Source organism: Ochlerotatus camptorhynchus, unplaced genomic scaffold, assembly GCF_037179485.1.
Source record: "Ochlerotatus camptorhynchus isolate MF236.1 unplaced genomic scaffold, CSIRO-AGI_Acam_v1.1 ptg000193l, whole genome shotgun sequence".
NCBI lineage: Eukaryota > Metazoa > Arthropoda > Insecta > Diptera > Culicidae > Ochlerotatus > Ochlerotatus camptorhynchus.
Genome location: NW_027040683.1, coordinates 5,818,383 through 5,890,471, shown reverse-complemented (window position 1 = coordinate 5,890,471; position 72,089 = coordinate 5,818,383). Strand labels below are relative to the sequence as shown.

The following is a 72,089-nucleotide window of genomic DNA, read 5'->3' as shown; positions in this document are numbered from 1 at the left end:
ACGTCAATTTCCTGGAATTCCTAGCTTGCTTTCGCAAATTCGCACTACCATCAACGTGACTAGTTCCGTCAAATTAACGCTAGAAGCCATTGCTTTTAGTTCTATACAGAGCTAGAAAAATGGCCTATCTGCTCTAATCGCTTCTCTACATCGACAACGTTATTTGTTCTGTTCGACGATTTGGAATTTGAACGTTTTTGTGGTTTTCAAAAGAGAAAGTCGATGAAAAGAATCGATCACAGCAGATAGGCCATTTCCCCCTGCATACAGAATTGTTACTCTTGACTTAACCCTTAAATATGCAATGTTGATTTTAAACAATTGGCGAAAAAAGTTTCAAATTCTTTTCTAGCTAGATCGTTTGTTTGGACAATTGCATTAATTTTACGGAGCAGGAAAACTTTAATTCTTCGCATGTGTTTCAATTAATTTCAATGAAAATTCGATGCTAAAGACCCAAGCACAATGTATACGTTTACGTTGCGTTGACGTTAGCTTGGCAGTTAACCCATGGGTTATCCGTCTAACCTAGGGCAAAGCAACAAAATCGTATCCATTGTGCGTAGTTGTTTAAGAATAGAGAGACCTCCACGCTTAAGACTTCCGTAACCAGAATCTTTTAGAAAACATTTACTAACCTAATGTGCGGACTACAACCACGCCATCTACTGTGTACTGTGAATTTATACCTAGTACACTTCTGTTGTACCGGGAAGCAGAGTCGATTTTGATCGAAAGTAATTTTCCACGAACTTCGTCTTTTATGTAATCGTGTATTATCTCATACGCCACTTTTAAATGGACTTTTATGTTACTTCGATTAATACATACACCAACACTCAACAGCTGCTGCGATCGGATCAAAAAGCTGCTTTATTCCTTCCCACTCGAAGCAGGATAGTGGCATATTGTGGTACGATACCATTTTGATGCTTGAATCAACAAACAGTTGTTTGTCGATTGCGATGGGTCTTTTCGCAGCAATTCGAGGCTTTTTGGATCCATCAGGACTTTTTTGTAATCCTTTTGCATTTGCCACCTCCGTGTGCCGAGCATGAAAATGGCGAATGAAGTTGCCAACGTCATAGGATCCCTGCGTGTATTTACAGTTGCTGCTTGGGTCGATTTGACATGAAGCTTTATTTCCGTTTCTCAGGATGAACTTCGAAGCAATTTCCGTCAAAGAACTTTGGTTTTCGTTGGAACCACTGCGCCTTTTACCAACTTGTTTCTTACCGGCGGGTGACACTTCCATGTTATTTTGATTTTCCATTTTGGATACGTTCAGAACTTCGCTGAAAGGGAAAAAATATTTCAATACAAGGAAAATATACAAATGAGCAATTTAAATGTGAAGAAGCTATGCCAAATATTACTTGAAAGAGTGCGCTCGAATTCATATTACAAGAAGCGAAGTGAAATTATACTTGAAAGCGTGCGCTTAAATTTGGATTCAAATCAGTCAATTTCACTTTACAAGGCGCGCTCGACTTTGTATTAGAATTGAAGTGTAGTTTTACTTGAAAGAGAGCGTTCAAAATTGGATTACAAAAAGCGAAGCGAAATTTTACTCGCGCACTCAAATTCTGATTACAAGAGGTGAAGTCAAATACTACTTGAAAGAGCGCGCTCAAATTCAGATTAGGAGAACTGAAGTAAAATTTTAATCGAGATTTTACAAGAACCGGAGTGAAATTTTACTTATAAGAGCGCGCTCTAATTTGGATTCTAACCAGTTAAATTTCAATTGAAAGAACGCGCTCGAATTCGGATTAAGAGAAGTGAATGAAATTTTACTTGAAAGAGCGCCTTGGAAATTGGATTACAGAAGCGAAATCAAATTTCACTTGAAAGATCGCGCTCGAATTTGGATAACGAGAAGCGACGTAATTTTTTACTTGAAAGGGTGCGCTTGAATTTGGACTTTGAGAGGCGTAGTCAATTGTTGCTATAAAGTGCGCTTTTGAATTTGGATTAAGGGAAGCAAAGTCAAATTTTATTTGAAAAAGCGCGATCGAATTCAGATAATGAGAAACGAAGTGAAATTTTATTTGGAAGAGTGCGCTCAAATTTGGATAATGTGAAGCGAAGTCAAATTCCACTAGAAAGGGCACCTGAATTCGAATTAAGAGAAGCGAAGGAAAATTTCACTTAAAAGCGCGCTCAAATTTGCATTTTGAGTGGCGTAGTCAAATTTGACTAGAAAGCACGCTCGAATTCGGATTAAGAGAAGCAAAGTAAAATTTCACTTGAAAGAGCGCGCTCAAATTCGGATTAAGAGTGGTGAAGTCAAATCTTGCAATAAATAGCGCGCTCAAATTTGGATTTTGAGAGGTACAGTCAATAGTATAGCCAGTGTTGGAAAAGTTCGCGATATTTCACGAAGTTCACCAAGGGAAAAGTTCGCGAGTCATAGTGAATTTTTGCGAACTTTTCCATCACTGAGTATAGCACTGGAACTCGGATTAAGAAAAGCGAAGTGAAATTTTACTTGAAAGAGCGCTCGAATTCAGATCACGAGAAGTGGAGTGAAATTTTATTTGAAAAAGCGCGCTCATATTCGGATTAAGTGAACATGAAGATCCGAGCACTAGCACTAGCAGTTCTACTTTTGAGTGCAGCGTGCAACTTTAAACTCGAATTACATTTTACGAAAACTTTGCGCTGTGCACAATATCTCCGCAACAAATGCACCGATCGATCTGATATTTTCAGGGGTTGATCTAACTAGCTCGTGGACGAAGGGATTTTAAGTTGGATGGACATTGTATTTTTAATGCTCAGAAAACTAAATCATCGAAATAAGTGACGGCATAATTATCACTTAATTGATTTTTTGTGAACTCAAAGACTCTTATATCGTATTCGTTTATTATTCAGTTCCAACCTGCACCGGGTTTCAAGATTGGGTCTGCTTGTTTTCTGACAAACGTCAGTTTGCTCGTTTGTTTTTAAAACCTGGCTCAGGTTGAGGTTCGCACTGACAAAAAGTTCGGTTTCGCACCCCGATAATAAACGAATTCGCTTTTAATCTTTCTAGTGATATTGGAACACAATATCAAGCTTGTTATTTATTTACAAGCTCCTTTGGTATTGTGAGACTACAAACAACATGAAAAATTGTAGCTGCGAATTAACACACCCTGCATAAGAACCTGCAAAATACGTGTCGATGTTGTGACACAGCACGCCTGTCCCATTGCCGTGAAGCGAGCTTGATTTTATCATCGCCACGCAGTTTGCAGATTTCAATTGAAATATTGCATTTAATTTGAATACTGCAATTTCCAGATTTTTATTCCAATCATACTGGTAATCATACCTCAACATATTTAGCTATTAACAGTGGAAAACTGGATGAATTTTTAAAAAAAGTGGAAGATTTCAAACTTTAACTGTTTAACTAGATGCGTCCTAAAAACCTGGACCATGTAGGCATCACCAGGCATCATCACACTTCACTGCTCTGTACCTCATAATACACATAAATGGAAAATCGTGATAATTTTTCCTAAAAATTATCATAATTTATACATAACGATGTGATAGCACGTCAGTCTCTTCACGATTTTCGTGATATAATTTAATGTTTCCGGGATTTTCGCGACTGAAAGTTCAAATCCGCGACAAATCCGCAAAAATCGCGAAATCCGCAAATGTTTGTAAAAACCCTGGATTTCCCAACACTTAATTCGCCGTTTCCTTTTTCACGAACTAGCTATTATAGTAAGCAAAAGCTAATGAAAAAACAGATCGATTGGTGAATTTATTATGGAGATATCGTGCTAACCGCAACTGCTATAAAAACAGAGGCGTTTCGAGAAAAAAAGCTGTAGCTCGGTAAATTATCACTATTTTCTCTAGATTTCTTTTTACAAATACATAAAAACATGTTTTTTTGGATACCCTTTAGCTGGTGGTATGATATTTTCACTTAGTACTTAAAAATCCCGAAAAAAAAACTGAATTTCACCAAGCCTAGGCAAATACAACTACTTCAGAGAAGCGAAGAAAATTTTTACTTGAGCACGTGTCAAATTTTATTTGAAAGAGGCGAGACATGGGCCGCGAATGAACCTTTTGAAAGGCAGAGGTCATTCACTTTAGCCTGTCATGTCACATAGCGAATGACTTAGGAAGTGATATAGAAAAAACCGAAAATGACGAAGCACCATTGCCTAGTCATTCTCGAAATGACACCAGACAGAATGAAGAAATCGAGAGAAAGAGTGAAAAGAACAAAAACAGGCGAGTGTAAGAATCACTGATGGATTGTGCTCACGGCGGCCTGTCAATCCTTCTCACAAAGGCGAAAATAATGATAGTGAGAGAGAAAACACCACACTGAAATATTTTGGTTTGTCATTTTCCAATTTGTCAGTTGAAATTTTTCAGCACTGGTACCGAGCCTCGATCAAGTGCACCACACGAAGATCATCCACGCTGCGCGTCGCTTCCCAGCCATCTGTGTAAACGCCAACACATATAACGCTCGGTGGTAGCGATGTCAATTATACAAGGTCTGGCCCAACCGGCTTATTGGTAATAGTGAAATGTGGAAATGTTTAGTGGTGTTCGTATTTCATCGCAATGTTTATCTTTTTACACGAAACAGCTGTTCTCTGTGACGACACATCTGCCATTCGCAGTATGGAATGTTGTGCTGCCGTAACATCGTCATTCGCTTGTTCAGCAATGTTTACAACATGTTTGCTTCTAACACTAGCAAGCTGCCTGTTGTTCCAGACCTTGTATGATTGACATAGCGGTGGTAGTTGTATAGGATTATCAGATAACTTTTTGTTTTTTTTTTTTTTGGTTTCTTTTGCTCCCCCATTAGGCAGGCTGAGAAAAGCATCAGATCGCGGGCCTACCCGAATGACTCGACTGGTCCATGTGTTGTCTACTTTCAGCCCAAAAACAAACCTTTTAAGGTATATTCAGATCTGAGCGTACATTAGCGGAGCGGAGCTAAATTTGCGTTGGAATGAGAGAGACAACTAGTACTTTTCTCCCTCTCGTACCTTCGCAAAATCTCTCTCCGCGCGTGAAATATCGCTCAGATCTGAATACACCTTTAACGTTGTTCAAATTTCAAATGATTTGACGAAGCGATTCTCGGCCGTGACCGAAATCACGAAGGTTAGGCACAATAAACTTCGTGTGTCCGTCTCTAACCTGAAGCAAGCTAATGAAATTGCTGTCTCCCAGCTCTTTACGCTCGAGTATAGAGTTTACATCCCAGCTCGTGATGTGGAGATCGAAGGTGTGGTCACCGAAGCGAGTCTGACCCCCGAGATCTAAGAGAAGCAGGCGGTTGGCCGTTTCAAGAACCCCTTGCTCCCCCCGGTGAAGATACTGGATGTCCAAAAACTGGGCTCAGTATCTGTCAGCGAGGGTAAAAAGAGTTTTACCCCCACAGACTCGTTTCGCGTGACCTTTTCTGGTTCAGCCCTTCCTCAGTACATCGAGTTGGGAAAACTTCGGCTACCTGTGCGCTTGTTTGTTCCTCGGGTCATGATCTGCCAAAACTGCAAACAGTTGGGACATACGGCCTCTCACTGTGGCAGCAAGGCACGCTGTTCCAAATGCGGGGAGAAGCACGAGGATGGCGCCTGCACAGTCACTGCACAAAAATGCGTGTACTGTAAGGGAACTCCTCAATTAAGGGACGTTCCCGGTAGTCTTTTGCAGAAATGCTTAAGACGACCACGCCATCGACCAACGACAAAAATCCCTTTTCTCTTTTGTCAGATGACGAGACTGACTCTGACTTGGCTAAGGAGGGAACTTCTTTCAGTTTTCCGGAAGGTTGTGCTCGGAAACGAAAGCGCATCCCTTCGCGGATTGTTGTAAATAAAGAACCCCAAATCAGCTTGCCCAAATCAAGGAGTGGTGGAAAAAAGGAGACTTCTACTCCTCATGGATTCCGCAGAACTGACTACACCCAGGATTTTCCACCTCTCCCGGGGACATCAAAAACCCCCGATGCCCCAATTTTCAGAACAGAAGCCCCTTCTTCATCTGGGTTGTTCTCATTTGATAACATTGTGGACGGTATCCTCAAGTATCTCGATATTTCTGATCCTCTGAAAAGCATTGTTCTGGCAATGCTTCCTACTGTGAAGACCCTCTTGAAGCAATTGACATTGAAGTGGCCCCTCCTTGCAGCAATCATTTCCTTCGATGGATAATTTTCCAAACGAGGTCGGGGATTTGATCACTGTTCTACAGTGGAATTGTCGAAGTCTTATTCCTAAATTAGACTCTTCTAAGTTTTTAGTTCACCATAATGATTGTGATGCATTTGCTCTTTGTGAAACTTGGCTCGCTTCAGATGTCGATCTTCCTTTTAATGATTACAACATTATTCGACTGGATCGTGAGGATTCGCCAGGAGGAGGGGTACTTTTGGGGATCAAAAAGTGCCATTCCTTCTATAGAGTGAATCTTCCACAATTTCCAGGTGTTGATGTTGTCGCATGTCAGGCTATTGTTAAAGGCAAGAGTCTTTGTATTGTTTCTGTGTATATTCCTCCCCGAGTTTCAATTAATCAAAAACCACTTTCAGATATCTGTTCAGTTCTTTTGACTCCGCGGTTGATTATGGGAGATTTTAATTCCCACGGTACAGGCTGGGGGGAACTGTATGATGACAACCGTTCTACTTTGATATATGACCTCTGTGACAACTTCAATATGTCAATTCTTAATAATGGAGAAGTAACACGTTTGGCTGGTCCATCCTCCAATGGAAGTAAATTAGACCTCACACTTTGCCCTAACTCATTATCGGTGGATTGCCCGTGGAATGTGATCCAGGATCCCCACGGTAGTGCGATCACTTGCCTATCAAAATTTCGATTGCCAGTGGGTTCAATCCGTCGGAATCCGTTAACATCGCGTACGACCTCACTCATAATATCGATTGGACAACGTTCAAGACCACGATAGATGAAGCACTAACGTCGGTAGAAGAGCTTCCACTGTTGGAGGAATATAACTTCCTTTCCAATCTGATCTTGGACAGCGCGCTTCAAGCTCAAACTCGGCCGGTTCCAGGAACATCTTTCCGTAGGAAACCTCCTTCCCCTTGGTGGGACCAGCAATGCACTGAGGTGTATCGTAAAAAGTCCGACGCGTTTAAGCTTTTCCGGAAACGCGGAACACTCGATTATTTTGAAGCGTACTCGACTCTTGAACGCGAACTCAAGAGCTTCATCAAAGCCGGCGCGATTACTGGCGGCAATTCGTGGACGGATTATCGCGCGAAACGTCGATGAATACGCTTTGGAACACGGCGCGAATGATGCGTAACCGGTCTTCAAACAACGAGAGCGAGGAGTACTCGGATCGTTGGATTCTCAAGTTCGCGCGAAAAGTTTGTCCTGATTCCGTGCCGGCACAGATGATTCCTCGCGAAACGACGAATTCAGTAGACGAGATCAACCAGCCTTTTACAATGCTGGGGTTAGGGAACGAACAACTGTCTCGCGTTGCTTTCCACAGAAATTCAATTGGCTTTAGCTAAAAAAGATCAAATGGCTTCTGTGTTCTTGGATATTAAGGGGGCTTTTGATTCAGTATCTGTTGAAGTCCTTTCAGACGAACTCCACGCTTGGGGTCTTTCCCCATTGATCAATAACTTTTTGTACAATTTGCTGTCAGATAAACATATGAGCTTTTCTCATGGAAACTCAACAGCTTCTCGATTTAGCTACATGGGCCTCCCCCAGGGCTCATGTTAAGCCTCCTTTTGTATAATTTCTATGTCAGAGAAATTTATAATTGTCTTAGTGACAACTGCACGTTGAGACAATTTGCAGTTGATGGCGTAGTGTCTATGACGGGATCAAAGGGGTCGACCTGCAAGTATCCTTTACCGGATACCTTAGACAACTTGTCTACTTGGGCTGTCCAGCTAGGTATCGAGTTCTCCTCGGAGAAAACTGAGTTGGACGTTTTTACTAGGAATCATAGCCCAGCACAACCGAAGCTTCAACTTTTGGGTAAGTCGATCACTCATTCCATGTCCTTCAAATATCTTGGGGTCTGGTTCGATTCCAAATGCACCTGGAGATCCCACATTGAGTATCTGAAGCGGAAATGCCAACAAAGGATCAATTTTCTCCGTACAATTACCGGAACGTGGTGGGGAGCCCATCCGCAATATCTTCTAACGTTGTACCGAACAACGATTTTATCGGTTTTAGAGTACGGTAGTTTTTGCTTCCAGTCGGCGGCTAAAACGCACATCATCAAACTGGAACGGATCCAGTATCGCTGTCTTCGTATCGCGTTAGGATGCATGCACTCGACTCATACGATGAGTCTCGAAGTGTTAGCGGGCATGTTGCCACTCTCTGATCGGTTTTAGGAATTATCCCTCAGACTCCTCACCCGTTGTGAAATTATGAACCCACTGGTGATTGCAAACTTTGAGAAGCTTCTTGAGCTAAGCCCTCAAACTCGTTTTATGTCATTGTACTACGTGTACATAACACTGGATGTCAGCCCTTCACAGCATAATCCTCATCGTGTATGTTTCTCCGACTTCGGCAATTCAGTTAGTTTTGATTTATCAATGACGCAAGAGATTCGTGGAATCCCAGAGCATCATCGTTCCATGATTGCTCCGTCAATTTTCGCTGCAAAGTTTGGCCAAGTTGATTCCGCAAGATCGTTCTTCACAGATGGATCACTAATAGAGGCGTCCGCTGGTTTTGGTATTTATAATGAATTTCATAGCGCCTCTCGAATGCTTCAAGCTCCTTGTTCCGTATATGTTGCTGAGCTGGCGGTAATACATTATACGCTCGAAACCATCGCCTCACTTTCACCAGATCACTACTTTATTTTTACGGATAGTCTCAGTTCTGTCAAGGCTATTCGCTCCATGAGGCAGATGTGCTCAGACAAAATTTAACTGCCTGAACGTGAGCTGAAGACTCCAGTTACAGTGTTTTGAAACGGGGATCAAGGAGCGTTGCAATAGCAAATGTATCCAACAGCTTAACGTCCATGTTCAAGGCAAGTGATGTGCAAAGGGGAAGACAATCAAAATCAATATTAAATTGCAAATGCCAATGCACTGCAAGATCGCCCATTACTAGCTTAACTCCACTCATTAGGTTCTGTACAACATCTGGCTCCAGCTTCTTCTGTACGGAAACCCACTTTTTATTCATGTCTTCCTCAGATTGGGCCTCCTTGGGATGCTTCCGTAGTGCCTACTTCATAATAGCCCAGTATTTTTTTTTTCCATGGGCCTTAGCTCCGGTGCGTTGGGTACGAAAGTGATCCCGTTGGCTTCGTACCACTCCAGGACAACATTTGAATAGTAGCACGAAGCTAGATCCGGCCAGAAGCTCGTAGGGCCCTCGTGTTGCTTCAACAGAGGAAGTAGACGCTTCTGTAGACACTCCTTGTTGTAGATCCAGGGCCAAAGGCGTAGCCAGATAGGGGCAGGGGGGGGCGACTGCCCCCCCCCCCCCTAAACTCGGCAACACAAAGGCTTTCGAGGAAATGGCGTTCGGTGAAATGGCATTCGGCCAAATTTTTCATGGTAATTTTTTTTTCGCCCCTCCCTAGCACTTTCAATCGAAAATCATCGAGTGACGATGAAGCTGTAAGCCATCACTTTCAATTGAAAGTCATTCTGTCTTCTCTTCGAGCAGATCCCCGTCAACATCAACAGAATCACTTTCGATCAGTTTTCATGCTGTTTGTTTTGGCTTGACTCGTGTTCATTTCTTCCTTCATAGAGATTGCTAAAGTATGATTGTGTCAGTGATTTGTTTTCATCGGGAAAATTTTCTGCTATGAAGTTTTTTTTTCCCGATGAAAACATTTTGCGTATACGTATACGTGACGTAGTGTGCGTACGATAAACGTCAGCAATCTCTATTGTCAAATGAACTTACTTTTGCATTGAAGCGAAGCTGTTCGATCCAAATTCGCGCAGTTTTTATGACTTTTGTTGATTGTTCACTCGCATGCGTATGCGTATGCGCATAGATCTGTGCACGTGAATGTCAAATTTATCTTTGTCGGGTGGTTTGTTTACCCATCAATATGGATATTTTTTTAATCAAGGTGACGTTTAGAGATCAAAAATTGATATGTGACGCCATTTTTAAATCCAAGTTGGCGGCATTTAGTTTAATAAAAAGTGGGAAATACTGTCAAATATCTATCAATAAAGGTATTTTTGGAATCGGGATGATGTCTAGAGGATGAAACTCGATATTCGACGCCATTTTGAAATCGAAGATGGCGGCTTCCAACTTAAGAAAAAGTGGAAATACAGACAAATACACATCAATATAGATATTTTTGGAATCGGGATGGCGTCTAGAGGCCGGAAATCGATATCCGATACCATTTTTAAATCCAAGACGGCGACTTCCAATTTGCGGAAAAGTGTCTAAATAATGTTATTTTTAGAATGGGAATGAGACGTAGATTCCGAAAATTTATGACACACCGTCTTTAAATCCAAGATTGCGGCTTTAGTTCAGAGAAACTGTGAAATACTGTCACATACCGATCAATGTGGGTTTTTTGGAATGGGGGTGACATCTAGAAGCCAGAAATCGATGTCCGACGCCATTTGAAATTCAAGACGGTGGCTTCCGATTTCAAAAGAAGTGTCAAATGATCTGCAAATGGTATCGAATATCAATTTTCAGTATCTACGCGTCGTGGGAATCGGAAAGGTTCTCTTTCCGAAAAAAAACCTTATATTAGAGTATTTGACCCTGACACACTGAAACCTGATGACAGCCATATTGGATTACAAAATGACATCGGATATCGATTTTCGGCATCTACACGTTGTCCCCGTTCCAAGAATAACTATATTGTAGGGTGTTTGACGCTTTCTTAACTCTGATGGCTGCCATATTGGATTCCAACATAGCGTCGGATATCGATTTTTGACATCTACGCGTTGTTCCCGTTCCTAAAATACCCATATCTTAGGGTATTTTACACTTCCAAAAACCAATTTTCACTATTTTGAATTCCAAAATGGCACCGGGTGTCGATTTTCAGCATCAACGTGCTATCCCCGTTCCGAATATATCGAGGAAAATATCCCATTGTAGGGTATTTGACACTTCTTCTGAAACCCGATGGCCGCCATCTTGAACTCTAGAATGGCCTCGTTAATTTAATGTTCGCTTAATATAAAATAATATATTATAACTCCATATAATTCGGATGCCATCCCTATCGGGAACCGATATTGAGCGGATACTATATTTTTATGCTTGAGACGCGATGCGTGACTAGTCGAATGAGCCCGAATTGAAGTGAAAGTGAAAAAAACGAAGGAAGCAGTTTCGAGTCATTCATTGCGTTAATCGAAGCAAGTCTTTGTTTCAAATGAAATGAACTGAAGCACTTGACGAACGAAACAAGCGATAGTCAAGTCATTTTTGAAAGGAGGAATGTTCATCGTGACTCGATAACAAGAAACACGATGACCTTCATGAAAATGATGTTGCTCGAAATGAAGCGATTCTGCGGAGAGTTCATTTACTTTTCTTTGTTTCGAAAATGCATAGCCCTGGGTAGATCTCCCCGTTTTCAGTCCCGTTAGTCACGAACGGCGCACTCCGTTTGCCACATGAGCAGATCGCTTGCCAAATCATGTATTTCTTGGCAAACTTTGAAAGTGGCTGCTTCCTTACTTCCTCCGGAACATCAAACTTGTGCTGGGCGGTGAAGAACAGTAGCCCCGGAAGCTGCCGGAAGTCCACCTTGACGTACCAGGAACCCAATAAAGGTTAACCGTATTTCGACAGGACAGCTGCTGTAATAGTTTAGTACATTCCCACACCAGTTTTGACGTGTAAGTTTTTGATTTCGAAGCATTCAGTGCCGCTGGACTTACTGAACAAATGCAAATATTCGCATTTTTATAGTTCCTTTTTATGCAAATCGTTGCACATTTTAAGATGGCATATATTTCAGCTTTAAATACTGTCGGCCATTTTCCCATGGACGCCGAGAAGTTAACCCCAGGGCCGGTAATACCAGCCCTGACCATATTATCTTGTTTCGAGCCATCTGTATAGAAATGTACTGATCCATGTCTAATATTCAGTCTTCCTGCGAGTCACATAAGGAACTTGGAAATTATGGTTAAAATAATGTCGCTTTAGCATACAATCTTCGTTCATCAATATTAATGGACTTATCTGAAACTCTTTTAGAATGCTCAAATGTCCAATAAGATCTCCATCGAAGAAATTCATAGACCGTTGAGCCTTAGAGCACTTTTCACTGCATCCAGTTGAATAAATTGATGAAGAGGAAGGATATTGAGTTAAGCATCTAAGGCTGTAGAGGGAGTGTTCGATCGTGGAGATCTAACTACCGGCCACCGGAGGTATTACTACCCGCTATTTCCAATAGCGGCACACCAAACCATGGGAAAGGGTAATTCGCCACTATAGCACACTTCACTATCGCACTATCTTTAATGACCGTCGTGGGGTTTCTTCGTCACGAATCACTCACTGTGATTATCACGCACGAAATATACGCACTCAATCGATTCCGTGATCGATTTATTGCCACCTTTGGCCACCATCGAGATCAGTTTCGGATTTCGTAAGATCACTCGAATTGCACTGCACTACTGGAAGGGATTGCTTTAATTGCTCGGAATAAAGGGAACGATTTGGGTCTGCTACCGGTTGCTTTGACTTTATATTTTGTACTGATGGGATTGTGTAACTTTGTTTTCATTGAATGGGTTTTCCGTGTACAATAGCTTGTGGGTCGATCGTACAGTGCACAGTGGTCCAGAATGCAGATTTAGGTGGAATGATATGTTTTGAGCCTGAAAGTGAAACGTTAGACTAAAAGTCTCTTCGACAAAGTTGTTCCTTATAGTTAGGTCCTCATTTTTATGACAATGAATTCTAGGGTGGTTCCTATTATCATTAAAATCAAAAATCTAACTTTTTTGTTTGAATAAATTAAGGTATATATTCTTCGGCAAAGTTATAGCTGAGCTAATTTCAAGCAACTTAGTTGAAAACAACTTTTAAGTATCTCTTAAATTGGCCAATTAAGAGCAATTTTTTTTTAATTGAGTTAGGGTGGCTCTAAAAAAACAGTTGTTTTGCTCTAGTTTTCTTATTTCGAATTTATCAGCAAAGGTATCTTGAGATAACTTTTAGATCTTAAGAAGGCGCAAATTTTTGCTACACAAAGCTTGTCAATATCTTTCGTCGATCAAGAGTTATTGACGTTTTTATACTAAAAATATGCACTTTTCAAATGTTAATATCTCTGGTTGGGGCAAACAAAAAAAAAGTTTTTTTGCAGCATTTGAAAGGGCGTATGTTATTCTCAATAATATGAAAAAAATGGAGGTATGTTATTTTTGAAACTCGTATAAAATCAATTTGAATTTATTCATATTTTTTACTATATTTGAGCATATACGCCGATGATCTCAAACTATACATTGTTGTCAAGAACGTCGAGGATTGCCGTCAGCTCCAAGCAATGTTAGACCAATTTGTTGATTGGTGCCGCTTAAACAAGCTTTCCGTCAGTATATCAAAATGTGTGGTCATGACATTTAATCGCACAAGAACGCCAATCGTATTCGATTACTCAATTGATCGATTTGTACTAGAAAGAGTAGAACAAGTAAGCGAGCTAGGTGTAATGCTGGACCCTAAACTTACGTTTGACTTACACCGTTCAATGGTAATCACTAAGGCTAATCGTCAGCTTGGTTTTATATCAAGAATCTCAAGAGATTTTTCGGATCCGTACTGTTTAAAAGCACTGTACTGTTCACTCGTTCGTCCGATTATCGAGACTGCATCTGTTGTTTGGACTCCCTACCAACTTTCCTGGAACATCAGAATAGAACGTATCCAAAAAACATTCATTCGTCGAGCATTAAGACAACTTCCTTGGAGAGATCCACTAAACTTACCTCCGTATGCTGAGAGATGTCGCTTGCTAAACATGGACACGTTACAACGACGGCGACAAATTCAACAGGCAACATTCGTCGCGAAGTTATTAAGTGGTGAAATTGACTCTACCCACTTACTCTCTTGCTTGAACTTTCGTGCGCCAAGCAGATTTCTACGCTCAACGTTCCTATTGCGTCAAGACTCACACCGCTCTTCTTTTGGACAACATGAACCTGTTACGAGTATGATTCGCACGTTTTCTACAGTTGAAGAGTTGTTCGAGTTTGGGGAACCTGCTGCTCAATTCCAGAGACGTATTATTAACTCCAGATACATTTAGTATTTGTTATGGCTTCTGGTTCATTAAGACTTATTGTCAGATGGATGTATTAAATAAAAATAAATAAATAAATAAAAATATCTTTTTTATTAGAAGAGATACAGGCAACAAATCCAGCTATAAAACATTCGTCTTAAAGAGTTTTAAAAGTCTCTAGAAGATGAATTTCATGAGAATATATACCTTAATTTATTCAAACAAAAAAGTTAGATTTTTGATTTTAATGATAATAGGAACCACCCTAGAATTCATTGTCATAAAAATGAGGGCCTAACTATAAAGAACAACTTTGTAGAAGAGACTTTTAGTCTAAAGTTTCAATTTCAGGCTCAAAACATATCATTCCACCTAAATCTGCATTCTGGACAACTGTGCAGTGTAGTGTATTATTGTGGTGACGGTTAGTGATTTAAATCTGTTTTCTGTTATTTAAATTTGACTGTCGCAGATGGTCAATTCATCGATTGGGTGATTTCTGAATCGATCCATTCAGCAGATGGTGAGCGGTGATTTGGTTGTATCGACGAGAGTAGAATGGTGCTCTGCAAATAAAGACTCGGTAGAACGCACAGGGAAAAGTAGAAATGTTGGAACGCTAATCACCTGTTAGCTGTTCATAAGTTCATATATGCAGTGAGTCAGTTTCGGACTGCTCGGCCGATCTTTGTAGTTTCGGCTTGCAGTTCGACTATTGATGATCTTCGCATTCAGATGGTATTGGTAGAAGGATGATTTTGGCGACTGGTCGCACGACGATCTCTGCTTTAGCTGTTTTCATGCTGACGACTCGTACGGTACCATCCTTGCCTGGATGCAGTTTGGTGATTCGACCCATTGGCCATTGTGCCGGCGGGAGATTTTCGTCTTTGATGACCACGATCCGTCCCAATTGTAGGTTAACCGGTAACTTGCAGCCTTTGCTTGCCCGGATTTGCAACTGGGCGAGATATTCTGGATACCACCTTGCCCAGATTCGCTGAAAATGCTTTTGGGTACGTACATACGATACATTTTTTTAGCATCTGCAACGATGGCGATCCAATGGAACCTGAAACGAAGGACGATCGCGATGATATCATCTTGGACAGTCGGACCAACCATCAACGCATTGTTGAGAGAGATTCCGGACGATGTAGGGCATGACGCATCAAACGCTACCCGCAACTTGGTAGTTGTGCTGTCGGGCTTGATGTGGAATGAAGTACTGTGGCATAGCAGCGTCCTCTTCGTTTTCCAGCACCTCCTCCATATGTCCCATACGCAGATATTCGAGTATGAAGTCACTGTACATCTGCTTCAATTCGGCATTACCATCCAGACGACGCTCGAGAGAAAGAAAGCGTTTCAATGCCGTGGACTGAGAATCTCCGAGTTGTTGAATGAATGGAACCGTTACAATGAACCTTCCAGATGCTTCTCGGACTGAAGTACGGTCGAACAGCTTCTCGCAGGCATATTCCTCTAACGATAGTACGCTGTCCGTTTTACACGACTCCAATTCCCAGAAACGAGTGAGTAACTCGTCCAAGTTCTCCGTACACGTGTTGGGAACGTGTGGTCTGAGCACGTTCGACTCGTCAGGAAGATTTCCACAAACTATCCAGCCAAGGGAAGTGTTTTGTACAATAGGTCCATTATCCCCGAGCTTGATTTTCTCGTTGCGCAGCAGGTCAAAGAAAAGTCCTGCTCCAATAATCACATCAACGCTGCTAGGCTCGTTGAAAAGTGGATCGGCGAGTACGATATCCTCCGGAAGATCCAACCTTGATGAATCAATCTTCCGAATGGGCAAATTCAACGTAACTTGTGGAAGTACGTAGAATACTTCCTCCCCAGCGAAGGAAGTGATACGAGAGCGAACCCGAGCGAAGATGGATTGCTTGCACTTTTTTGCAGCTTGACCAATACCACTAATAGAAAGTGCTTCGCGTGACCGTTTGAACTTCAAACTTTGTGACGTGTGTTCCGAAATGAAGCAAAGCTGAGCGCCACTGTCTAGTAATGCTCTAGCTTGCATAGTATTCCCGAATTGATCTTCAAGGATCACGATTGCGGTTGCGAGTATGACCGATCGTTGTGCCTTGGGTTCATTAGCAGAGAGTACCACATTGTGGCTAGTAGGAATGTCTGTGGTACGTGGTGTTTGACTTTGCGAATTTGGAATAGCTGGTGTGGAGATTGTGGATGGGAGGTTAGGTTGCTGAGGAGTGTTAGGAGCATGATTATTAGCTTGTGAGGTTGTGGGATCTGTGGGCCCTTTTGACAACGCTTGTTTGACTGTGGAACTGACTGATTATTAGACCATTCATTCGTGTTGAAGTGCAACATAGTGTGATGTCGCTGTCCACAAATACGACAAGTTCCCCGTGTTCAGACCTTGGCAGCATGTCCTCGAGACAAGCAATTGCAGCAAAGTTGATTCTATCTTACAGCATTTCTCCTTTCGTCAACCTTCATTGACTTGAACCGTTTACACTGAAACACCATGTGTTGTCCTTCACCACACAATAGACATGATGACTGCATTCCGGCGTAACTGCTGCTTACCCTAGATGCTTTCCTCTGTTCTGGTGGGTTAGTATTTTCTCCGGTGATTGATCGCAGAACCGTACGATGATTTCTCAGGAATTCCATCAAGTTCTCAAACCTTCGAACTTCCTTTGAACGATGCTCCGTTTCCCACAAACGAAGCGTTGTGGCATCCAACTCGCTTGAAAGCATATGGACCAACATTGTGCTCCAATCAGCTGTGTGTTCTCCTAATTTATCGAACATTTGCAAGGTTTTATCATATTCGTTGATCACATGGTTAAGTGACTCAAACGTCTCCTTCTTCATGGGCTGTACTGCGAACAATGCATCCAAATGCGACTTTACCAAGAGCTTCTTGTTCGCATAGCGTGATTCCAGCGAGCTCCACGCTATCGAGAAATTGTCCGCAGTAAGATCGATTGATACAATCTGTTGCAAGGCTTCACCTGCTAATGACGATCGTAGGTATGTAAACCTATCAATATCCGAAAAGTGTGGGTTTTTTTATGATTTTGAAAAGAATCTCGAAATGTGACCCATTCCATCAATGAACCACGGAAAACAAGAAGCTTCAATTCAGGTAACTTCACACGAATTGTACCAACTGGGACTTGCAGCATCGTTGAAGCTGTACATACACTCGCACTAGACCCCGGTAGTCGGAAAATACGCTTGGACCCTCAAAAGAGGCAGCAATTTTCCCCACTCCGTAGCCATTGGTGTTCTAAGGAGCATACATTTTAACAAGATTGACCTGGGAACTGATTTTCCCATAGTTGCTGTTCAATTGGAGAAGCCGGCAAACATTGCGATTGCCTGTGCATACCTGCCATGTGGAGGAACATTGCTACAAAATCTGTCAAATAAAATCACCGGCGTTTTCAGCAAGCTACCCGAACCAAGGATGTTTGTCGGAGACCTCAATGGGCATCATCCAACTTGGGGCTGTCCTCGTCCGGATCCTAGAGGAAGCATCCTAATGGACCTACTCGATCAGGAAGACATGGCGGTGCTCAACCATGGAAACCCAACATTCTTCAACGGACGTCACGCCATGGCTATCGAAGTCTCTTCGATCAGCCGTTCCATAGCAGGAAAAGTCACGTGGTGCACCAATGCGGATTTGTACGGAAGTGATCATTACCCCATCCAAATGCAGCTTTCGTCAGCCACGGCCCCAGAAGTCACGAAAAGGCCTCGCTGGCGGTACGACGAGGCTGACTGGGATGGGTATCAGGGGACAATTCTGTCGCTGATCCTCGAACGCAATCCGCTAACCATCCCGGATTTTTCTAAGTTGGTGTTAGATGCTGCATCCGCTACCATACCAAAGACCAGTAGCCTACCTGGACGGAAAGCCCTCCGTTGGTGGAGCGAAGACACCAAAAAAGCCGTTAAAGCCCGCCGGAAAGCTCTACGGAAACTCAGGCGAACCCCGAGAGATGACCCAAACAGGGAAGAGCTACTAACCCGGTACCGTGCACTGCATATTCAATGCAGAAAAGAAGTGAGAAGTGCGAAGCTAAACAGTTGGTCTGGTTTCCTTGAAAGCATCAACGCCTCCCAGTCCTCTGCCGATCTCTGGAGCAGGGTTAATGCTCTCAGCGGTAAACGGCACTCGACGCCATTACATGTACAAGCTAACGGAGTTACCATCTCCGAACCGGCAGCCGTCGCCGAAGAACTCGGAGGGTATTTCGCCGAAATTTCGGCCATCTCCGGTTACGATAGCCACTTCCAGCGGTTGGCAAAGCCTACCCGTACATCAGTCGCTGAGTTCAGCATCCCGCCTGACACGGACAACCTCGAGATCAACGAGCCTTTCTCCTGGGAGGAACTCCAGCACGCACTAAGCCGCAGCAACGGCAAATCTGCGGGACCTGACGATCTCGGGTATCCACTTTTAAAAAAGCTGCCCCTTGAGGGCAAGTGTTGCATGCTTGAGATGCTCAACCAACTCTGGGTCTCTGATACCTACCCGACGCTGTGGAAGGAGAGTCTCGTCGTGCCCATTCCGAAGGCAAACGAAAAAGACAGGGGCACATCTAAGTTCCGATCGATCGCTCTCACATCCTGCATGGCCAAGGTATTCGAACGAATGGTGAACCGTCGACTCAAGATGTTCCTTGAGACCAACAGCTTGCTCGACCACCGACAACATGCCTTTCGACAAGGTGTCGGTACGTCCACGTACTTTGCCACTCTGGGAGACGTGCTCAAGGAAGCTTACGACCAGGAACACCACGTTGAAATCATCTCTTTGGACATCTCCAAGGCTTTTAACCGGACGTGGACGCCAGCCGTCCTGAAAAAACTAACAAACTGGGGCTTGAAGGGGCATATGATGTATTTCATACGAAACTTCTTGACCGACCGGTCATTTCGTGTATTGGTGGGGAACACGCGGTCGAAAAGTTTCAGCGAGGAGACCGGAGTCCCTCAAGGCTCCGTTATCGCAGTCACGTTGTTTCTGGTGGCAATGAACGGGGTATTTGACCGGCTACCTGGGCGCATTTATATATTTGTTTACGCTGACGATGTGCTGATTGTGGCCTCCGGTCCTACACAGATCCGAACCCTACGGCAAGCGCAAGCGGCAGTCTCTGCCGTCGTCAAATGGACCGACTCGATGGGTTTCCAACTATCCGCCAGGAAGAGCATCCGATGCCACGTATGTCCGTCTCAGCACCGAGTCAATAGCACCCCAATCATGATCCACGAGCAAGCCATTCCAAACAAGAAAACAGTTCGCGTCCTCGGCGTACTGATCGACCGAACGCTCTCCTTCGACCAGCATTTCCAACAGGTCAAAAAGGACTGCCGCAGTAGACTCAACCTCGTTAAAACGATCTCTCGGCCTCACCGATCCAACAACCACGATGTTCGGTTCCGGGTGGCGCGAGCCATCATCGACAGTAGGTTGCTTTACGGGACGGAAATTACTTGCATAGCTTCCGAGAAGCTGATTAGAACCCTAAAACCAGTCTACAACAGCTACATCCGCATCATATCTGGTCTCCTGCCATCCACTCCAGCAGACGCTGCATGCATCGAAGCGAGTCTTCTTCCTTTCCGGTTTTGCTTAAACGCAAATATTGCCACAAAAGCCGCCGCCTTTTCCGCCAAGACCTCCGGAAACAATAGGATCTTTCTCCTCGACGAGGGGAACAGAGTCCTCTGCACGGCCGCCGACATCAACCTCCCCCCAGTGGCCAAAGTTCATTGGCATGGAGAGAACAGTTGGCACTCGTCACGAATCCAATTGGACAATCGGATCAAGAACCGCTTCAAAGCTTCAAAACTATGCCGACCACGTCCATCGGTACACCGACGGCTCCCGATCGATAAACGGAGTAGGTATCGGGATTTTTGGAGACGGTATTGCTGAAAGCAGCAGTCTTCCTCCACAATGTTCGGTTTTCTCGGCCGAGGCTGCAGCGATCTTCCGTGCCGCTACGACGCCAGCCAACAAACCGATACTTATATTAACCGACTCACACAGCGTCGTTCAAGCGATCACCTCGGAAGCACCAAAACACCCATGGATCCAGGCGATTATCAAGTACGCCCCACCGAACACCGTGTACACATGGATTCCCGGACACTGCGGAGTGCCAGGTAACGAGTCTGCTGATCACCTTGCCCGAGCTGGGACATCGGGTCCCAGACTCACCAACAAGGTACCCCTACAGGACGTCAGACGGTGGATCATGCGGACCATTCGAGCGGCATGGGAAGCTGAGTGGCTCCGCAACAGAACTGCCTTCATCCGCAAAGTAAAAGGGTCAACCATGGACCATGGAGAGAACTGGACAACCTGAGGGATCAACGCGTGATTTCGCGGCTTCGAACCGGGCACACTAAACTCTACTATAACTATGGTGGCCTGCCGTTCCGCAGAAGTTGCATCATCTGTGGGGTACCCTATACCGTCGAACACATCCTGTGCAACTGCCCGGAGTTCCAAAATCTTCGGGAGTCACTCTGCCTAACTTCCAGCATCAGCGATCTGCTCGGGAATGATAACCTTCTTAAATGAAGCCAAAATCTACCACTTGGTATAGCAGGAAATTCTTTCGGCCGTCGGAACATCTCAGCTGGATGGATTTCCCCTATTGGACCCATGCCAGCTGAGCTCTGTTTTGTTTGGATTAATCGTTTGTAGCTTGTCTTAAATCATTTTGTTTTCTGTTGTTCCTCTGTTTCATTATTTTATATATTGTTATTTTTTCATATAAGTTGAAGAGCCAGCAACCAAAGTTATTAACTTAATGTTAATATACCATGTATCTAGAGGTTACTCACTCTGAGCCCTCTCCTTTCTTCGGAGATGAACTAGCCATAGGCTAAAAATCTCCTTAATAAAGAACTAAAAAAAAAAAAAAAAAGACCCTGGTAGCGACATAAAGGCTTGCAGTGATTCCTTCAGGTTGAAATACTGGTTCACGAAATCCTTCATTACCTTCCTGTTCTTCTCATCATTCTTCTTCTGTAATGCGATCCGTTTGCTACGGGCATCTTCACTTTCATCCGTTTCAGTGTGGTCTTCTTCCATCAATGTTCGTTCAATGTTCGTCAAGTTTCTTCATCCTCCACTGAACCTTTGTCACGAGCTTCGTCATAATTCTGCACAAATTCTACAATCGAACCCACTACATATCGTAACATACGTTCCTTCTTCGCCCACTTTCGTAGATCGCTGCTAGCCATTCTTCTCACAGTATTATCTCTGCACTGCACTTATTTCACAGTTCCACAGCTTAGACCGAAGCGCGTAATGATCGGAATTGCGATTGACAGAGACCCACAGATAGACACACAAATGAAATAATATCGATCGAACGGATTGTGATTGGCTCAATGCGGACTCAACTCAGCAGACGAATCAACCACGTATTCCAATAGAAAAAACGCAAAGCATGCAATCTATCGTTTATTGTTTCATCGGTTTTGCCACATGCAATTATATTCAATTTCAGAACGGTCGACGACTGATCATGCATTCAGACGCCACCACAGACAAACCTTTCGGGAATACTCATCTGAATTCTTCTGCTAGCTGGGTCTTCTTTAGAAGTTCATGCAATTATCATGCAAATCAGCCCTCCGTCGATTCCAATCGGGGAATAAAATTCTGCAACTGGAACAATGTCGCACTCGAATAATGGGAACAATAATGCCGGTGAATACTGGATCCAGCACCGTCACACAATAGCACATGCATAATACCGTACAATAGGTTGAGGCAATGGCGATGGTGATCGCGCTGGACACCAATGGCCGAAAATAGTGGATTTCACCACTGTTACACTGCCTTGATTTTTCGTCGGTTTAACCTAACATCCGGTTCGAAGGACCAATTTATGTTTCTTCTTCGATCTAGTCACTGGTGAAATAGCACTGGTTTGAGGGGAATACAACTGATCAGAAGCACATTGTATTTTGAACTGATTTTATCGTTACTGATCGCCAGTATCATGCCTATCGGTTGCTCTTTAGATTATAATTTCGATCTGCTGGATGCTGCGAGAGTGAGAGTGAGTTCCCTCTCGCAATCATCAGTGAAGCTGATGATTGTTGTAGAGCGGGTTTGATATAATTAAGAATGATTTAAATTAAAGAAATAATTTACAGAAGATTCTTAAAACAGCAAAAAAAAGGGTTATTCCACTTAAATGATTTTGGTATCCATGACAGATACGTATTTCGTCTACAATGTACAGTCTTTATCAGTGTCATTCCCACTAAAGAACTTATCAAAATCTAACCCCCTTAAGTACTCATCCCCTACACGCAAACCAAAAATCTATTACAATGAATGTTAGTTCCGTTTCCTATCATCCTCTGTTCATGAACATCGCAGCGAATGTTAGAAGTTGACCTTACAGGCGATGTAATGGTTTTTTGTCTTTTTCATTTCGTGTTCTTTCTATGCTTTCGACTATACCAGTAAGCTTGTAGAAGGACGCACATTGTAGAACATTGTAGAACGACGCACACACTTGTCTCGAATCTCTCCAGTAGAAAAAGCATACGAAGTCGAGCATTTTTATTTCGTGTTGCATCTACGCTTTCGACTATACCAGTAAGCTTGTAGAACGACGCACATTGTAGAACATTGTAGAACGACGCACACACTTATCTCGAATCTCTCCAGCACAAAAGCATACGAAGTTGAACATGCGAGAAAATGAGCGCTTCATGTTTGCTTTTAGGCTATCCATATTCAGAAGCATGGAGAGAGCAGTGGAGAAAGCACAGGTCTGAAAGTCGCAACGTCCGTGGTTCGATTCCAGTCGGCAACCTTTTTTCTATTTTTTCCACATAATTAATTTCACTCACTAATACACTCCACATTTTTCGGTCTCCAATTTTCTTACATCGGACCGCAGCTAGGTATTCGCATCCTCGGTTCATGCGGTCTCCACTTACATCCTCTGATGATGAATCCCACATAATTGTAAGCGAATCTTACATCCACCGGTTGGGTGTAGGTATAAAAGTCAAGATCACAGGTATAAAAATTAAACTACAATGTGTTGAATCGGGACCTACCTAACTAATAAAAACCAAAGATTTAAGTAAACTAAAGGAGAAAAATCTATTCAACTCTCTAATAAGGAAAATCCCAAAGGCTTGGTAGCCATCATAATGAAGTAATGAAATTGGGTTGTTAGCGGGATGCTTAAATAAAACAGCAAAAAAGGGTTATCTTCCATTAAGAAGATTCTTGCCATTTTTCTGATGCTAATGGAACTAATAAAATGTTCTTTGATGTTTTGTGATCATTGTTCTTGAGCTCATGAATTTATAAACAATGAACAAAAAATTATCGGCTCCGCAAAGCTGACGCGATTGAGCCTTCCAAATAAACGAACTAGATAAAAAAAGCTCCTACATTTGTTTTGAAGTTAATCGCATTGCTCCGAAGTTTTCAAAAAATTTCGGAAATTTTCTGAACTTCCATAGAAATCCCAAAAATGTTCAGTGGCTTATGGAACAGCCCCGGTGATCTCAACCTTTTCCAAAGCACTGTAAACATACCTGAAGTTTTCTGAAGCTCTTTTAATGCCGCTGAAATTATCTTGAAACAAATGAAACTATCGTGAAGTTCTCTAATTTTCATCTAACTTCCCAAAATTCTTTCGAAGTTCACCAAGTTCTTTTAGCTAGGGCTTAAAGATCGCTAATGTTTACCCAGGGTTCCCAGCATTAGCATTGATTAAAAAAATAATGTTGTCTTAGTTTATATTTCTCCAAGATTTTATATTTGGACTTTCCTGAATTTGTTCAATTCCTGATAACCTGATTTTCTTGATTTCCTGATTTTCCTCAAAATGACATGGCAACGCTGGTCACTTATACAAATATCAGTTGCATGGGAAGATCACCAAATAACCGGGGCTACTCACTACTGACACTGCCAACCCCGGCTTTTACCCAGTGAGCTAGTCTGAGAGCCCGCGTGCAAAGCTATCAATTAACTATGAAAATACCAATGTAAAAACAGAGACGAAAGAAGGAGTCCCAGCTCCAGTTGGAATGTAAATATCTACCATCCTTCCCATTGCCTCGAAACCAACACTCTACTACTATATCAAAGAAAATTGAAACTTATTACATGCTCGCATCCTGCAAGGATTCTCGCCATGCCATTAAAACCGTCAGCGCTGTCCAGAGTCACAGCAGCATGCTCCCAGGAAAGAAAAAGCCTTTTAGCAATTCTTCATCAGCTACCCCATGGCTCAGCCCTGTGGAAAGTGAACCCAGGAATTTCCCTATTGGAACGAAATGAATCCGAAAGCGAGGGAATTACACGTCCCGAGAACAAATCTCATTATTGATTGCAATTATTTACGGTCTCGTCCACTGCCTTCACTATAGCTCGGAATGTGGGAGTTTTTATTTTGACTCTATTGCAGTTTTCCCTGGTGGCCCTGGCGAGGTTGGGGGGACATTTAAAATTAATGGAATCATGTTCGATTTTCTTAATTTATGGAGAAACTATCAGTGCACAGTGCACTATGGTCGAAAACGTAAAATTTCACGACAAAAATCAATACTTCGAAAACCATGCACTTTAGAGGTTTGACATCTTCGTTAGAGTTTGTCTACATGAAAAGGTATTCCATTTGGCGTAGGTAGGGACTAGCGGAATTCTTCGTCTTCCAAAGTGGGAAGGAGTCAGGGTTGTTGGGAAGTTGCTGTCTGTTTCGGTAATTGGATATTCTATGGATTTGGTGGTCATTGTTAGTGAGGTTTTTATTAGAGGGCCTGTCCCTCTGTTCCCGGGATCACCGGATTTAGCCTACTACCAATTTTACACTGACATCACAAACCAATTCGACGCCAAAACACGCATGGCATCAATGTAGGCTATGGCTAACAGTAGTAGGCTTTGAATAGCTGTCTCTATGTTTAAAAAAAATTATGACTATACCAATGCCGGAGGATGAATGTTTAACTCGAAATAGAATTTGGTCCCATTCTTTGTCCATTTCCGAATTTAGCCAATTTGGCTAAAACGTGTTCTTAGCCTTGATCAAAGGAAACCTTTGTTGGTAATTTTCAAGCTTTGTCCACAATTTGGGCCAGGTTTAGCTAGAAGGCGCCCCACTGTACAGTGGGTGCTGCAAACGGGACACGGCTGTCTGGGTAATAGAAAGGGAATAAAGGGAAAATTCAGTTGGACGGTTTCTCCCGTTTATCATTTATCGCCGGAGAAGTGCAGTACATACCGATCGACATACATTCAACATAGTACAAGGTGGTGCAGGCAAAAGGCAGGCCCCAGGAATGCCAGAGTCAGTCGAGCAGATGCAATTAGACATTTTTGCATTTTAATGCAACGTAATTGAATGGCTTTGATGCTGAAAGAATGGGAAAAAGCCTTGCAATGGGACAGCCGGGTGGTCTTGAAGCGTGAAATTGAATTTTGCTGTGCAGAAATAGGGTGAGTTTGTCTGCCCAGGAAAATGGGATTTGGTTAGGAGGGGATCGCACATGGAGGATGAAGTTGCTCTAATTTCGATTCATTCGATTTTCTGGAATGCACGAACCGTCAAGTGTGGACAATGTAAATTGATAAACCTGAATTTATTAACTTATGGTGAGATCAGACCCAAAGGAAACAAATTGATCTCCGGAATGCAAGAGCATAACTACGGTCTGATACTTAAAATGGAATAATTTCGAGTATTTTCCCAAAAGGACCAACGTAACATTTCCTCAAATTGGGAAAAACTAAGTTGAAGTTCAACAGCTTATTTTCGAAACTGTTTTTAAACAATACGTTTAACAAAACTATTTGTACTGAAGTCAGAATAATAACGGTGAACACTCAGCAGGAATTGTAACTGTTGTGCCCTTGAAAATGTATAAGATTACTCGGTTTACTATAAGGATCGAACACGTCCGTCGTTGTTCATGATAAGCGATATAAGAGACCGACACTCGTCTTTATTGCAGCTTCGACCGTTTAACACATACCTACACAGTGAACATCACTGATCGTTTATCTTTCAGATCGTATTTTATCGCTAAAAGGGTTTCGACTCTTACACCGGATAAATCAGTAACATCACACTTTTATTTTAAATTAAAGGGTTATACGGTCAAAATTTGGTCAATATCAACTTGACGTATTTCTTTCAATTTTGCATTTAAAAAACCTGAACACCCCTCATTTTGAAGGTGTGTGTGTGTAGAATGTTGCTCCTATTTTGATTTTGGAATTCACTCTTCAGTTGTCAAAATGCCGTCCAAGCAAGAAGAGCAGCGTATCAAAATTTTGCTCGCGCATCGCGAAAATCCGAGCTACTCGCACGCAAAGTTGGCAAAATCGCTAAAAGTTGCCAAATCAACCGTTACAAATGTAATTAAAGTGTTTGGGGAACGTTTGTCGACAGCCAGGAAGTCTAGATCGGGGGGAAATCGAAAACCGGAAGCCGCTGAGACGACAAAGAGAGTTGCCGGTAGTTTCAAGCGAAACCCTAACCTCTCTCTCCGAGATGCCGCAAATAAGCTGGGTGTATCGTCTACAACCGTGCATCGAGCCAAAAAACGAGCCGGACTATCGACTTACAAGAAGGTAGTGACTCCAAATCGCGATGATAAACAAAATACGACGGCCAAAGCGCGATCCCGGAGGCTGTACACGACGATGCTGACGAAGTTTGACTGCGTGGTAATGGACGACGAAACCTACGTCAAAGCCGACTACAAGCAGTTTCCGGGACAGGAGTTTTATACGGCAAAAGGAAGGGGAAAGGTAGCAGATGTTTGACATGAAACTGTCAAAGTTCGCAAAGAAATATCTGGTTTGGCAAGCCATCTGTACCTGTGGCTTGAAAAGCAGCATTTTCATAGCTTCCGGGACTGTCAACCAAGAAATTTACGTGAAAGAGTGTTTGAATAAACGTCTGCTGCCTTTCCTGAAGAAACACGGTTGTTCCGTACTGTTTTGGCCGGATTTGGCATCTTGCCATTACGGTAAAAAGGCCATGGAGTGGTACGCCGCCAACAACGTGCAGGTGGTTCCCAAGGACAAGAACCCTCCCAACACGCCAGAGCTCCGCCCAATTGAGAAATACTGGGCTATTGTCAAGCGGAACCTAAAGAAGACCAAAAAAACTGCTAAGGGTGAGCAGCAGTTCAAGGCAAACTGGCTTTCTGCGGCGAAGAAGGTGGACAAGGTGGCTGTACAAAATCTGATGGCAGGGGTCAAGCGTAAGGCCCGGCAATTCGGATTTGGAAAAGCGGAAGCCTAACTGAATATTTTTCCTGAATTTTATACTAATTGAACTTGAAAAAGAAATTTAATTTGATTTTTTAAATAAACCATTTCACCGATTTACACGCGTTTTCCCTTGACCAAATTTTGACCGTATCACCCTTTACGTGCTACAATATGGACAAAAATCACATAGGACGTTTTGACGAGATAACTTATAGTTTGGACATGTTACATTGGCCGAATTTGATCAATGACATGATTAATCATATCGTCAGGTCATTTTCCACAGAGATGGCGCTGTTCCGCTGGTCGGAAGTATTAAAAATCTCCATATGGAAATTGAGAGGAGTGGGAATAATTCGCTTTCGATGCATATTCAAGTCAAAACAAGTGATCGCCTGAAGAAAACATTCAAACGTTCACTTATTTCCCAGAAATTATTGTCAAATAAGCTACAATTAAATAACAATGATTTTCTCGATACAGTTTTACCCGCTTTACAGTAGTCCTCAGAGACCCAAAAAATGCGAATTTGAGAGAGAAAATTCGCTCTCACGAACTCAATCTCTCAACATGCCATGTATTTTCATGACACTCTATTTGTGGATTCCCTCACACAGACTACAAAATAGAGTACCTAACACTGCAAAGCAGGTCTAGTACCTTTATATATTTTTACTTACTTAAGGGTCCTGTGCACCACCAGTGGTGCAAAGGGTCAACGTGAAAGACTTCCATCCTGGGCGGCTGCTCACTTTTCCCTTGACCTGGGCCTAGGTCAGATTCCTATCGACTTGCTTAATTTCCTTATTGAGGCTCCGCCGCCATGAGACCCTGGGTCTGCCTCTGCTGCGATGTCCTGCCAGATTCCAATCCAGCGCTTGCTTGCAGATTTCGTTTCCGCCCCGTCGAAGTGTGTGGCCGACCCACCTCCATTTTCGCTTCGAATTTCTGTTGCTATCGGCTTCTGATGACATCGGCGATGGAGCTCGGCATTCGAGATCCAGTTGTGAGGCCACCAGGCACGAATTAGATACCGCAGGGATCGGTTGATGAAGACCTGCAGCTTTTGAGTGCTCTCCGCTGATACACACCACGTCTCGCTGGCATATAACAACACAGATTTCACGTTCGAGTTGAAAATTCGGATTTTGGTGCGTTGACTTATCTGGTTGACTGTTACGTTTCGTAAACTCGCAAAGGCAGCCCTAGCCTTCTTGATTCGTGCACCTATGTCGCTCTTGGTCCCGCCGTCCGACGCTATTTGGCTGCCAAGATATTGGAAACTTTCGACCTTCTCCACTGCTTGCCCCGCTACCGTAAAGTTGGAAGGGTTGCCCGTGTTGATATCCAACGATTTGGTCTTGTTGACGTTGATGGTGAGACCCACCGCAGAGGAGCGTTCGGCTAGGTCATTGACCTTACTCTGCATATCAGAGCGCCGTTGTGCTAGTAGAGCAACATCATCAGCCAAATCGAAGTCGTTGAGATGCTCCATGGTGATAGGCTGCCAAAGCAGCCCACGGTTCGGTACACGGTCTATTGCACCTACCATGATCTCGTCGATTACGATGAGAAACAGTAGCGGTGATAGTATACATCCTTGTCTCACACCAGCGACTACCCGGATAGGGTCGGACAAGGCTCCGTTATGCAGAACTCTGCACGTGAAAGCCTCATACTACGCTTCGATGAGGTTGACTATTTTATCCGGGACTCCTTTGCGTCTCAGGGCGCCCCACAGATTCTCGTGATTGAGACGGTCGAAAGCTTTTTCGTAGTCAATGAATACCAAATAAAGGGACTCTTGGAATTCATTGACCATGATGATGCGGAGCGTGACAATATGGTCCACACAAGATCTTCCGGCACGGAATCCTGCCTGCTGCCGTCGGAGAGTCGCGTCGATCTTCTCCTGTATCCGATTCAGGATAACTTTGCACAGAACCAGTTGGCCGGAAAAGTCGCGGTGTCCCAGATATTACAGAATAGTTGATGCAACATTTGTGCGGATAGCATGGGGTCAGCTTTGGGCATCTCTGCTGATATGCGATCGACCCCTGGAGCCTTGTTGGATTCCATGCTTCGAATAGCTGCTTCAATCTCCTGCAGTGATGGGGCCTCGGAATTGACGCGAGTGATGCGCCGCACCCTAGGCGGATCATGCCGAAATGTTGATGGCTGGTTGGCCGTCGAAACTTGAAGAAGTTGTTCGAAGTGCTCAGGCGTCGTGAGATATCGTCGAGGAGGCGTATATCGCTTGTGTTTGCGGCTTTCTCCCCTTCGTCGGCCAGGGAGTTCACTCACGCTCGCTTGTCCCGTCTGCAAGAGCGCTTGACTTCCTTCTCTAGAGCTGAGTACCGTTGACGGGCTTCGTTCTTGGCTCCTCTGGTTCTCGCGGCTTTTGCTTCTCTACGCTCCTCAATCTTCCGCCAGGTTTCATCTGTGATCCACTCTTTCCTCTGGGTGCGCAGCTCACCCAAAATGTTCGCGCTTGTTTCTGTAAAGGCATTCTTGATGGCCGTCCATTGTTCTTCTACGCGCCACCGCCCCAGCTTGAGTCTCAAGTTCTTCAACAAAATACCTTTTTACCGCTGGATCTTCAAGTCAGCGTGTGTTGAACCGCCACCCGAGTCTCTCCTCCCGTCGCTGGATCCGCGCCATGCGTAGGCGGATTTCGCCGAGTAGAAGGTCAGACGCGATGTCGGCGCTGCGTTTATTCCGGACATCAAGAAGGCTCCGTCTCCATTTTCGGCTGATGCAGATGTGGTCGATCTGATTTTCGGTATGTCCATCACGGGAAACCCATGGGGGAAGAGCGAGCCCCCGATCACCATGTCGTTATTGCCACACAATTGTGCAAACAGCTCACCGTTCTCGCGCATTTCGCCGAGACCATAGCGTCCCATGATACGCTGATAGTACGTGTTGTCGGAGCCGATCTTCGCATTGAAGTCGCCAGTGTAGATCTTGATGTCACCCTTTGGAACCTTATCCACGACGGCATTCAGTTGACTGTAAAAATTCTCCTTGTCCTGGATCGCTAAGTAGCACTTGCCTGGACGCTAAGTAGGAGACCAACTCCACGATGGCGGGGAGCGTTTTCACCTCGAATACCAGAGTATAGTAGTACCTGTCCCGACGGCAGTTTGTGTTTTCCAAAGTTTGGCCAATGAACTTCACTCAGTCCCAGGATTTCTAGCTTCATGCGTCGCGCCTCTTTGGCGAGTTGTGCCAGATTACCCTGCTGGGCTAACGGCAATACATTCCATGATCCAATTCGTGTCCGTTGTTTTGCGCTAAAAGTCGTTGCCGTTATATCAGTTCGATGTCTTTCTCTGTTGGTTTCTGTAACAATTGTAAAGGTTTCAGAGACAGTAGGTGGTTGGCCTAAGGTCTCCTATCCGCCGTGATGGGGCTGCCATCTTAGGTGTAGCTTCCGGGGAAGAGCCTTTCTTATTCAGCCGCTGGATGCCAGTCAAACGCTGTTTGAGCCGCACCTCCATGGTGAACAGACGCTCGGGTTTGGTGAAGCATTTCCTCTATCACAGTGCTATGGTTACCGCGCCAGTGTTCGCGTCGCACCTCCTCACTCTGCTATTGTCGGATTGACAACATTGCCGAGGCTACGCCAACCAGCTGTGTCCATGTTTCAGCTGGCAGTCTTTTGTGATCATATGACTCGTGGAGGCGTGAGGTAGGAACTTGTGAGGACCGGAGCTAGGTATATCGCTCCTTCCAGATTGTCACTCACCATTTTGTAGCCCACCATTTTATATGCATTTAGATTAACAGGAGAGACTTCGTTTTTTACAAATTCTACACAAAATATACTTTCTGCCAAGCCCCATTCAAAAAAAAATATAGCCGCGGATTTCATGAAATTTCATAACTATTTTTAGTTCTTTTGAATTGCATGATTTTTCAGAACTTATTTATCTGAAATTAAAACGAAATAATAAATGTTGCTCTAAGAGTTTCACTTAAGTTCTCAAAATTTTCCTGAAGCACATGAAAACACCTCTGAAATTATCGAAACAAATTCATCACCATTTTGATATGGTGTTCACTAAACAATGCGAATGAAAAGAAACATTTCAGAGCGGTTTAGTTCAAACTGATTTATTTCCTTCAAAGGGTCCGGCAGAGCGTAGTCATGATATTGGAACATGACCGTTGGACGGCTGCCACATCGATTTTCCCGATGCATCTTTTGATCCTGTTGGTGAGTTGCTTGGTGTCCTTGGTTTTCCAAATATCCTTGTATACCATGGAGCTCAATAGACCGAAAAATCCTCGTTAGGACGGCACTGCGTCAGATTTGTTTGATTCCGGTCTTTTGGCATATTTTGGCTTCCCGCCGTACTTCCGGGGGTCATCCAGCGGCATTGAAATGGTTTGGATTTGCTCGTCAGTGTACATATTTACTCTGGGGATCTGGTTTTCTTTCTACACAGTATTCCCTTCTTCTTGCAGATGTGTGACTTCAAACAATGGAACTTTCTGGCCGCTTCCCGTTGACTTACCGAATCCTTGCCGTTGAACATGTTGTGCAGCGAGTGGAGCGTCTTCTTATTCGCTATTTTCGTTGGATGGCCGCTACTTCTCTTCCGGGCTACTGCCATGGATGCCCGGATATGTTATACGGTTACACATTTTCCCTCTTACTTACTTTTTTATTCTAATTTTTAGTGGACACCCGATAGTGACTTTTCTGATGTTTAAGGTGCTTTCCATATGTTGTTGGAACTACTTAAAAAATCACTGACCTTCCGTTGAGTTCTCCTGACTTCCTTTAATTAATCAGTATATTCGAAAAGTCCCCTAAATTTAACTGAATTGCCTTGAATTTCCATGATTTTCCTAGAAGTTCCTGTAGTTTTCTTTTTTTCTTCTTAAAATCTCACGGAAGTTAGCCTAATTTTTTTTCCGGACGTCTCTGGACACCCAGCTGTCAGAAAGCTACTTTTATCTCTGTCTAGAAATGATTTCGCTTGCCGGTTTAGACACTTTTTAAATACTTCTACGAGTTACTTTTTTTCTCGGATTAAGGAGAGAAGTTTTCATTTCTAGTTTGAAAATCGAGAGCCTTTTCGGATTCAATGAAGAATGGTGAAGTGTTGAAATGAAGATATGGAAGTTGACTGCAATATTGACGCTGATGCTATACGCCTTTTTAATAGAAACTAAGCGATTGATTCGACCTCTGGTGGTGAATATGAGAAAGTAAAAAAAAAGTGGTGAGCTCGGTTGTGAGCAGAAATTTTTGCTTAAGGCATAGGAAGTGGAACATTTTTTCACATTTCCTGATTAATTGATTCATCTGAGATTTTGTTTTTAATAATTACTTTATTTGTACAGGCTCAATCGAATAAACTTTACATAGCCGAGTTATCATTTCGGTTATACATTATTACTGTCTTGTATTTAAAGTTAAAGGAACTGGACCGAGTACTCGCAGTTGTCTCGAGGTTAGTGGAGATTTACAATTTTTTTTGATGGGAAAAGGGTTCATCTGAGATGCTGATCTACAGTTTAAAAATTTAATTCTGTATCGTTTTTGCAAGAATCCTACTTTTGCAAGGACATGGAAAATTAGAATAGTGCCTAAGTGGTTAAGAGCTTGTGTGTGAATAGTTGAGGTACAAATCAAATCATATCTGTGGAAGATCGTAAAATACCTCAATTACCGATGGAAATTTGCAAGATGTTCAATGCAAAATGCTTTAATTTGCGTTATGAAAAAACGGTTTGGTTGACGTTTCCTCTCGAACTCGCCTGGCCCCCTCTACATTGGTGGTGCCTTAAAAAACCTATTTCTAAAGTTGATGATGATACTAAAGACGGATTTCACGCCAACTCATCCAGTGGTTGGCAGCACCCTCTCAGAACCTTATGGAACTTTGTGGGTGTGGAGACTTAGCAATTTTAAGCAACTTTGCGTACTTCTTTTTTTCAAAATTTATCTCGCCTAACATTTGATAAGGGTCAAAGTTTTTTGTCGATTTTTTTTTTCAAATCGATATAGCTTAAAAATGACAAGCCCTACAAAAAAGTGATGTATGGCGAACTTTTAGCAAATAATCTGAAATTTTATAAAAAAATTTAAATAAAATAAAAAATCGGTTTCTACACTCTAAAAAAATATATTTAAAAATTATAAGTCATTTTCCCAAAAATGGTACCCCTCAGATTTGCTTGATATTTTTTCTCATGAAAGGCAATATAATTACCTAACTTTTCTTCATACATCGCAAAGTGGGCGCTTTTAAGGAAAAAAAGTTGTTCGAACAACAACTTTTTCATGTTAATTTTTTTTTAGCGTGTTTCACTCAAAGTCGAATAGTAATACGCGCACAACCTTATTAAAATTCGATTAAACTTTATGGGTATACTTTTCGATAATCTGGGCGAAATCTAGCCTAACATTTGAAAAGGGTACAGAGAAGTTACCTGCAAATCGTCCAATAAGAGTTCAGAACAAAACGTTCTAATGAGGAACAGCCATCTCAGCATGGTTTGCACTTTCCTGTGATGGATTGTATTATAATATATGCATACACTCTATCCAACTTCTATAAAACCACCCTCAAATTGTTCCAAATCAACAGGTAAACTAAGTAAAAATCACTTAGTATGTTTTATTCATGAAAAGATTTCAATTCATGTATTTGTGATTAATTTAATTAGAAAAATAATCATTCATTTATTTTTATGTATTAGGTGTGTCCATTAGTAAGCAATATGCATATATGTTTATACCTCATCTCTCAAGTGAATACATATAATAGTGCAGGTAACTTAACGATTATTTAAGGCATGCCTAAAATAATCGTTAAGTTACCTGCTATATAGCAGTTATATAACAACGCAGGTAGTCACATGAGAGATATAAGGTATAAACTTAAAGCACCGCAGTCTGTTTCTACCGACATAATCTAATATTTAAGTTTGGTGATATCACAACAATGCTCATAGTTGCTGTAGTGCATAGTTGTTGAAAGTGTAGTGCTGCATAGTTGTTGAAACGAAAAAGTGTTTATATATACAACAATGGAAAAATCTGCTGAATTGATTATTAAAAGGGTGCAATGTAGTGCCAACATAAACAATCCCAATTGCAGCCGCAATAATTTACGTAATTTATCATCAAGTCTCATAGAGAAAATACATTCATGGGGCTTTGATCATCAATTGGATGTAACAATGCGTATTTGTGAATCGTGTCGTGGAATTTTAGTGCACAATAGGACACCTCTCCCGAAAAAGAGGCGATCGGATGGAAAAGAATCAAGCCATGCTCGGAAGTTTGAAGAGCCGCAACCATCAACAAGTCATCAGCAATCAGAACATCAGGAATTTGATGATACACTAGGTAAATAATAATAACTTTAACTGTTTCAACTGTGTGGTTTAAGGATTGAACATCGAAGATACAACTTCTTTTTCAACATTTTTTTAGAGCACGAGCTGGATGAACCGCTTATCGTACAAATTTGATCGATTGGTAGGCCAACCTCGGTGAACAATCTATCAAATTTTCACGACTGTACGATATGCGGTTTATGCAGCTCGTGCTCCACAAACATGGGGAAAATTCAGATGCGGCTTCGATGTACCGTAAACGGGGATGTCTTTGATAATGGAAGTAACTTTGATAATGCAGCTAATCCAGCATACTTTGCAGTAGTCCTATTAGAACCATAGATTGTTTTTATCGTACATGTGAAGAATGCATTTCCACAGATAGTATCGTGAGGGAACTTACATCAGTATTAGAAGCAGATGATATGGAAGAAGTTTTATTTCAACAGTGGTTGACTACCGACCGTTGTAATTTGGAAACTATTATTAAACCTGCAGATGAGTTTGTTCAATATTTGACGGAAAAAGTTGAAAAGCTCATAACCCATGATTTTATTCATAAAGAGCAATCATCTTACCTAAGTAATAAAAAAAATTCTCTTCAAAACGGTGAAATTTTAGTGATTTGCGACTTTTCTGAAAATTATTCATTTATTATTCAAAACTCAGCACAGGGGTATCATTGGAACAATAATCAAGCTACGATACATCCTTTCGAAATTTACTACATAAAAGAAAACAAGTTGGAAAATTTAAGCTTTATTATTATTTCAGAAGTATTGACCCATGATACAATAGCAGTTCAATTATTTATATCAAAATTGTTAGATTTCATTAAATAATCTATTAGTTTCACAAAAATTACTTTCATGTAAGATGGAGCAGCGGCTCATTACAAAAATAAAAAGAATTTTGCCAGTTTGTGCAACTTCAAGTCCAAGTATGGATTGGAAGCAGAATGGCACTTCTTCGCAACGTCTCATGGGAAAGGCCTATGTGACGCAATTGGAGGAACTCTCAAACGAATGGCAAAGAGAGCAAGTCTTGCTCGAGATTATGGAAACACAATCACAACTCCACAAGAACTGTATGACTGGGCAGTTAAACAAACAGATACAAGCATAACAAAATTGAACTTCTGCTTCATATCAAATGATCAATACACAAAGATGTCCGATGAACTCAAGGAGCTGTTCAGTCATGTAAAAACTATACCTGGTACACAAAAATTTCATTGTTTTGTACCTATTTCTCAAAACATAATTTCTACTAAGCGATTTTCACATTCAAAGGAAACTCCGAAAAATTTCACTCTGTTTCCGATAGACTAATAATCAATGAAAAACTCAAATTATGTATGGAGAATTATAGGAAAATAAATTATGCACTAAACAAAAACACTAGAGTTTTCATTTATTAAAACACCATTCAAAATGCAGGAAAATCCTCTGTATTAGGCCCTTTCAAATGTTAGGCTAGATTTTTGTTTGAAGTACGCCCAGATTATCAAAAGGTCAAAATCTTTATGCTCATTAAGTTTCAACGGATTTTAATAAGGTTGTGCGCGTATTACTATTCGACTTTGAGTGAAACACGCTAAAAAAAATTAACATGAAAAAGTTGTTGTTCGAACAACTTTTTTTCCTTAAAAGCGCCCACTTTGCGATATATGAAGAAAAGTTATTGCCTTTCATGAGAAAAAATATCAAGCAAATCTGAGGGGTACCATTTTTGAGAAAATGACTTTTAATTTTTAAATATATTTTTTTAGAGTTTAGAAACCAATTTTTTAATTTATTTAAATTTTTTTATAAAATTTCAGATTATTTGCTAACAGTTCGCCATACATCACTATTTTGTAGGGCTTGTCATTTTTAAGCTATATCGATTTGAAAAAAAAAATCGACAAAAAACTTTGACCCTTATCAAATGTTAGGCGAGATAAATTTTGAAAAAAATAAGTACTCAAAGTTGCTTAAAATTGCTAAGTCTCCACACCCACAAAGTTTCATAAGGTTCTGAGAGGGTGCTGCCAACTCCGAAGACGAGTTGGCGTGAAATCCGTCTAAAGTTAAATTATATGTTGAGTTGTTCAGATGGTTGAGGTTGATGGTGGAGTTGGAGCTAATTTAGGCATTGAATTTGATGATGATATTGAGATTGATAGCGATGCTGCCCTAGTAGGACGCTTGTCACAAATCGGTTGTGGCAACTTCTATACAACTTATATCAGTCATATACAAGTTGCTGCAACTTATTGTGACGGAAATGTGCTACTCGGGTGATATTAATGACAATGTTCATGCTGATTTCAGTATTGAAGTTGACAGTTACGTTGAAGTTGATGACAATGTTGATGGTTATGTTGAAATTGATGGTAACTACATACAGTTGATACCAATGCTAATGTTAATGGCAAAGTTGAAGTTGATATCATTATTGAACTGTTTATAATAATGTTTAAGTTGTGTTTAATGTTGAAATGGTTCAGATTGTTAGAGTTGATGACAATGCTGAAGTTGACATCGTGTTGATGGAAAGGTTCAACTTGATATTGAAGATGACAGCTTTGCTTTTAGGTTGATGTCAATGTTGATGGTATTATTGAAGTTGATGAAGAAGTTGACGTGGATGTTAAAGAGGGTAACGTTAGTAGAATGTTTAAGATTACAGGTAAACCTCGATTATATGTACATTTTCGATTCTGGAATGTACATAAAATCGAATCGTACATAAAATCGAAGCATATTTTTATTTTGATATTTTGTTGTTCAGTTATGAAAAAATTTCAAATTACTAATACTTATCAAGTATTGAAACCAAAATTTTTGGGTGATTTTTAAATAAAAAAATATGACTGCAAACAAAAATATTCCAATACGGTTTCTTAATATATTTTATTTGAGTTCAAAAAGCAATTCTGATTCATACTAAAAAAAAGTCCATTATTGCTTTGAACTTATGTTTATTTAATCATATTTAAATCGATTTTAAAATAACAGGTAATGTCGTTCTCAAGATGAATTTCTATCCACTATCTTCTCGAAGAATTTTGATCTCATTTCACGCAACGAAAATTGAGAATTGAGAGGCCATCCATTTTCTTCAGCATATCTGATCATAACGTCCATAGCATTCAACGCCGATTCATTAGAAACTAACTGGAAGTCGTCATCAGGATCAATAGATTCCGAAACATTCATGCTGTAATCGACTGGTAGGCTGGAATCCATAGTGAAGAAACTTTCAGAACTTCATATTCAGCATTCTCATCATCGATGACGCTCGACGTCATAATTTTGGCGGAGATCTCCGTTAATCTCTTTTTAATCACTGATAATGGTAAATTATCTTCGTCTTGCATATCTTCCGGATTGTACAACAAATTCCACGACTTCCTTATGGATGCTTGAGGAACTAGATCCCATGATTGCGCAATTCAAAAGATGGCATCCTTCACATTGATCCTTTTAACATTGTCGTGAAACTCTCCTGATCTTCCAAGAACCTCTCGCATCATGATCTGTCTGTAGCGTGATTTAATCATTTGGATCACGTTTTGATCCGTTGGTTGAATTACAGTTGTGGTGTTGGGCGGCAGAAACATTGTCCAGATAGCACCGTCATCAGTCTTCAATTCCTCGGCATTAAAATGTGCAGAACAGTTGTCTAAAACAAGATCTGCTCGCATAGGGAGATCATTTTCTGTCAAAAACATTCGGACCTGCGGCACAAAATGTTCGAAAAACCAGGTTTTGAACAGAACGCGGGTCATCGATGCATTCTTCGATGCGGCGTAATAAACAGGCAACTCTTTCAAATTTTTCAAGGGTCGAGGTTTAAGAAATTTTCCAATGACCATCATGACCAATGGCATGAAAGTAAGACGTTCTTTGTTTGCTTTCTTTCCGGGCGTGGTAGATTCTTTGTCAACGTATGTATTGGTCGTCGTGCATTTGAAATATAGGCCACTTTCGTCAGCGTTGAAGATTTGACTTGGAAGCTAATCTTTGGAACGCATTTCTGTTGCAAAAACATTGACGTACTCGTCAATAACTGCCATGTTGCTTGACAATTTCTCGCCCGTAATTTTCAGAAGACGAACTTGTCGATATAGACACGACTTCCAAACTTACCCACACTAACCAATTCAATAAAAAAATTCTCCGATTGAACACGGAGCATCTCCTGGCTCACCGGAATGTGTTGTTGTCTTTTTTGCAAAAACCAGATGTATAATGCTTCATCCACTTTTGGGTAGCTAGCTTGCTTGAAGGTCTTGCGATGTGCTGTAAACAAGAATCTTTAAGACAACTTATCTGTAAATAAACCTTTAAAATATTTACCAATGTTTCCTTGGATGTTCGCAATATTGTTCATTATCTTTGTTTTAGACTGCTGGATGTTGTATATGGTTGCTCGTGCTTTGATGCGATACTTTTCCATCACATCTTGGATCGAAACTCCATTCTCCAAATCTTGTATTATCTTCACTTTATCAGTGAGGAGGATACCCGATCGATTCTTCTTTGCTTGGGAAGAATTATCAGAAGCCATTTTTCAGATTTCAATCTGCACGGTTTCAAGTCGAAGTAGGGGTACTAACTTTCTCACGATCATAAATGTCAAAAAGTACACGCTAACGTGAATCTACCCACGTTTAATAGGAATAGGAAATATCTACGAAATACATATTAAAATTTTTGGTACTATGGAGATACTGTTGATTTCGGTATTGAAGCAATTCATATATCAATGATGAAGTTAAGATGTTAATGGCAATTTTGAGTATGATTTCAGCATTGAATTAGACAGTTAAATTTATGCTTATAAAAATGTTGATGGTTATGTTCAAAATGATCGTAATTGTTATCGACAAATTTTTTAAGTTTATTTCAGAAAAATGCAAGTTGATGGAATGGTTCAAGTTGATGTTGAAGTTGATGGCAATTACAAACTTGATAGGTTTTTTAGATGATGGCAATACTGATAGCATTATTGAAGATGACGTTGATGTTGATGTTGTTGAAATCAAATACATATATTGAAATTAAGGTTAAGGTTTTTGTATTGCAATTTTCAACGAAGTAGAATAGGATCAATATATGTATTGCAATTGAATGAATGGTGGTAATAAAAAGTAATATTAATATTATTGTAATACGATCATTGATCAAGCCATGTTATGTATCACGGATGGTTGTTGATTAAAGGATATTGTTGATTAAAGCAGATTAATAACCAAAGCAAATTGCTAGGAAATGCTCGGTTGGAAGATCCGTTAATTTGCCTCCAGTAGCACTTCGTTGCTTTGATTATATTTGAACGTATATTGTTTAATTGAATTCTTTTTTCAGTTTTTAAACATCTCAAGCAGTTTTTTTTTTATTGAGCAAAGAGTTCATCTGATGGAAGCCTTTTAACGATTTGGTTTTAAATATTGTTTGCAATAGCATGATAATGTAATGCAAGATTTTGATATTTTTGAGTTCGAATCGTCTTTTTAGAGTAGAGGAAGGGAAGAATGTGGAAGATATAATAAGGCATGGTAGAAAATTTAAATAATATTTTATATTGATTAAATATTAAATATACAATGTTCAGTTTGCTTAAGAGTAAAGTTTAATTTAAAATTCAGTGATTTATGATAACCGTGTTTAGTTGATTAATTACTCTAGAGTAGGCCTAACCCAATGAACCGTGTACGGACCAAGGTTTACCTGTCTGTGAGTATGTGTGATAGAATCAGTTATTTGACCAATCTTGTAGAGCACGGTTGTGCTGGCGCGAGCGGCATTGTTAGGACGAATGACCGAGGCTAGAAACCTCGACCAGGTCACTTCGAACTTGATTTAATTCCAAAAATGTGTTCAGAGTGGTCTTACGTCTACATGTTGCATTAGCAACTTATAATTATGTAAAACTTTTACATGGTTCGTCCAGGATTTTACATATCCCTTTCAATACCGGACATTTGCCTACCGTTCTATTCTATTAGCTAGGATTACAGTCGCTCTTGGAAGGGTAAATTTGAATTTTCAGATCTTATAAACTATGTCCTCTCAGATCTGAAATTGCTCGGAAATTTTGTAAACTTATTGCTTTTCTTCTACTAGGATCTGAAGAGGTTTACAAGATGAGAATGACGAATATTTGTAACATTTAAGTATGAAATAATATCCTTCCTTAAAGATAAACAGTAATGGCGTGATTCCCTCTCATCACAAAAGACCTGGGTTCAATCCGAGTCGGCACCGCCGGAATTTTCTGAGGCATAAAATATGTGATCATGCCTTCCTTCGGAAGGGAAAAAAAGCCGTTGGCCCTCGGTCCATGAGTTGATGGGACGATTGGTAAGGTCCAGTACGGAAAACAAGATCGACGGAAAACAAATCAAGGAAAAAAAGATAAACAGAGAGAAACATTATACCACTTATCATCTACATGCGAGCGTGGGCGTGTTATGTGAGTTAGTCTATGGCTTTGATTTTAAAATATTTGCCTCGTGGTAACATCTATGAAGGTTCATAAGTTCTCAGAATATCTCATAATTCTTTGGAACTCCATGAAACTTCCTGCAATTTTCCTCAAAATACTGGGGCTGCTCTAACGATCTCTGTTCGTCCTTGAAATACTCCGAACAACCCTGAAAATAATGAAACTTTCTAAAAAATCTCTTAATTTTTCATTGGTCTTTGCTGAGGTTCCTGATTTTTTTTTACGTTCTTGAAACTACCATGAAAATCACGAATTTCCTAAAAATATGTTCACAATTTCGTGGTATTCATGTTTTTGTTTCCATAATGTTAATGAAACTCTCGGAACTTCGTAAATTTCCTGAGTTTCCCCAAACCTCTTTAAAATTTCTGCAACTTACTTGAAATTTACTGAACTGCCCTTAGGTTCCTTGATAGATCTTAATGATCTCGGAGCATCCCTAAAGTTCTCTCATTTCCAATGAAGCTCATGGTACTGCCATGAAATAAATGAAACATTTCTTAACATCCTTTAAACTATACTGATGTTCTCTGGATTTCTGTGAAGATCTTGAACATTAATTGAAGTTTTCGGAAGATCTCTGGAGATCTCTGGACTTCCCACATCTTTTTAGGGCTCTAGAAATTTTCCTCAAGCTCATGGAACTGATCTGAATTTATCGGAACTTACGCTTAGAAACCGTAAGAATTCCCCAGAAGACTGGACTCTCCTGCAGGTCTCAGAACTTCCCTGAAGCTATTGGAACTGACCATAAGATCGCCGCAATTTCCAAAAAAAAACTATATGCCTAGCTTCTCTGAGGTGCTTGGAACTTCTTTAAAGAATCCCCAATGTCCTTTAAGGCAATCTCTACGTCTCTGAAGTTATCTTGACTTCCCTAATATTCCTGCAATTCTCAGATCTTATTAAAAGTTTCTGCAGCTGTCCTGAAGCAAATGCAATCGCCTTGAAGTTCTTTAAGGTCCACTGAATTTTCCAAAATATTCCAGATTTTTTCTTAGCTTCCCGTATGTTCTCGCAGTTTGTTTATGAAACTGCCTTGCAATTGTCGGCATTTGGTTTAATTCCTCAGATCTTCTTCGAAGTTCCAACAATTTTTGTGAAGTTAATGGGACTGCCCTGAAGATCTATAATATTTCTTGATGATCATGAAGCTTTCCTGAAGTTCTCACTAATTTACTGATTATGATCTAGAATTAAACTAGAGATCTCTGAACCTTCCAGATGTTTTCTAGACTTCCGTGAATTTCTTGAAAGTTCTGTAAAGTTTCCGAATTTGTTTCTTAATTTCACTAAACTTCTCTGATGTTTTATGGATTAAACTTTAATTTTTGGACGTTCTTGGACGATCCTGAAATCAACGAAACTGCCCTAGTGTTCACAAAATCTACCTTAAATTCCATTTTCCTGGTATTCATGGAACTGCCTTGACATTTTCACTGCCCCGAAGTTCACGTTACTTCCCTAAAGATCTTAAAACTTATAACTGAAGTTTTGAATACAACTATAAAGTTCTTGTAATCGTCCTGAATTGTAATGGAACTGTCCTGAAGCTCTTTGATAATCGATGATGTGAATTTTTGTGAAAACGCCGATACCGTAGTGCTATCGGAACTTTCCATTCGAGATACATATTTAAATTTCACCGAACTTCTGGATGTTCTTGGTGTTCTCGGATCTACCCTGAAGTTTTCTGAACAACCTTGAAGTTCTTCTCCTTAAAAATTATCGCCATTTTTCTGATGTCATCGACACACCGAAATTGATAATTCACAAACTAAAAATTTTAAAATGTTGTGTTTATGTTTTTTCGTGTAATTGCAACATTCTTTTCTATTGTGTGGAGTTTCTTTTTAAACGTTCGTTTTTATCCCTAAGGGTGGAGCAATATACCTAAATCTTTAAGAGTGCGTATTTAAATTTGTACCGTTCATAGAACATATGACAGCGGTTTTTTTTTCAAACGTTATTTATTTAATTGTATTTTCTTCTTCCACATTTAAAGGCACAGATTGAATCTAGATGAAGACAGAACATGTCTCATGCTGTATGTATTCAACGCAATTTTGCTTATATAAGTGCATAGTAATATATATGGGCACCCAACAATTATTTTATGTGTTATGGAGCACAGCTTTTATAAGAGACACGAATGTAGATCGATATTCCTGTGCACGTGTATATATTCACAAAAAATAATATCGCGGTTTTCGGAGCCGGTAAGCGGTTTCGGAGCTGGTTACTCATGGACGCTAGCTTCACTTCGCATCGGTATCCCGTTAAATCGGTAATCGGCCCTAAGGTGTCCACGGAACACAAAATTTAAAACAAAATTATGATCGATTGTCTAAGCAGAGGGGTTTTGAAACCTCTCAAAAACTGTCTACGTAGCTTATGAGCCGTCTCAAATGGTGTTGCCAAAAACAGAAAGGCTCTGGATGTACTCTGCCAAGCCTGTTCTATGTTTGCATTCGAAATTAAAACAATGATACCTCCAATATACTGTATCATGAAATATGATATGTAAACAGAGCACTTTTCTATAAATCATCCAATTAAAAAAAACCACATTCTGACGGATGTTCACTCCTTCGCTATAATTCATACAAATTGATACAAACATCTCTTCTAAACACAGCAGGAAAGTTCAACGTGAGTAGCCAAATATAAACCAACCCAATCCATTTAGTGCCACCATTTCCTGCACCCACTAACACTATCCGGATTCGGGTTCCAAACCATTCGATCTCAATCTCCCGGACCGATGTGACAATTTTCCAAAATCATCTCCGAAACCAAAATGGATCACTTAAATTAAATGATGATACAATTCACTGGGAATCTCTCGATATGTTGTTTTTTTTTTGCCTACTTCGGCCGGGACCTTCCTCTCGACATTACGAAATAAATGACTCCGAAAGCCGCACGTTCTAAAAAAAGCGACAAAGCGAGTTAGCAGGAGATGATAACAATCCAATCGAACCCATTCAACCGATGCAGACATAGGAAATTTCCAGCAACTGGAAAAGCTTACAAAGGCATTTATCTTCGTCCGGGCTTTTTATTCTCTCCATCTTGACTTACCCAGTTGTGTGTCTCGAAAATAAGCAAAAACCACACAGCTCTTTAGATTTTAGCCTTTCCCCTCGACGAGCGACGATGCGAGGAGCAACGGTGCCATCGTGAACGCCGTCATTCGACTGTAATGGCCGATGCCGCCAGAAGCCAATGGGTACAGGGAGGTACCGTTGTTTACGGATGGATTACGTCTTTCGGCAACATAGTGGGGGGGCGCAATTTAAAAAAAAAACTATGATCGACCGCGTTACGAAAAGTGGTTAGGTATTGTCCACTCATAACTCTGTCAATAGCGGATGGATTTTAATTCTAATCAAGCCAATCGATTGTAAATTTTTCTACGATTCTGCTCACTATTGAAAATTGCACAAATGTCCAACTGTTGCAATGGTGATCACCTATTGATACCGAGCACGTAATCTTTGGCAGTAAGAATGATGACCACAAACGGTATCTTTATTATCAAAAAACCAAAAACTCCATCCGCAAACACCGGAACATCCCTGTGTGTTGTGAAGTGTTGTTGTTGTCGTTGTGAAGGTTTTCCGAAAAGTGGTCAAACCCAAATGGACACACGAATCAATGGAGAAAAAAAAAGAATCGGCGCTAATCTCAAAGTGGTGAACCGAGAATCGAGAAAGGATGTGTACCGGCATAGTGCTTTTATCAATTCGACACTCATTCTTTCCTGTTATTTCTGCTGCTTGGTTACTAAATATTTTCGGATCGGATCGGTCAGTTGAAACCTGTCCCGTACCGGGGTGCTCAAAGGGCAAGCCGAAGCAATATTTTTTTTACTAGCTGAACGGTGGTGTCAGCAGATGTGGTTGAATGGTCAGTTTTAGGGGCTTGGATGAATTTTCTGCAGAAAGCAAAGAAAATCAGATTGAACAATATTTATCGAGTACTTTTTCAAAAGGTACTATGCAAACTGTTGCTCTTCTAATTTCCAGTTTAGACTGATGGTTGGTGCTCATTTTCTAAAAGCGGGTCATGCAAAACCAATCTTAGGTTATAAGTAAGGGTACCGGCCAGTTCAGCAGCTACAAAGCAAAACCATGCTGGAGATGGCTGGGTTCGATTCCCGGTCCGATCTAGGAATTTTTCGGGTTGGAAAATTTCTCGACTTCCCTGAGCATAGCGTATGATTGCCCTTGCCACACAATTATACTAGTGCAAAAATGGTACAGGCATCGAAAGCTCTCAATTAAGAACTGTGGAAGTGCATCTAGAACACTAAGTTCAGACAAGCAATAAGCTTTGAATGCGAAGACGAAAAAGAAGACCAGCAATTTTCCCGGAGATAGAAACACTAGTCTGAAGTCTGTGAAAAAAATCGTCCTATGTAACATGTCTGAAGTACAAGTTGACTAGTGAAAACGAAATATGTTGTTTTTTACCATATTGTAGCACGTAATTATAAAAAAAAAAGTGTAATTTTACCGTTCCTGCTGAATTTTCACTGTTGCTATCCACTGACTACTTACACATAGTTTTTCTCAAAAAGTCGGAAATGTTAGATTGGTCTTTTTGAAATAGTACTCGGGATTTATATCTAAGCATCCAAAACTAGCTCACGAGTCACGTGAGCCACGAGTGATTAACAATTTGCGACTGAAAATTTCGTTACTAGAAAAGAAGTACGTTTGATTGAGCTGAATTTCGTCAAAATAGACGCTCATATATTTAAGTCTCAGAGCACCTAAATTCACATGAATGTGTGTGTAGGTGTGTTTTTATGTGGTTTATGGGTTTATGATTTCCGAAGAAGTGTCAGATGCGGTATATTTGAAATAAAGAGGACAAGTTGTGACCAGAAAGCGATTCTTTTTCCTTGATTTGTTTTCCCTTGATCTTGTTTACCGCACTAAAGTCTGTTTCATTTAGAACTTGGCCGTTCAAAAAAGGTCATTTCTCCAAGGAGAAATAAAGTACAAAAGCGCTTTAAGGGAAGATTAAAAAAAAAAGATTCGTCAGCTTTTCGGATGGTGCCTTGATTGTTTTGCCACCTTTGTTCAATTTGCACGGTTTTTGACAACCAGGTTTTGTTTCAGCGTCCTGTTGGGATGCTTGCTGGCATGGTACGACCGGAAACCTTCTCGCATACAGATTCGCCAAACTGTACTGTGTACCACACTGAACCTTTTCGCCAAATCACAACTGGAGATCCCAGGATTCTTTAAGACTGCCCTTATGACCATCGCTCGTAGTTTTCGGTCATATTTTCCACTTCTATGTTTGTTTTTTTTTTTGCACGATCCAACGTTAGTGTTTCGATTTTGGAAATTTGAGAGCCTTTGAAATCATTCCTCCTGACCACGTTGGATTTTGCACGTGAGTGTGCAGAATTTTTTCACGTCTGTCACGTTCCATCTTCGATAACTTTTGAACAAGTATATGAATTCTGATGAAATTATTCAATCCTTCCGGATCAAAACACTGTCAATAGTTTCTTGCTACGACAACTAGAGGCGCTATAGTAATTAAAAAGAAGCGGCCAAATACTAACTGGAACAGATTTTAAGTTACCAATGCTACCAACGCCAGGGAGGCAGCTTTCACACCTGAACCCTACCTATCGATCCATCAACTCACGACCTGGAGACCAACGCATTAACTTCCCCGTGATCAGAGATTTTATGCCTCAGAAAATCCAGACGGCACCCACTGGGATAAACCCAGGCCCTTTGGAGTGAGAAACAGTCACGCTTACCACTAGACGCCGCTGCCAGAAAGAACGATGTCCGAAATAATATTAGAATCCAATATGGTGACTTACAGTTTTCAAAAAGATGTTTTACACCACCTTAAGGCTAACGTCCGTCGCCATTTTAAGAATCCAAGATGGTGACTTCCGGTTTCCGTGTCAGTGTTCCCACACAAATTTATATGTAAATGCTGTAATGGCAAATTTATAGCGGATTACTCACAGATTTTGACGTAGGACTACGTTGAGGCAGGATCGGAGTTCGGATTTAGTAAGACGTCAGTCATACTCTTGGTGTGAACTTAGAATGATTTTATTGAAACGAAATATGGAGAAGGCAAGTTCGGTGAGCGAAGCGAAGCGTTGGTGACAATGTTTGTAAAATAGAGTTTATTGTTGATGCTCATGTGGTAACAATTACGAAGGTCTCAAAATACGGAAAACGGAAAAGGTTTAGCTGCTGACTGTGAGGTCGCAGTTTTGAATACATAAAGTGTGTCATAAAATCTAGGACACACACAAGGAAGTATGAATCTATATTGTTGGGTTTTGACACATGTTAGTCATGTGCCCATTATTGGATGCTACTTTACATGGGAATTAAGGAAGAGTAGTACGGCTACTAAAACGTCTTTAATTTCTATCTCATTTAAAAAATCAAAATTCAGATATGTAACGGAAAAATCTCAAACACGTACGCAACGATAGATCGCAAATAAAACACATGACATATAGCGCATGCTCACACGAGCGAGCTCAATGCTCGGTTGACCGCTCACCATTTCACCAATCAAAGGAAGGGAGGAAAAAAGCAGCGGTAGGAAAAACGACAAAAACGCTTGCCAAATCGTTTTCTTCGTCATTTACTTTCGAGCAACGGACGGATAAGCGTCGGACACAACATATGAGTGGAACAGCACGTATCACACCAATACGAAGACGACCACTCACATCGACCGGAGGAAAGGTTTCCCGCAATAGGCAGCATGACTGAGCCGCCGTCATCCGGTCGGCATCGACTTGCACTGGTGTGAAAGATCCAAGTAGCGCTAGTTGTTCTTTCACAGTAATCCAATTCAATGCTAGCCGGAGCACGTCTTGGTCTGGTGTGAATGCTGCCATATACTTGCAACCAGGAACGGTCCAGCCCGTAGTAAAAACGTTGCATCACTTCTGATCGGCCACAGATGTGTCATGAGATCCACCGCAGTGGGCCATCATCGTTAAGTGCGTTGCGCGTTTCAGTGTCACCATCATCGGCGCCGTGAAGCAATGTTATCTATGTACCAGGTCCGGGCGAGTGGATTTGCCTTTTCAGGGCCAACAACCAACAAACCTATTCAAATACAGAAGGAGTTAAGGCCCAAGCGTAATGACAGTGGCAGCGGAAAAGCCCGATCCAAGTAAGCCAACTTGTCGGATTGAAAACTAGTTAGAACCAAATCGACTTCGGTTAGGCATCTTGATGTCATTTGTGACAACTGTCAAACTTTCCGTTTCCGTTTCGTTTCCGCCCACATTGCATTTAGGCCTTTAAGATAATAGATTTTCGAATCATTAAAAGAACTAAGAGCAAAAACGTTTGTTTCGACCACCCACGGACTTTAATAATTAATAAGTGTGCAAGGTTTAAACAAGTACTTTTTTAGCTTACAAATAAAAAAGGTGTAAAATTAAATTATCGATCTGAGTATTCTTACCTGGTATATCATCAGGTTGGTGGCCACTTGTTGATGGTTGTTCATCACTTGTTGGTGGTTCATACCCACTAGTGGAAGGTTGTGGATCGCACAGATCCGAGCGCGGTTTTTTGGATGTATATCTATTGTGCTGAACCAATGCACGGCATGACTCACAAATGCGCGTCTGTACATTCAGTTGGTGAGTATATCCCTTAGATTGCATTTTTTGAATTAATGCTGGTGTTATACCCCGTTCACTTGCAACGAGCACTCATACATAGGATTTCCAGTGAAAACTAGATGTATGAGTGCTCATTGCAAGACAGCGTATATGACGTGATATACGCTGTAATGTGAACGGGGTATTAAGTAACGTAGCTTGTTTCGGTTGCATTTGGGATTCGAAATACCAGCACTGTATTTAAAAACACTTAAGGCATCCATTATCACTGTCTCTGTTTCTACACTACATTGAATAGGGTCGTATCTACATCTTCACTTAAATAGCAAATAATGTATACCTACAGACAGGCTTGTGGTCGTACCTACATCGTACCTTTTTTGTACCTACATCTTAAACGGGAAATAATATATATTTTCTAGCTACATTTTGTGACATTGAAATGGGTTTTCTCACTCGTTATATGATATATCGACACCCATATTTACCATAACATGTTCCGTCCATATCTCCGAAACTAGTAGACCCTTCCATAATATTCAAAAGCTTTAAAAAAGATCATTTTATTTTTCATTTGGAGTTTAACTCAATCTTATTAAGTTGTATACACGTCTTTCGAAATTTTTAAATTTGTCGTTCCCACCCTGAAAAAAAATCATAGATTTTATTCAGTGTGAAAACGAAAAAAAAATTGTTGAATAACTTTTTTCCTTTAAAAGTGCTCATCTTGGGATGTATCAACGAGTTGTAGACAGTCTTCACGTAAACATGCACGGCGCTGAGCGTGAGTTCAAATTTCAGAAGTGTAAGTTCATTCAGAGCGCGTGTTCTCTCTCAGGCTCATGTTTAGACCAGCCATGGTAAAAACACTGAACCCTTTTGCACGGGTCGCAGTTTTGCCTACAAACACACCACCAAGAGCATTGAGTTGTACGCTCCGTACCAGTGCTCGATAGAAAACACCAAACGCAGCGAACAAGGCACCGGTACCGGTGCTCGTGCATAATTGTTTGCACCGGTGTATGGATGCTTCGGTAAGCACCAAAGCCGAGTGTTTCTGACTTCGGGAAACACCGCAGCCGAGTGTTTTCGATTTCGGAAAACACGCTTGCTGCTCGTAGGAATTTTCTTTGGGCGACTTCAGAAACATTATCGTAGCCAGCGTTGCCAGTATTCCAGATTTATCTGGATTTTCCAGATTTTCGATCGTCTTGCCAGATACACAGATAGATCACGTATATTTCCAGATTTTTTAAATATGTTCCAGATTTTTCCAGATTTTTAGACGTATGTTGCTTTGGACCTACTAATCAAAACATAAAAAGCCAAACTTACTACTTTAATTATTAAAGACCATCAACGTTGGACATTACTGCAACATCGCACATTGTTTGAATTGAATTGTTACAACATGTTTGCAAAGGGTTGCAGAATCATGAAAATTAAGACATTTTCTAAAGATTATTGGCTAAACAAAATCTTAACATTTTCTTAAATATCGGGTCTAGATTTTTTCTATATGGAGTTTTTGTTAAGATTTTGGCTATATTAATTATTATTTTAACCCTTAATTTATAAAAATCAAAATTTCGAAATGAATGGAATTTAAAGAAATCGTAAAAAAAAAGTTCTCAGGATTGAAAACAATAAATTGAGCTATGGAAAATTAGCAAGGCTTTTTAATCTAGACAACCACCAGCATTTTGCAGTACGTTCGTTAGATTTTTGAGTATAAGTCATAAGATTTTTAAGGAGAATTTAAAGGTATTTCTTAAAATAGTTTACATTGAAGTGTGAGGCAAATTCCAAAGGAGAATTTCAAGTTAATTCTGAGTAGAGTTGCATCCATCTTTGTTGGTTTCGTGGTCGTGCGGCGCCATGGCGTATTGTGAGTGCCACGAAATGAGAGTTCGATTCCCGCCTCCAGCCGGTGTAACTTTTCGCCATCTGAAAATTTCCCTACTGGTGTGATGTGCTTTCAGTTGTCCAGTGTTAAGTATACCGTCTGTGCAACCTCTGGTTTAAGACAGTGTCAATTGTCTTTTGAAAACTCTGATGACAATTGAATGGAGATTTTATGAAAAAGGAAATAGCTAGAATTCGGAAGAAAAATCATAGGAAATTCTTAAGAGATTAAACTTAAGAAGTATGCTGATACGAATTGTGAGAATAATTTCAATGGAATTCTGCCAAATGTTTCTATAGAGACTCATTTTATCAAATTTAAAAAAAATTAAGCGGAATTATGAGAAAGAACATCATGAAATTTCTGGGAGACTTTCAAGGCCAATTTGGCAAAGTACTTGAGTTCTTAGGAAATACTGAAGAGGTTTCAAAACAATTTTGATTTAGATGCAAAATTATGCCAATTCTTGGACATTATTACCAGCTTAACGGAATTGTGGAATCGGAGAGTGATTTATAAGATATTACAAGAGATAATGCTAATAACTCTTAGAATGTTACTGAAACAGTTTGGATATTATTAAGATTATTTTAGGGGAATCCAGAAACTAAGTATGAGGGAATTCTAGGATGATTCAAATGGAACTCTAAAAAGGACAAAGGTATCCAGTAAAGAGTTCCAAGTAAATTAAGACTGATATGGGATCCAGTAAAAAAATTAATTCCAGAAATTAGAATCATTTCAAGATCATGAGACTTCATATGACGCTTTCAGTCTTTCATTTAAGTTATTTAATAAAATTATTATTTGATATAAAATTATTCGTAATAGTCATGCATATAGTGGAGTTATCCAAAGTTTACTTAAACTATTGGTGAGTACCACGATGTTAGGCTTTAATTCCCACTTCAGCCAGGTGAATTTTACTTTAAAATAAAATTGTTTACTGGTATACTGGGTGTTGTGTGTTGTATGATGTCAAGAATTAAATTGTTAGCCTGATAAACCTCAGGGTAATATTAGAATTGTTTAGAACAAATAAAATCTTTAAGACATATTCTGGTACTGGATCAAATAGTAAGGACTTAATCTACTATTAGTTAAAAAAAATCCACCCCATCAAAGTTGCTTGATTCTTTGCTTCTCATTATTTTTAAAGAAATTACAATTCAACAAACAATTCTAAAAATATGTTCTGCAGTATTTTACCAATAATTAATATTTTTGGGCCCACTGTGTCAATACTTTTCTTCACTTTTGGATGATTTAAGCAATGCTAACAAGTTATTTGCTTTATATAATTTATTGAAACATGTAATTCGTAAACATTCTGGTACTTTGAATAAATTCCAGATGATCATACTGACCGATTTTTACGGGAGATTGGCACATCACTTTGATTTCAATGGCAATATGTTACAAACAGAATGTTTTGGAGCATTCCAGATTTTTCCAGATTTTATATTTCAACTGGTCCAGATTTTTCTGAAAATGACCTGGCAACGCTGATCGTAGCTCTTATACGCCTTTAGCATCATCCATCTCGAGTAGAGCTGATAGAAGAGTGGTCAAAGCATTTCTTTCATGATGCCAATGTCCATCGTTCGACAAGCCCTCAGTTTTTTTTTTCTTGTCAACATTATTTTCATGAGGTAAATCTATGAAATTCATTTCGATTTCTTTTGGCTAAAAAGCATTACTCAATATTATAAAGCTTATGAGCTCAAGGGATCATCTACTAGGATTATTAAAAATACACAAATCACCCACTTCGGAAGAGTGTGTTGCTGTTGTCGTCCACCCACGCACTGGTATTTCTTGGCTTTGTATTAAATCATTTAGCTGATGGATTTAATTTGATTAGAGTCAATATAATAATCATAACTTATCTCCAACCAAACCAAACAGCTCAAATGATTGTATAATAATAGAGATATATGGGGTGTTTACATAATATGTAATATATTATATGCTGGTTCACTTTATCTAAAATAATATAAATAGCTCAACCAACTCAACTAACTAGCACGAATTTCAGAGGCTCCTGAAATCTCATGCTGGTAGATGCTGACGTCCTGTTTACATTATGCTGACTATTTATTAGTACAGCTTTAGTTCACTAGCATCAGCATACCAGCACAGATGTAAACACCCAAATAGCGGTGGGTGAACAGAACTACTCACCATTCATGTAGGGTATAACCACAGACAAACAGACGTAACTCTTCATTGTGTATCTTCGTTCATGCATTTAACGGTTGATTTGAATATTATCAGTTCCGCGAACTACTCGCCGCAGCGCTGGCATCGGATCACTTTGACGTTTCTATATATTCTATAGAAATTTTATGCAATATTGTTTACGAGTTAGCGAGCAAGCTTGTTTTCCGCGAGAAGCCAGATAGATGTCGTTACTGAGGTTATATGTTTTGAGATACTATGTTTTCAAGAACAAGTTTTTCAAAGAGTTACGTCTGTTTGTCTGTGGTAGAACAGCCCGAAATGCACCCCGGGCCAAACGCCCGTTTTGATTTTTCATAGTTATTCCACTATTAATTTTGCCGAAATGCGTAAAGTACTAAACTAGCACTGTAACTTGCCAAATTTATGAATTAAAAACGGGAATGCTATGAAAAATCGCATCGAGCGAGTGCATTTCGGGCTGTTTTCCCCTAAATAAAAACAACGCGCTCAAGAAGGATCGCATTCTAGTTTTTTTGGGTATAAGTTATCATTATTATATTCACTCAAATCGTGTGAAAACAATCAGCTCAATTAGTTAACAAAAAGCCAAGAAATACCAGTGGGTGGACGGCAACAGAAACACGCTCTTGCGAAGTGGGTGATTTACGTATTTTTAATAATCCTTGTTGATGATTCTTTGAGCTCATAAGATTCATAAGATTGCGTAATGCTTTTTAGCCTAAAAAGAAATCGAAATCTATGAAATAAGATTACCTTTTGAAAATAATGTTGACAGAAAAAATAGGTGAGGGACATACCAGAATCGAACACCATGGACATTGGCATTATGAGACCAGTGCTTCGACCACTTATCTATCAGCTCTGGACGCGTTGAAAAGCTACCTTGTGGAACAGCATAATCTTTCATAAGCCGCCAAAAAAAAATTCCTACGAGCAGCATGCGTGCTTTCCGAAATCGAAAACACTCGGCTGCGGTGTTTGCCGAAGTCAGAAACACTCGGCTTTGGTGCTTGCCGAAGATCCATACACCACCGGTGCAAACAATTATGCACGGGCACCGGTACCAGTGCCTTGTTTGCTGCTTTTGGTGTTTTCTATCGAGCACTGGTACGGAGCGTACAACTCAATGCTCTTGGTGGTGTGTAAAAAAGGCAGTACGCAGTGTAGTGTTGCGTTTAGACATGCCTGGTTTAGACACGAACATCGAACTTGAGAGAAATGAACAACATCTGGGGTTAAGCGCCCATTACACATATCAATATTTTGACAATAAATAGACATACTGACAATATTATTGAAAAGGTGATATTGAAGACGTAATGCTGATTTTAATTTCACTTTGTCAATACTCAGAATGTATGAAAATATTGACAATATTAATGGCAATACGTTAGAAGCCTTTTTACCTCAATGTATTAAAGTCAATATTATATGTCTTAATTTCGCCACACAAGAAACATGGATCAGCGAAAGAAAGTGTGTTTAGAGTTAATGTTTGTATTCGGGTCCAAACAGAAACGATTGCTGGACCTGTATGTATAGAAAATACTAGCTACACACAGAATTTGTATCACCGAAGTCGGTAAGTTTTGCCGGGTATTTGAACTGAAAAAGTTGGTAAAATTTTAAATGACCGTTACTCGAAGGAAATCAATAAAATCGACAAATTTGGTTTGTATCATTTAATGGGGTTAACTAGGTCCATACATTTTCAGAATAAATGATTTGTAAACTTTTACCGAACAGTTCCGTAGATCAAAATTTACCAAATAGCGGAGTCCTGGTTTAGTGGATATATCAAGAGCAAATTTTCATTATGTCGTAAGTAACATTCGCACCAATCCGAGAAAAATAAAGTTTTGTTTTGATGACCGAAAAGTTATTCCTATTTCCAAGTAAACACATATAATCTCATAGTGATAGCAATGTTTAACATATTTAGCATGGTTTTAATCATACAAATGCAAATCGCTAGCTTTCATGCTAAAAAATGGTTTTTGAGTCAAAAGTTATTATACGTCGTTTGGTGGCCCCTATTGTTACTTAAGTCAAAGTGTATTTACCAGGATATTCGGGAGAATTATCAATTACGTCTCCTTACGTGCAGTTCATTCATCATTTTAGGACCACCGAAATCATCTTAGCAACAAACAGTTCGATTTATTCACTTTAATAATGAGAAAGCGAAACGACGAACGTACACTTTTCACGGGTTTCTCAGCGCTGTTACTTAAGTCAAACGGCATCTTCATAGAAATTGGGTGACTTAAGTAACATCGAAAACTATTTTGATCGGAAGGTGATTACGTCAAAAAGCAATTTGACTGGTAAATAAATTTAAAAATGGGATTTGATCCTATATTCGAACAGTATATAGTGTAATAGCAGGAGAATCGATTGACACTGATAGCTCGACTTTGTTTACCTTTGTTACATTCGACGTAATGAAAATTTGCTCTTGATATATAGAAATCAATTTTTTCCCAACATTTACTTATACTGGCTCATTTTAAATTAATTTTCAGGATAAATAGTTTTTAAAAATGATCTATTCCAGGTCAATTCTTATGTTCTCATATAAATTTAAAGGAATGTTGTTTGCTATAGGTAATTAATTATAGCATCCAATTTTATTTTTGATATCACTGAACTCTCCTGTTTCGTTAGAACAATAATATTTACCTAATGTTACTTATACATATAATGCTTAGTTTTATCATAATGATACACTCTCATGATGAAAATCCTCTTATACTTTCTGGCAAATTACTATTGATTATTATTAAAGTAAACTAATGATAAGAAGACGTACAAGAAATTTAATGTAGGTCATATGTCATATAAACTGTATTAATGGCCACACATATAGTTTATTAATTAACATATGATGTACCGTGAACGTGGGTTGTATTGCGTGGGCCAAATTGGTATACCAAATGTTGTAACTATTTGACAGGACACAGACAATACACAAGACAACAAATAACATGACATGTACTTCCAAAGCAATCGAATTTAATCAAATCAATTGTCGAGTACGCGGAATTACTACACGTGTGGAATAACCCACGTTCCCGGTACGCAGTTTCCCAAATAGAAACTATCCTTCTGATGCTTAGGTAAACATTCATAAATGAAAATCATGCATATAATAATTAATTTACGTTACGTGTATGTATGTGAAACGCTGATAGTATTTATTTTATTCTAAAGTAAAAAAATAACATGATTTTTGTGATTGTGATTTTGTAAAAATGTACATCCATATAAACGAAGCCTGGGTGATTGGTGACTGTAAAAAGATACATTTTTTATTTAGTTTGAAATTGATATTATATCATACGAAGATTTAAACAAATGGCAACACTGCATGCCTCGCTGCATGCACGTAGGTGCTTTGTGAGTCAGTCGATATAAATGACGTACATTCTCCCTCCTAGGGGAAGAATTTTGACAAAGTGAAATGAAAATCAGTTTTTCAACAATACTCGACATCAATATTACCTTCTCAATAATATTGTCAGTATGTCAATTTACTGTCAATATATGGACCCGTGTAACGAGCACTTCAGCGTGTTGTCATTAATGTTGTCAATATTTATGTATTGATAATATTGTAATGAAAATTGACATATGTAATGGGCGCTTTAGCGCAGCGTAAATGAACTCAGGATTGATGTTTCGTGCTTGCGCCTGTGCTCGAACATCGGGATTGCAGTCGGAGGTTTTACGTGATGGTTGGTGTTGGCGAGATGATAATTGCGGTTTAACGTGGGTAATTTAAAGAGAGATTTTGTCCGGTTTTGCGACAATCGTCAACACAAATATCTTTCTGACTGCGCGTAGTTGCCAGTAATTAAATTATTTAAAAATTTCTTTTAAAAGACATAAAGTCAGTCAAGCATTGCGTAATGTTGATAGTGCAGTTCAATTTTATTTTTTTAATAAAGAAGGATTAATAGAGGAAGTGGATGTAGTATTCTGGAATAAAGAAATGTCGGACAAAAGCTGCACAAAACTTTGGAAAATGGTTGATGGGTTTTATTCTTTTATAGGCCGGAACAAATCACAAGTTTTTCTTTTATCACTCGATGCTCGCACCAGTCGAGGGGGGGGGGGGATAAAAAATAAACAAAAAAAAAACATTTAAAATTCGTTTTACATTATATCTAAACCGTACATTGAAAAGGCTAACATTTTTTCTTAGCCTCCGCTTTAGCCTTATACTTCTTTGAAGCCGTGATTTTTGACACTAATGCCACAAATGTTGACTTTATTATGTATAACACTCGAGTTATCAACAAGACATTTTAACGGCGCCGGTGGTGTAGTGGTAAGCGTAATTACCTCTCACCCCAGCAGGCCTGGGTTCAATCCCAGTCGGCGCCGCCGGGATGTTCTGAGGCATAACATCTCTGATCACGCCTTCCTTCGGATGGGAAGTAAAGCCGTTGGTCCCCGGTTCATGAGTTGATGGGTCGATAGGTAGGGTTCCAGGTGTGGGAGCTGCCTTCCTGGCACGTCGGTAGCATTGGTGCTCAGCACGGAAAACAAGATCGACGGAAAAAACAAACCAAAGGAAAAAAAAAACAAGACATTTCGCGCATAAGTTTTTGTATCCTTTCAAGGAAGAACATTGGTAATAATGTAGATGAATAGGATCAAAGCAATTGATTTTTGGGTATTGATAAATTCCGGATAAACCATCAAGCGGAATACCACAAACGTAACAGTTCTTATGAAAAAAAAAAAAACGTTCTGTTTTCGATACTTCTTCCTTATCCAAATATAACTCAGTTTTCTCAACAATTGTTCGTGCTTCAAAAAATCTAACTAGACGTATGGATTCAGGAAGGTCTATTCAACAAAATCCAAGCGTAATATTCAAAGAAAAGAGCCAAAATCCATCTTGGCTGAACATAAAAACCAAATTTTAACAAAAATACGTAGTTTTGTCAATTTAAACCTGGATTTGGGTGTGCTTAAATAAATAATCATCACATATGAATTCAGCATGGTCAGTTCTATAAAATCTAAGCATAACTTTCAAAGAACTGTATCAAAATCCAACTTAGCAGAAAAGGAAAACAAAAAAAAACCTTTTCGAATTACAAACCCGGTGCAACCTTCACGTATGGATTCAGCAAGGTCCATTTTAAAAAATACAAGCCTATTTTTCAAAGATATGAGCCAAAATGCAATTTGGCAGAACCGAAAAACCAAATTTCTATAAAAATACGGATGGATTCAGCAATTCGGTAAAATCCATTCCTATTTTTCAAAGGAAGGAGCCGACATTCAACTTGGCTGAACAAGAAACCCAAATTTCTATAAAAATACGTACTTTTGAGAATTCAAACCCAGTTATCTAAAAAAATTGTGCATGCTTCAAAAAATTTACCATCACGTATGGATTCAGCAAAGTCCATTCTATAAAATTCAAGTCTATTTTCAAATATAGGAGCCGAAATTCAACTTGGCAGAACAGAAAATCAAAGTTTTTATGACATACGAACTTTTGTAAATTTAAACTCGGTATTCTCAAAAATTGAAGAAATTCAACCCTCCCGTATGGATTCAGCAACTACTATTGAAATACAAGCATATTTTTCAAAGATAGAAGCCAAAATTCAGTTCGGAAAACAGAAAAATTAATTTACTTTAAAAATACCTTCTTTTGTGAATATTAACCAGGTTCGTCCTTCCGGTATTCAGCAAGTTCCATTCTATAAAATTCAAGCACAAATTTCAAAAGATTGAACTGAAATCCAACCTAGCTTTAAAAAAATCTACCATCACGTATGAACTTACAAAGATCTATTCTATAACATCCAAGGTTGTTTTTCAAAGGACGGAGCCAAAATCCAACGTGGCTGATCAAGAAACCCAAATTTCTATAAAAATGCGTACTTTTGTGGATGTAAACCCAGTTTTCTCAACAATTGTGCTTGCTTTAAAAAAAAATCTACCATCAGCTATGAACATACCAAGGTCCATTCTTTAAAATCTCAGCCTAATTTTCAAAGGATGTGAATCTCACAAAAACGAGGAAGGGATCTAAGGGAGCGGAATATACGTTAAAAGCTAGTTAAATCACTTCAGGAAAGCTCAGACTAACATTCAATATCATTCAATCACTCAACAGAACATTTTGGACTCCCTAAGGAAGGTTTTGAACTATTTCAGAAAAGGTTGGAGACCATTTGGAAAATTTAAGCTAAAAAAATTGTCGGTTCACTTCGGAAAAGATTGCAAGATTGTGTCCTTGCCAAACGCCAAAGCAGTTAACAAAAATGTGGAGCTCACTAAGGAAAATATCAAACCCGTTCTGACTAGTTTGGTTTCAGTTCGGAAAAAGTTGAATCAATGCAGGAGACCTTGGATTCATTTAGGAAAAGGACTAATCAGCTAATGTTACCTCACTTCAGAAAATGCGAAACCAATTCTTTAAAGATTGGATTTGGAATATGTTGAATCACTTCAGGAAAGTTTTGACAACTTTAAAAAGGATTGAATAACATAAAATAAATGTTTAGACTCAGTTAGAAAAATATTGATGACTTATTCGAAAGTTTGAACTCACTTCAAAAAAGTTCAGACTCAGTTTTGAATCTGCTTTGAAAAGTGTCTCCTCAGTTAGGAATTTCCTGAATCGTTTCTGATTTGGTCTCACTTCTAAAAATTTTAAACCAATTTTGAAAAGATTGTAGCTCGAAAATTGTTGAATCACTGTAGAAAAGAAGTGAATCATTGAGTATCATTGCAGAAGGTTTGTAAGTTAAGAAATGTAGATCGAATGCAAAAATCTGGCGACTACGGTGGGCTGGGCACATCGTAATAATGTCGGATAACGACCCACTGAAAATGGTTCTTTGTAGTGATCCGACTGGGAAAAGACGAAGATGTGCGCAACGAACAAGAGGGATCGATCAGATTGAAGGTGGCTTACCTAGTGAGTTGCCAAACAAGATTAGGAATGATGTTCGATAAAATCCGTTTTCAACAACTGAAACCAGCTGATCCGATTTCAAGGACCTGTCATGCCGTACTGGTCAAGTACCAATTTATGTGAAAATTCTTTAAAAGAACAAGGTGGAACAAATCTAGCAAAGCGAGTATCCATACCCAAATGAATTTGCGAAAAATAAATTTACACTGAAAGTTTTATTTTATTTCCCCCTTGGTGATATTCCAAAATTTTGAAGGGGGGGGGGGGTGACAGAAGAAAAACTTGATATTTGTGCCGGCCTTATTGCGCAGTAATATACTCATTTTTTAGTTTCCATTTATTTAACCTCATAAACAATAAAACAACAAATCCAATCAATCAGTTGAAAATCCAAATAACAAATAACGAAAAGATAAAATGTCACGACTTAACCGAATAGGCATCAAATCATTGAGCATTTGTGGGGACATTCGCAGCCGATGTTGCTCCAGCTCCAGCTTGATTGCCGAGAAACATCGCTCAACTGAGACCTGCTGATTGCTGATGCGGACAATGCAATTGTTCAAAGTGCATTCAATTGTGGATCTTCATAGCGTCGAGATTCCCAATGTTTCACAATATCTGTGTTGACTTTTTGTGTTTGCCAAATCTAAAAACCTCAGCTTAAGATCAACTTGAGAAGGAAACAACCTATAAGTAGATGCTTGCTGGCACTCTTCCTCGAGTAAAGCCTCCGAATCGTCTTCTGTTGGGTTTTTGGAATCTTGATTCGATGTTCCTGATGATGAACTGGTATTAAATGTTGTTAAAATATTGCTTACTTTAAGAATGTGCTCCTGTGTGGATTAAATAATACGAAATGGGAAAAGGTATACTGTGAAACAACGGGCTTATATAAATCACGAATAATTTCAAGAAATATGTGGTGAGTTTTATAAATGCTTGATTGATATCAGTTCTGAATAAATCGTTTATATTTTCATCGTTACTTTTCTCATTGAAAAGTAGACTTGAACAGAAAATAGATTGATATTTAAGCTACATATTATTTTCAAGGAAACTTCCGATGTAACTTATTTTTCAGTCCTAATTTATACTCAAACAACTTTGATCCTATCTGAGCAGTGTTTTAGTCAAGGGCTTCGATTTTTTCATTCTTCAAAGTCCAAAGCGCATATGGATGAAACCCATTAACATATATAATCACAGTCATTTGAAAGTGATTTAGATCAGAAAAATCCTTACAAACCAAATTCCCATGTATTTTCTGTTGTCATCGATACTATTTTTTTTTTAAATATTTGAAACAACAACAAAAAATACTTACATTTGCAGCAAGCTTGTCGTCTGTCGTAACATACGGAGAGTCAATGAAACACCAGCGTTGATCGAATAGTAACGCGGCTCGGAATGCGTTATTATCCATCATTACTGTTGCTCGAGTAGTTATAGCATGAACATTTTTTGCGGAAAACCTGTTGCCCGGTGGGACTTGTTTTAGTTTCAACTGACACATCTTCACAAACTTATACACGTCACCCAAAATTAAGTCATCCGATTGTAGATTCTTTGTTAGAACATACACAGGTTCAAATGCACATGAAAATTCTATGACGTAATCCTAGTCGTCCTCTGTAAGCCAGAGATCATCAAATTTGCAGCCCAAATCTTTATAAAAAGTACTTTGGGCATATAGGCATGCAATAATCTCGTACATAGAACCCCATCTGGTTTCGACGTCAATTTTCGGAAGAGATACTTTTGCCAAATCGAAAAATGGTTTATATTTGGTTTTCCGACAGAATTTCACTATTTTTCGGATGTTCTTCAAACTTTAGTCCTCTCCATTAATCTCGTCCTTCACCACCAAGTTGATTGTATCCGCGGCACATTTCAGAGTTGCAATACAAGATTCGTTACCATGCAGAAAAATGCTTTCTACCGCCTCCAACATCTCATTCACTTCTTGATCAACCTGTGTTGTGTCATCGCTGGCAATATATTCATCGTGTTTCTCTTCTTCATTGCTGAACATTTCTTCATAGCTAAACTCAGTTTCCGAATCGAGAGCCATGTGCTGAGACTTATTCAATTCCCATACACATTTTAACATATTCTTGCCATTGTCCGTAGTACACGAATAAATATGCACCATACCGGAATCATACAACTTCAAAACTTCTTCAACTCGCAGCGTGTGGTTTTTTCCATCATGGACAGAGTTCGCGTTCGAAACTTACCATTGACTAGAGTTCTCGCATTGATCCCAAAAAATTTCCAGCTGTGCCGTTGAGCACCATCGAATTCCAAAGCAAATAATCCGTTGAGTTCCTAAGCAATCATGCTTCGTATGATGTTTGCAATTTTTGGGATCATCGAAGCCATTGCTTCACCGTATGACGGAATATTTAGAGCTTTGGCGAGAATTCCAATTGTTGACCGAAATGCTTTGGAGCTAAAAAAGTTAAAAGGAACCGAGTTTATGGCAAGCATTTCAACTAATCCGCATTTAAAATCGACAGGATCTACTTGCACAGTTACTGTCTTCAGTTTCTTGCATGGAGAAGCTTCTTGAGGTACAATCCGTTGATCTGACTTTCGCTTGTATCCTGTGATTCCGATTTGCGATGCAATGTTCGGATGTAATTGGGCAATATATCTCCTCAAGCTACTTGCAGCATCTTTTAGTTTTCCAATACACTCTTCAACTTTGCATTTGAATAGTTTTTCATTTTCATCGTAGTGAAAATAGCGTGCCTTTATTTCTGAACTTTGCATTTCGATTACTTTCTAGACATGAAATCAAAGGTTATCAAATTAACATTAGAAAAAAATGGGTTTGAATTGTTGACCTGCGCTTAGGTGCGAACTTTGATGTTCGAGCGCTGAAGAAAACGAAGTGCGCGCATGAACTTTAAACATACGCTCGGGCTCATGTTCATTTGGCTGAGTGCATGCGTGAGCACAGAATGAATGTTCTTGTGAGTACGAAAACTTATTTGCTCACAAGCGCGATGCTGCACCTTGAAGACTGGTTGTAGATAAATGGTATGTCTATCGTTAGAAAAAGTTTCAGATTGAAAAAAAATTGTGTTTTTGAGAAATCTAATTTTAAAGTTTTAAAATTATTATTTTTTCAGAGTAGAAAATAGGTTTTTAACGTTTTTTTTTATATTTTCTTACAAAAGTTCATTTATTTCTTTACAAATCATCCTTTGGCAACATTTTTGTAGGACTTGACATTATTGAGTTATAATTTTTTGAAGAAAATGATGACAAAAAAGTTCTGCCCTTTCCAAATGTTGGTCTAGATTTTTTTTAAGTAGACGTAATCTATACACTTACAAAGTTTCATTGACATCTGAGAGGGTGCTGCCAACCATTTGTCGAGTAAGCGTGAAATTCGTCATGTATGTTTTAAACAAGGTTGCAAAGACTCATTTCAGCTAAAATAATGTTTTTCGGAATAATAAAACCAAAAGATGGTATGATGGCATGTTTTACTTGTAACTTACAAGAAGAGGTTACAAAGTATGCGTTGGAAACATAAAACCTGTAAATTTTGCTTTCTACACGGATAGATATCTCCTTATACCTTTTGGCAAATTTCTATTGCTGATTATTCATCAAATGTATAAGTCAACTAATAAGCAGACGCCTTGCAAAAAGCTAATGAAGATCATGTGTCAAATGAAATGTATAAGCGGTCACACATACCTTTTATGCATTCTTATAGGACCTATGTAGTTTGTCTTATGGAATGTATAAGGCTGATGTTTTGGCAAAAATGTATAAGTGAAACACATGGATAAAATAATTGATTTTCGTTTCGTGTATGAGTCACAATCAGCGATTTGCTGATCGCTCAGTGAGTGAGTGAGTGAGTGAGTGAGTTTGTGAAAAATCGCTGATTGTGACTCTCATGAAGTGAAATAAACAGGTTTAATATGTCAAACACATTCTTTGCAACCTCTTCTTGTATCCTACCAATTCAAAATTTGATCATGGCATCTAATTATTTCATAATTTAGAAAAACATTGTTTTAGCTGAAATGAGTCTTTGCAACCTTGGTTTTAAACATTGATATCAATTACTTCTTACATGGAATACGTTTGAAACAGTCTTGAAAACTGTCACTGTAGAAGTCACGAAATGACTGATCATAGTCACCCTTTTTTATTGTATCACTCTCGAATCGCTCGAATCGGACGCTCACTCAAGCAACGTACCTAGTTGCTTTTGACAGTTGACAATGAAAGTTGATCACTCCCCGCTCCACTCGATCAGTCGTACTGTTTACACTCTTCTTCATAGTGAGTGTCATCTCAGTAGCAATTCTTCTAACAATCAGTATTGTTGACATTCGTTTACCTATCATCGATGATAATCGTGCCATTCATTTTTACTATAGTAGCCTCCGGTTCTAGCGCATAGTTTTTGTGGCCTTCCCACGAAGAAACTGAAGAAAAAAAGTATTTTTCATTGAATAATATTACCTGAAGGATTCGGAATTTTCAACGGTTGTTAGAAAAAGTTACCGTAAAACGGGGTGTCTTTGATAACAGGGGAGACTTTGATCAGGTCGTGCAGCACTGAGCTGCTCAGGCATCAAAATTATCCCTATGCATTATCTTTTATCCAATCTATCATTGGATATTATCCCTATCATTTTCCGGATAATTTTAAAACTGTTATACCCGAGTATCTTAAGTATCTGGATATAAAAGTTTTAAAATAATCCGGAAAAGGATAGGGATAATATCCATTATTTTTCTATCCGGATAGTATCCGGAGTACTCCGAACAGCTTATGTTGAGAATCGGGAGGTTTGATATCAAATATGTACCCATAAATACGGGAATTTTTGGAATCGGGGTAATGTCTAGAGTCCGGAAATTGATATCCTACGCCGAAATCGAAAAATGGCATGGATACTACGTGTAAATATCGAAAATCAATGCCTGACGCCTTTTTGGAATCCAATATGGCAGCCATTGGTTTCAAAAAGATTCAAACACCCTACAATATGGATATTTTCGGATAACAGACGACGTGTAGAGGCTGAAAATCGATGTCCGATATAAGTCTAAGATGGAGGCCATTGGTTTATAAAACCTGTGAAATATCGTATTATTGGAACGGGAACGACCCGTAAAGGCCGAAAATCGATGTTCGACGCCATTTTAGAATGCATGATGGTAGCCACCTGTTTTAGAAAAAAAAAAGTGTAAAATATTATACGATATGCCCAACTTACATTTTCAGCATTATAAGCCAACCTTTCCAGCGTTGTGCTGTAAAGTAGCTGAAACACAGCTGTAGATACAGCTGCAATCAGAAGCTTGCAAAATAGTTTTGGAGAGCGTTAACTCAACTTTTTCACAACCATTATTCAATTTGTCAGACGCACTGAATAACATCACGCAATACACGCTAAAGTAACTTCTATGCAAATATTAATCAACTTTCAACTTTTAGCTTCAAAACAAAGCTAATAGAGCGAATATATTACTTACTTGATGGCTTCTAAACAACCAACAACTCTTACTGAATAACATAAACATCAAAAGTGCTTTTTCAACAACCAAACAACCTTAACTCAACTAATTCACTGTGTTAGCGCTACTTTGGAAGCTATTTTACAGTCAACTAGGTTTATTTTTGGACTTGTGCAGTTTTACAGCTTTTACTTTGCTTCTTTACAAAGCTGAATCGACTAGTCGAGAAAAGTGATTCATGTGCACTATTATAAAGCCTCTACTCAGCAATCTTGTTGTAGAAAGGCATGTGAATTTGTTTACGTCAGTTCAAAGTGTTGGCGTAGCGAAGTTGGTAGTATCAAGGTCCACCAATGCGGCCGTCTCTAGTTCGATTCCAGGTTCCGGTACAGTGAAAATAATTTGGTGCTGGGCTTATAAATAATTTCGATTAATTTAAATCACAGTAAAATAAACATGATAAATTCCTCCTACAAAAAAAACGTAAACAATATTTAACCTGGCGTTAAGAGAAAGCTGTATAGTGATTATTGGATAATCGGGTAAAGGTTGAGTAAGCGCCTTTCAAGTTCACACACAACTAAACAGCAGGATAACAGCTGTATAGAAGCGTAAATAAGATATGCAATAAGAGCTTGTCCCAACTGTCACAACAGCCATAAGTAGCTGACTAAGTTCGCCAGATTTACTTGTAAAGAGGTTGAGTAAAGGTTTCCTCATATCGTATAACATTTGCATACAGCTTGAGGCTGTATAAATAAAATGAGCAAAGTGTTTACATTGCGAAAATTGTAAGTTGGGTGGTCACCATCTTGGATTTCGAATAGACGTGTGACATCAATGTTCGGTATCTACCCGTCGTTCCCGTTCCGAAAATACCCGTATTGTAAGGTATTTGCCAGTTTTTCTCAACCCAATATCTGTCATATTGGATTGAAAAATGGTGTCGGATCTCAATTTCCGAACTCTAGACATCACCGCGATTCCAAAAATTCCCATATTGATGGACACATATTTGATATCACATATCCGTATTCTAAACATAAACTGTTCGGGGTACTCCGGATACTATCCGGATAGAAAAATAATGGATAATATCCAAGTTTAAATTATCTGGAGGGAAAGAAATACGCATAGGAATAGACTACGTTTATTTCTATCCGCTGGATAGGTCTATCCGGATAATTACATTATCCATAGAGATTAGTGACGCTTAACGCACGCCGTGTAAAGTTGTTTATTATTTTCCTCTGTCAAAATGAGTTTGTCAGCGATTTGTTATAAATTTTCCTCGGATTTTCACTACCACGCTCTCACATAGCGCACCAATACAACCGGACGTGGAAATCTCAATGTCTATCCGGATAATGTTGAAGCTTAGATCGTTTTTGTGTCAATAAATCTAGAGAACTTTGTGATTTGGACGTATTTGATTTTGTAACCAAACACACGAATCACCGATTTCTCGCAAACAAAACCTCGATCTCGCAAGGAGACAATACCAAATGATATAGGAATCATTCCTCTAGCTGATTGTGGTGTATGCTTTCGAGGTTGAAATCGAGAAATCGGTGATTGGCGTGTTTTGTTACAAAAGTAAATACGTCCAAATCTCAAAACTGTCCAGATTTGTTAACACAAAAACGAAGCTCACGATCATCAAAACAACAACAATCATAACTTGTTGTCTGTGTCACACTTAGTCTTGGCGTCTCATCATCTAGTCACTCAGTGGACCCTCAGGTTCCGAATGTCAGATATGAACGTCACTCTTACGAAGGATTGTCAGTTAGCTCAACAAGTCAGTTGGAGTTTGATGTGATGAGTGTCATCGGTGAGATTCGTTTAATTATGCTTTGGTCTTTTCCTTTGGCTACGAACGCTCTCGTGACAATCGTGAGATTTTGCAACTCTGGTTTGAAATCAACCTAGTTTATGTTAAAGAGCCTGAATTTAAAAAGAGGCGACATCTTATCAATTTGACAGGTCTTCTGCTCGATTGGAATGACTTTTCCTATGACTTTGACAGACAATCGATTGTTCCAATTTTGACATGTCGTCTCTTTATAAATTCAGGCTCTTTAGTTTAGGTTTGTGGCCAGAACAAACTGAGTTTGCGTTTAAATTTTCCTCAAATATTTTTGATTCGACGATAATTTTTTCTGCGTGTACTGCAGAAGTTTTTACTGTTTTCGTTGTGCTTTACATCATCAGCAGCAGCGAACCGTCATACAATTCCATTTTGATGATCTCAACGTCGCCTAAAAAGCGTTTATTGCACTTCTTTTGTACCGCAAAAATGCATTCTAAACGCAGTCAAAACCCGGAATCTGCATTATCTACGGGTAATCCAATGCAACCTGTTACATTTTCCTGTGAACAGCGACTATTACTGGGGATTGTTGTTTGCCATGGCTTTAACTCTCACTGCTTGACAAAACGTTCTGTCGGCGATAGTCGGTTGATGCGTTGACGAGTGTCGAGTGAGTGTCATGATATTTTGCATCACTGCACGAGATACCAAAGCTAAGTTGTTTGAAATCTTCTCATCCTGCATACGCCACTGTGTGCAGATCTGACACACAATCTTCGCGCAATAGCACTCTGAACCGCTTTTGGCAGCCTTCTCTTCTAAACTTTTAATCAAAAAGCATCCATTACCTACACGCTTACTTGAAAGTACCCATTAATGGGTAAAAAATACTCATTGTAGATATAAATGGCTTAACTCATTGATGGGTAACAAATTTACCCATTTAATGAATATCTGTTATCCATTAATGAGTATATGTTACCCATTAAATGCATGTTTTACCCATCAATGGGTACTTTCAAATAAGCGTGCACAACACCGACGATGACGTCGATGATGACAGTGGAAATGGATCGAACTGCTTTATCAACAACGAATCGGGTTGAAGGGCCAAAGTAATGGTGGAAGGGGCTTAAAAGGATGAAAATATTACGAGTTTTCCTTTTATTTCGAGAATCTCGAGCTTCCTAAAGCGCCCCCACCCGTTCCTACCGTGAACCACAGGAAAGTAAAGCAAAACATTCTCCGTGGATCAATAGCAGGCGGCGAGCTTCGGCTGTTTTTTTTTTTTTTTTTGTGCGGGAGCATTTTTACTGGAAACTTATTGTCGAATAAATATTTATTGCTTGAAAAGAAAATGAAAAAGTTTTCTTCCATTTCCAGGGATCCGAACGGAAAGGGATCTGCTCGTTATCTTTATAATTTTGTGCTTCCACTTTGCAGCGCAGCGCGGTAAAAGTCAATAGATAACGGAGTTATTGCGTTGGAAACAGAAGGGGGGCTTACCTTCGACAAACGTAGGAAGTAATAGAACCAGGTAGCTCCAGCAATGTATAATAGGGAACAGCGGGAATACACCGACTGCACTTCACTGCAGAATGGAAGCGGTCAATTCAAGCGGGAAACTTTTGTTCCTCGTTTACTATTATTACGTTCAATTGTAGGATTAATAGGAAATACCGTCATTTATCACGACCGACCGACCATCGATGGGCGGAAGGAGAGCTGTCTAATAAAATGGTAATAATTTACTATTAGCAGGGATTTGCTCATGATTTGTACCGATTGGTGAGCTTTACAAGCCAATCTCCCGGCTCGGTTGATGCGATCCCGACGCGAAAGATGGTGGTTTGCTCTGGCCATTTTTCAGTAACGCTTGGATACTTGATGTGAGTTATGGCTTGGCTGTTTGCCACATCGAATCTGAATAAAAAGCAATTCTAAAGCAAAAATAGGGATTCGACTGGGGGCAAACAATCGATTTTTTAGACAAACATTGATTATGATATATCATCTTCGAGCATCACGGTAATTGATGTACATATTCTAAATCATTGATTTTGCACTCCACTGGTAGCTGATCTAAGCTCTAGATCAGACCGTCACCATTGGCGTAGCTAATAGGGGTGCCAATCGGGCCAGGCACCCTCCAAAATTATCCAGCCCCCCCCCCCCCCCAGGAATTATGGGTGATTTTTTATACACTGGAAATTTGTCCAGCAGCTGCGTGGTTACTCTTCATTTTTATTAATTTTTATGAATGTCTTCTTTTCTTAACATGCCTTCGATAAAATGTGTGACGGCAAATTAACAATGTTTGAAAAATCATTGCTCTGCAATTTATCGATCGATGTTAAATCTATTGAAACAGAATAAATTTTGAATTTATGAAGTTTCACATGGTGCCAATACTTTTGAAATCCATCTATAAATGCTGAGCTAAGATTGTAAGTTTGCCGTTACACATTTTACCGGAGATTTTAAGTTCGGAGGGTTAATGTGCTAGGCAGTGTTGGAAAAATCATTTTCAAAAAAAAGTTCTATCACAGTTCATTTCAGAGATAAATCCCAAAGGAACTTCTCATAAAAACTTCGCGAACAAGAGAAGATAAAAAGTTCATGAAAGCGCAGAGCGAGAGAAATTTTTATTTCGCATCGCAAAAGATCTTTCGTCACTCCATCTCACATCATTTCACACTTACTCGTGTTTCGAACCAACCAAATATACCCTCCGCTCTGTGCTCTTTCTCCAACGAGATCACGCGAGTGTGCCTGTTTGTTTTCCTCTCTTTCTCCGCTATTTTTCCGCATACTTATTTGCCGCAGAGATTTTTGATTGCTGTCATTTTGCATACGCGTATTATCACCGGAGAAGGTTTGTTCTCAGTTGGTGATTCCTTGTAAAGTCCACAACGTAGGCTATACATGCACTTCTACTTCCAATTTTCAATTGCACACATCTCGGAAATTAATGCACCATTTCACCTGACATTGCTACTTCATGTATGCTGCAGTACAGCAAACGTGGAGTAACAGTTTTGGCTGGTAAACGGCTGGACAATGCGTACCATTGATACTTCGCGTATCTGCGGTCTTTAGCCTCTTATCCAGTAACTCCCCTACCTCCCCGTGGTGCCGGCTGGGGTACGAGTAACCATAGGGCAGATCAGGAAACCAACCCCGGTGGGACCTTGGTCGTATACTGACAGGGGGGACTCATTTCTCCGGAGAGTGCAGTCTTCGAGCGTCTGTTCACCATAGAGGTGCGGCTCAAAACGCCGTCTGTTCTCCATGTTAGGAGCGGCTGATCAACGTCCTGGTGCCAGCGTGGGACTCTAAACAGTGCTGTGCACGATGGTCCCCCAGCGAGACAATGGGGGTTGGTGCAGGCCCTACAAGCCAGCCGAAAAAAAAAAACAAAAGTACAGGAAGCAAGCAATGTAAATACGGACCAGAACAATCAGCTAGACCCAAGCAACGGATACAGACTAACGATTGGAAAGTCGGAACATGAAACCGCATTCTTTGAGGGTCCGTAAGTTCGACATCGTAGCGATGCAGAAGGTTTGCTGGAATGGATCGCCGGTACATATGTATAGGGATGGTTATACCATAGAGGTAACTCTAAGACCACTGGGTCCCGAAGAAAATCATTATTATTTTTGGCTCACTCAGTACCAGAACAACGGTCCCAAGCAGTCCCAAGCTATTTCACTCACCCCTGCATGTTCTGCATGAATCCACACACCCCTGATGTTATCTGTCAAACTTTCATAGCGAATCAAAACAAACATAGTGTAGTAATAGAATTTCAACTAGAATAGGGTACGTTAATCGTTTGCTTGGGACCAATAGGCTACTAAAGTGGTGGGCCAATTTAAAATCGTTAGTTTCGTATTGATTGTTGGTTATACCATCTACCAGAGCTGCGGCAATACACATAAGCTGAGTACAGCTTTCATCGTGATGGGCGAAATGCAGAAGCGCGTGATTGGGTGGTGGCCAATCGATAGCAGAATGTGCAAGTTGAGGATCAAAGGCCTTTTCTTCAATGTCAGCATAATCAACGTGCACAGCCCTCACTTAGCAAGTGACGATGACGATAAAGACGCTTTTTACGCGCAGTTGGAACGGGAATACGACAGCTGCCCAAGCCATGACGTCAAAATCGTCATCGGAGATTTTAACGCTCAGGTCGGCCAGGAGGAGGAATTCAGACCGGTTATAAGAAAGCTCAGCACTCACCAGCTAACGAACGCCAACGGCCTTAGATTCATCGATTTCGCCGCCTCTAAGAACTTGGTCATACGTTGTACCTACTTCCAGCATAGCCTCCCATATCGGTACACCTGGAGATCACCGCAGCAGACAGAATCGCAAATTGACCACGTTTTGATCGACGGAAGGCACTTCTCGGACATTATCGACGTCAGGACCTATCGCGGCGCAAATATCGGTTCGGACCACTACCTTCTAATGGTCAAGGTGCGCCAAAAACTTTCCGTTGCCAACAACATTCGGTACCGACGCCCGCCACGGTACAATCTGGAGCGACTGAAGCTGCCCGAAGTCGCAACTGAGTACGTGCAATGCCTCGACGCAGCGTTGCCGGATGAGGGAGAGCTCACCGAAGCCTCTCTTGAGGAC

At 39.9% G+C, this 72,089-nt stretch overlaps 1 protein-coding gene and 1 pseudogene across 1 annotated transcript; both read right to left on the bottom strand.

The window, feature by feature from the left end:
* Positions 1–15,439: 15,439 nt before the first annotated feature.
* On the bottom strand, positions 15,440–16,309 carry LOC135702580 (uncharacterized). The gene has a single exon (XM_065223636.1). It carries the CDS (start codon positions 16,307–16,309, stop codon positions 15,440–15,442), a length of 870 nt encoding a protein of 289 aa, XP_065079708.1.
* A 13,838-nt stretch (positions 16,310–30,147) lies between these two features.
* LOC135702579 (uncharacterized) lies at positions 30,148–71,781 on the bottom strand (annotated as a pseudogene).
* Between the last annotated feature and the right edge of the window lie 308 nt (positions 71,782–72,089).

What these genes read in the sequence shown, in the direction of transcription:
- LOC135702580 (XM_065223636.1), bottom strand. Translation starts at nt 16,309, where the DNA reads ATGCAAGCTAGAGCATTACTAGACAGTGGCGCTCAGCTTTGCTTCATT.